The 60948-nt window shown below is 37.5% G+C and overlaps 2 long non-coding RNA genes across 3 annotated transcripts; one reads left to right on the top strand and one right to left on the bottom strand.

The window, feature by feature from the left end:
- Positions 1-15696: 15696 nt before the first annotated feature.
- On the bottom strand, positions 15697-21473 carry LOC126827592 (uncharacterized). 2 transcript variants are annotated; one of them, XR_008788683.1, is made up of 4 exons: positions 21460-21473; positions 21115-21236; positions 20177-20260; positions 15697-15993 (listed from the first exon to the last, which is right to left on the bottom strand). It is a non-coding gene; the product is annotated as an uncharacterized LOC126827592 (long non-coding RNA). The 2 variants fall into 2 exon arrangements; XR_007682740.2 differs by lacking the exon at positions 21460-21473 and having other exon boundaries at positions 21115-21245.
- A 5542-nt stretch (positions 21474-27015) lies between these two features.
- On the top strand, positions 27016-29613 carry LOC126827612 (uncharacterized). Its single transcript, XR_007682780.2, has 3 exons — positions 27016-27291; positions 28854-29036; positions 29479-29613. It is a non-coding gene; the product is annotated as an uncharacterized LOC126827612 (long non-coding RNA).
- The last annotated feature ends 31335 nt before the right edge of the window (positions 29614-60948 follow it).

Here is a 60948-nt window from a genome sequence, read left to right as displayed (position 1 = left end):
ATACTTTGCATGATTGTTCACCACCACCAGAAGGTGTGTCTCGAACAAGGGTGGAATCTCTAGATTGACTGAAGGTCAAGGTCAGAATCTTAGTTATCTCAGAAGATTCTTGGAGTGGGTATATATCGTCGCTACTGTTTTGATTCAAATGTGGCGCAGGATGAATTGTCTGGTAACTAACAACGCCTAATCGTTAAGAATTCGAAATAGGAATAAGCCGTAGCGCCACTGTCACTGTAATATATTGTACACTGCATGGTATTTGCCCGCCTTCATTATCAAATCCCATCGCATTTCATTTCTAGCTTCATATAGTTTCTTGAGACTATTACAGAGAGTTCCAAAGGTCTGTGATTTCTCCTTTAAGCCGTAACGCATACCTTCATACTTTTCAGATTTGAGTATCATAATCATTAATTGAACACGATTTGTTTACCTTCAAAGGAGCGAAACCCCTAATTCAATATTATCCACCATATTGTTTCTTGAGACTATTACAGGGAGTTCCAAAGGTCTATGATTTCTCCTTTAAGCCGTCACGCACACCTTGATACTTTTCAGATTTGAGTATCATAATCATTAATTGAACACGATTTGTTTACCTTCAAAGGAGCGAAACCCCTAATTCAATATTATCCATCATATTGTTTCTTGAGACTATTACAGGGAGTTCCAAAGGTCTGTGATTTCTCCTTTAACCCCCGTGGGTGTACGTTGTGAGAATCACATAGCCGGTATGTTATTACTCTAGTTTTTACGTACAGATATATTTAAATTAAAATGCAGCGGTTAGGTTTTTATTTGCATTCATATTTGACATCTGAAAAACAACTAAATTATTATTCAAAAATATTTTAGTGACATATGGAAAAGATTTAATAATTCTCACCAAATTGCTACTTTGTGTACTATGTGACAAAGAGGTTAAATAGCAATTCACGCTTGATACAAAAACCATTGAATATTTGGAATTCAACATTTAATTGTTGGTATTTGTAACCTGCAGATGCTAAAAAAAGAGAATACTCTGGCATACGCAATATGGTATCAGGCAGCAAACACATTAGCAAGATTTCTATACTCTGAGTTAAAATTTAGGGGTCCGGTTGGCAGACAGACCCCTTGTTCCCTTCAAGCGTTGGGCCTGATTTGCATGTAACATAACTCTGCATGTGGGAAGCAGATGGATACCGATCCCTTTGCTACGTGTAAACATGTATAGGAGATAAGGTCACTAAATGTCAGAAAGTTGTATCCAGAAGTTATTACAAAACACTATAAAACATGTGCATGGGGTGCACGGAGACCCCACGTGCACCGACAAGGGTTAAGCCGTCATGCACACCTTCTTACTTTTTTAGATTTGTGTATCATAATCATTAGTTGAACACGACTTGTTTACCTTCAAAGGAGCGAAACCTCTAACTCAATATTATCCATAATATTCGAAATTAAAAACACGAATTAGAAGACAATTTACAGGTGTATTGCGTTATTTGGTGAAGCATATTTCGGATTGCGTTAAGCCAGGCTGACACTTGCACGACTTTTGGCCACGATTTTGTCGTGGCAAGTCGTGCCATTTTGGGGCACGAATTGGGAGGTCCCCCGCACTGTTGACGACTAGTTCACGCATAGTTCACGACGAGTTCACGAATGCGTGCCCATCAGTGTCCACATGACACGAACTGGCACGACGAGTTCACGCATAGTTTGCGCATTGTTTACGCACTTCCCGCATTGGCACGACGAATTTGCGCAATTCGGACGATTTAGATCTCTATGGACATATTGTAGATATGTCATATTAATTAACTTAGTTTATATAGTGGATTGGAATCGAATGGCTAATATCCTCTGCCTTTATGTAGTACTGGTTATCATATTAGACCGCTGTCAATTTACTTGCTTTGTGTACATCCATGGAGGAATTGACCCTATTTTCACCAGAAGTATATACTGTCATTCAGTTCTTCGTACTTGAATTACATACATATTTAGTACATGTAGATACAACCTATATTCTCCGCTTCCATTTACCTCTATGTTAGACGACGAAGACGTGGACGTGGGTGTTTCAAGCGTTCCCATTGGAAATCCCATGCTGTGATTAGATAATCTAATCACGTGATACGTATGAAAACGTACATAGGCAACCACGTTCGTCGTTTCTGCGCTCTACGCCCAGGCTCGAATCCACGTTTACAGCCTAAAGACATTTCTGAAGCAGAGACCCTCCTTTGATCGCTTAGAGGCTCACAGACAAGCCAAGAAACAAAGAGGAAGGCCAGTATACCATATTTCCCAAGGGAAAGGAGAGCACTATAAATCTACACACCAAACATAGTCTCATCCTGAAATAAAGGAAGGCATTAATATACAAATTTTGCATAAATAAATAGTATCATTAAATAATTCAACATGAGGATTAGTCAATACAATAACATGAAAGGCACTGTTATATGACATCCTTGAAGAGGATGAAAACATTTCTGTTGTATGTGTCTGTGGGGGATCACGTGACTAAGTAGGTAACACGCTGGCTCGCTAACCTGGAGGTCGGGTGTTCGATCCCTGCATTGGCCGAGAAAGTTCATCCAGATTGTTCGACGTGGTTCCCCCTTGTCAGTGATGCAGGACGGAGGGCAGCTGTCTAGTCTTTCGGATGAGACGAAAAACCGAGGTCCCGTGTTTACATTGGAATGCACGTAAAAGATCCAATGGCAGTTGGAATTCGATATAAGAGTAGGCGATAGTGCCGCTGCCTGGGCAAAATTTCCCTCATAGCACACTGTATGGCGTATGCCCGTCTTCATTAGCCCAGCATAGGAGCAGAACAGTAGGACGTTAAACCCCATTTCATTTCATTTCTGTTGTATGTGGCAGGGGATGGTTACCATAGAGAAGTGGCTTATTCTAAAGTCGTCATGGCAAATTTTGCGATTCTATGAATGTTCACACATGATAAAACTGCAGCAGAATGGTCAGGCGAACTACATGTATTGCGATATTTGACCCAACTTCCAAATTATGTTATCGTTCTTGGTGATGCCGCTTACAGTAACCTCCACCCATCTGCAATAAGTTTCGGTCACCCAGAACCTCCTTATTGTCTTCAACCTACGGAGGGTCTCGGACCGATGTCAATATTTAACGAAAAGTTCCGTTACCCATGCGTAACCAGGAGTTTGTTTTTTATGTGGTTGATTATCCAGTATCTTTGGTCAGTCTTTGGCAATAAATTCCAGAATTCTTGCATTAATATAAACGATTTAAAATTAATTTCAAAAAACATATATATGGTCCACGAAGAAATAAATTTAACAATAAAACAATTAAGAGTGTCGGATATTAAACTGGCATTCTTAAATTAATTTCATGGGCGTCGACTTCTTCCTTAGACTTTGTTTATGATAATGTAAAAGACCGAATAATCTAGCCAATGACCTATTATTCTCAACTGTTGAGAACGTATCGAAACTAATATTTGTAGAATTAGAGACTAATTCCATACATCATTGCTTTCATAAATTTATTCACGTTTATACAAAACTAATGATGCATCCATCCACCTTCACTGTCATATCTTCTATGTAGGCTAATAATCCAAGCATAGCCCATCTCACTGTGCGCATCAATTAAAACAGCTGTTATGCTAGTTATTGGTTCCCACTGTCACGATTCGCGCCACGATTGAAATCGTTGTTTTATTCGTGGAGTAATCGTGGTGATCCTATCATGTCTCATCATATTTTGTTGTCAATAGTGGTGATCGTAGAAACGTTTTGGATGGTTCACAAATTTTCTACGATCAACACGATTAATTGTCAATCGTGAACATCGCTTCAGATCGTATTGGGTCGTAATAAAGCGCGACAGATCGCAACTAATTATGCTTTTAATTAATGGTGACCGGGATTACGATATGTCACGATCTGGCAAGCCCTTCACATGCGATCAGATACGTTCCGGTAGGATTGTCCCTTTGATTGCATGAACGGAATCCCCGATTTGGGACGACCTTGCACGTTCCGATACCATCATCAAAAACCGACGCGCGAATACGACTGGCCACGATGTCTTTCACGATCGGGACAGGAATATAGTATATACAGCCCGACTGATAACAGACATCATTATTTCCTGATCTTCCTGAACACACAACCATTGATGATGGCAGGAGTTGATGATGATGACAACGTGACATTTGAAGTATAGCTGTATGCTTCCATTATTGCCGCAGACGACGAGCAGCAGCCACACCAACAGCAACCCCAAAGGGTCAGAAGAGCTGCAGTAAGGCAGTTTTGGGTGCGACCATAGTTCACAGAGGAGAGGAGACAAGACAAGAGTTTGGCCAGTTTTTCAGCCTCCTAGACAGCCGATTAAGATCGCAGGATTCAGTAGTATTCCAAAACTACAGAAGGTAAACACCACAGCTCTTCGAACTGGGTGGCTCCAGCAATTGAACTTACCTGTTTCAAGTAACCCCTGTGGATTGAAACTGGCAGTGACACTGAGGCACCTTGCCACTGGAGACAACTATTGGTCCCTTGCGTATACCCCAGTGTTCATATTGGCAGTCTGTGAAGCCCAGAAATAGAGCGAACCCAGCTTATCAATACGAGGACTTGGGAGTCTTCAAACATAAACTTTGATTTTAATATTATTTGTGAAAAGCTTCTATAGAGATGAACTGTGTGCGATATGACGTGTAGAACGAGACGTTCGTAGCGGCGAACAAGTCCCATTTAACTCCAAGCAATATTCAAGATACAGAACGGACTTGTAACGGTCACATGGATAGCCTGGTGACTATACATTAATTTTAAGGCCCGGTCCCAGTGGCCGATGGACACAAACGTATGCAAAAAGGACACAGCGAACGAGCAAACTTTCGCGGATGGCTCTATCCGCTTTCATCCGCTCCAGAAATGGACAAAATTGACGAAAATTTGCGAAAACAGAACGGAAAAGAACGAACGTGGGAAGTATATAGCGGGGATGTTAAATGGATGTTCATCGGAAGCCTAGCGAATGAAAGTGGATGACAGCTCCGAAGGGGTTAGGCAAACTCCAGACATCCTTCAATATACCAGATACATCCCAGATACAAACGCTTTGTCCGTTTTGAAAACTTCATATACGAGATGTATACGCTTACATCCTTTCTATTTTCGAACTACTTACGATGTATAGACGTTCAATGTACCTTATCTTTCCTCCCTCTTTCCGTTTTCAGCTGGAGCGGAGGTGAGTTGCGAGGATGCAGAGAGGATACAGTGGACGTTTAACGGATGATAACGGACATGGAACGTTTGGTGCTCGTATATGTCGCGCATTTACATCGTACACGGCAGAAAGTTCATCCGTTATAAAAGTTTTGTGCAGCTCAAAACTGTTTGCGCGGATGAAATCAAAGTGAACGTATGCTCGATGGATAGAGCGTATCAAACAGGTATGCAATGAGTACACAGCGGATGCATGGCGTTTTCAAACGGAGGGCACGTTTCTTTCCCCGTTTTACATCCTCTTTTCATCCGTAAGTGCAGTGGGACCGGGCCTTTACATGTTTTAATACCGGTATTACATAAATAGAAACTGATAATTCTACTTTTATTTTATACTTTTAATACCAGTATTACGTAAATCGAAACAGACAATTCTACTTTTATGTTATACTTTTACTACCAGTATTACGTAAATAGAAACATAAATTCATTTTATAGTTTTACCACCAGTATAAGTAATCAGAGGCAAATACTACGACTTTTATTTATAGTTCTGCAACCTGTATTATGTAGATATAGAAAATTAGTTCGACTGTCATTTTATAATTATAATTATACCTGTCGCTTCAGTAAATAACCTGTCACTCTCAATTAACAAACTCCAAGACTAATCACATCACACATATCCATACATGTAGGTACACACACACGTGATTAGGTCTTTGACGTATTTACATGTACCGCGTGCGAAGGACAGATAACGCCACCTGGAATTCCCTTCTCACATATCCGGACTATATTTACGCTACAAATTATATTTATATATGAAATATTTTTCCGACCTGATTTTTTCAAATTGTCTTATAAATTATTCATAGCCTTTATTTATGGAAAATTGTTTAAAACTTTTTAAATGATTAAAAACACCAAGCAACGAGCCGTGTGCATTTCCATTCCAACCACTACTATATTTACTGTGGTGTCGTTACGGTAGAATTATTTCAGGTGACTTGGGGGTGCGCTTTAATTTATTTAGATATAATACTCCATAATGCTATAAACTAGTGTCAAGCAGATGAAAACAAGCGTAGATGGTGTGAAATTCATTGATATAAAATTGTCTACTTCCAAACTGTGTGAGTAACTGTAGCCTACGACAGAGCGAAATGTAAACAGTGTAAATGGCGGCTTTCGCGGTATTTCCGTGATTAATTCTTGCATTTAGAAACGAATAATTAAATGTACGTGACGTGGGCGTGAGTATTGTGGTCAATTTACTGAACATCAAGTAAAATTTAGTCTACAGGTAGTTTTATTTGCTACCTGTCAGAAGAAAAAATCGCCTGTCGGCGACAAGTAGACAGGCGAACATTTCGAGCCATGAAGGTTCATATTAATGACTTCTCACAAAGGAAAAAACGAGTGGAGTCACAATTGTTATCGTTCAACATAAGATTTTTGAATTGTAAACAATCTTCGTTATCATTGTTGTTATTTGGTTGGCCATTACCCCATCCCTGTGTTATTACATCTGATCCATCTATCCATGTAAACTCGCCCTCTTTAGTCAGATCATTGCCTCCAATCCAATACTCTTCAGGTACTATAAAATTACAAAATCTACGTTTTATATTATTAGTATATGTATATGTCTATTAAATAGACAGTCAGATTTGCTTTTAAGTTTTACTTTTAGTATATGTAAATAGAGACAGATAGTTATATCTTCTTTTTGAAACTGTAATATGTAAATAGGGACAGGCAATTCTACTTTCAATTTGAACTTTTAATACCAGTATTATGTAAACAGAAACATAAATTCGAATCGTAGCAAGTAGTTACCTCCACTTTAGTTGCTAAATGGACATGGTTACAGATGGAATGGACTAATATCCGACCTTTCTGAACCAACCGGGCTAATGGTTGATGTATCTAAACCCACATGCATAATTAATACATACGATTTCCCAGGGTAGGCCGATCGGATGATTATAGAATTAGAACACAGGAGGAATACTACATTCGTGATTTGTATGTAACTGGTGGCGAATGGAGTCTTAGATACAATTGGAGGGTCTAGAGCACAAGTGATCTAACTACCAACCAGCCAGGCTAATAAAGACGGAATAAAAACATAAAATTTTATACAGATCGTTGCCAACATCTTAAGTGCCTCCAGTTAAAAATAAATACACAAACTTTTATACAGATCGTTACCAAAAAAAGTAATATATAAACATTCCCTTACATGGTATAAAAGTCTTCAATGGCTCCAGTTTTATATAGAAGACACTCGTTCTCATCACAAGTAACTGTCCATCATCTTGTTCACAAGTTGTCTTGGCGTCTATCCATTTCTTTAGCGTGTCATATTCCTTTATACACAATACTCCACCAAATATGGCCTTATACCCATCTAGATTACAATTATCTGTAAACATAATATGATACAATACCCATCTAGCTTACAAATATCTGTAAACAATATGCGACAATACCCATCTAGATTACAATTATCTGTAAACAGGATCTGCAATATACCCATCTAGCTTACAAATATCTGTACAGAATAATGTTATATACCCATCTTGCTTACAAATATCTGTAAACATAAAATGGTCATATACCTGTCCACATTACAATCATCTGTAAACGTAATATAGTACAATACCCATCTAGATTACAATTATCTGTAAACAGAATATAGTACAATACCCACATAGTCTACAATGAAATGGTAACATACCATCTAGATAACAATTATCTGTAAACATAACCTAATATACTCATCTGTGATTATGGGCTTTTACAAAGAAGCTTTAGGAGTATTACTAATCTGCGACAACTAATCACCCCCTCAAGTAGATAAGCATGACCAAATGTGACATTTAGGTGGTATTTGCCGGGACGCGTTCTTGCTGGTATCCGAATGGGTACTCGCTGTGCACTATCACATACTGGGGTTGTTTATAATGTATGCTTAGGCGCCTCACTCGGGTGTAAAACGAAATGAAATGAAATGAAATGGATTTGACGTCCTGTTCTTGCTGCAAAACTTGCTAGAACAGGATTACAATGCCTGCCAGATAGCAAATGTCTATACATAGGATATGGCAGCTTGTCCCTAAATAATGGTTGCTTTAATGCTTTCTTTGACAATTCAGCTTCTGGCTTTGTTATTGTGCCCGAAACCTGTCCTTTTTGCTTTCATGCTTTTTTTGTGTCGGTAATCTTATAAGACTGACGATTTTAATTGATCTATCTGAAATTTTCCATTCGTCTGTGTTATTTATCTTGTGCTTTACATTGATTTTTATACGCCAACATTTTCAAAATTGACATGTATTGATTGGACCGTTAGATCATGGATTATGACACCTGATTGTACGAAAAATAAGGTTTTTAGCTTGCGGACAGTCTAGAGGTCACAATGTTTTTCCGATCTTCATGTAGTGCAGACTATCAAAAGTATAAAAAGCAAAACGAAACATAGATCTGTATTTTAATCAGATTGGTTGGAATATAAACCTATATTTTGATTTTCATCAAAATCGGATAAATAATGTGACCTCTCTAGCGTTCACAACCATGGTATTACATACTTTTACACTATTCACGTTCAAGCAGCGGCCATTTTGTCGGGCAGTTTCGGTCCGAATTTTACAAACTTAACCACCATCAGGGTGTAACGATGAAATATCAAAAGATTTTTAATATCGGATAAAAAATGTGACCTTGATTATACATACTTTAACACTATTTTGTCCGGCAGTTTCGGTCCGATTTTCACGAAATTCGAACTTAACTTTCATTATGGTGTCACGGTGATGATTTCGAAAGTTTTCGTTAAATCGGATAAATATTGTGACCTCTAGAGGTTAGTCGGTGCGCGTTCTATCATAAAATCTGTCATTGAGTCAATTGGCGTGGTTTCGATTCTCCGGCTGTACGTGACAAAGAGTAGGATCGTTTGTCCAACCGCGTGGGTTTTCTCCGGGTAATCCGGTTTCCTCCCACTGCTAAAGACCCCTACGCGCAAGCTAATTATTGTAATAAAATTGAATAATGTTAGTCCTGAAATGACCTGGTTTGTGTCTAGTGGACGTTAAAACCCCTCTCGCTCTCTGTTATATTATAGGCTGTAATATCAATGGAAAGTTAGGAATAACTGTTTCTCAGACTTTAGTTCATACATCCTCCTTAATTCATGCTGCCATTGACTGCGTTACCATCGTTAATGTGGTATTCGCAGCGACATCAACTAGAATGCAAAATTTCTATTTAATGTAAGTTCTTACCTTTGAGATCATCGTGGACGTACATATATGTAACATTTACTGAACTATTACCAGGCGAGGCTGCGTTTACGATATAACAGGATCTGTTGTACCAGTAGAAATATGAACAACCTTGAGTAGATAAACACAATCGTGCGCACGTAATACAAGCAGTATGCTTTATTTCAAGTGAATACGACATGGACACAGGATTCTCTAAAATATATTTCCTGTAGAAATCCTGTTTACACGCGATGGTAAGAAATAAACCAAAACTTATACCAAGCGTATATTGTAACGACTTCATAATTAAAACATTATCCAATATGGCTTAGTTGCAAAGTAAGTACCTGTGAATATTTAGCATGTACTATTACATCCTAATATTATTGTCGTTACAGGAGAATCATTGATGTTTCCGAGAGCCGCATAAAAATTATATTATTGAACTTTATTGGTTTAAAGTTTTTATTTAATCAATTCGTCTAGTTTTAATTTTTTATTTCGTCGAGCAGCTTCTGCTGTTCACGTTCACTTATTATGAATAATATGTATCATATTTTTAAATAAATAAAATTATGTATACCATTATTATACATTTATGCATTTTCTATACACCGACATTTCCATATGGACGTATTTTGTCGTCACCCTTGTCCGTCTGTCTTTTCACATTAATATTTGTGAACACTCTACAACTTAAACGTCATGGGTCATGGCCTCTGTATGAAACTCACGTTTTTAGCTTTTGAACCATCTAGTGTGAAAGCATGTAATATGGGACAATGGGTTCCAACGGGCTAATTGTTTTTGTTACCGGTACAGATAACTAATTTTTGATACAGCATTCATCAGATATCGACCTAGAAATACACAGTTTCAATACCAAACCTACCTTATCGAAAAGTGAAATTATGCCTATTGTTCTGACAGCACTCAGGATGACATATAGGGCCAAATTGTGTGGATGGACCACCTTATGGGGACCAATTATTATTTTACACAAATATTAAAGAGCTTTCACTTTATTTAATAAGAGAATTAAAAATATATATAATTTTGGCATAGTTGAAGTAAGATCAGAATTAGTGCTGGCACGATATATGGTTGAATCGATGTATCGCAAGACACTGAATCCATGTATCGCGATTCTTTATTTTAATATTTTTTGTCGATTCAGTAACTCCCCTACAATCCTGGGCAACAATTACGGGTCTTAGCCCTGTTTACATCTCATGACCTTGACGGCATTAATATTTAGATCTGACCATGTATCCTGTTGTTTTCTTGGTAAATATGGACCTGGTTGTCTCGATGGATGGTGTGCCTTTTGAAGCTGCTGAAAAACTTTACTTCAAAACCATTTTCGTTATCATCATTCTTACCAATATAATGAGTGTTGTTTTCTATCTCGTAGCGTAATCCCCAGCTTCATGACTTTTTATTTTTACTCTACCAGTTTCATCACTTTTATATTTTCTAGCATTCTTAATATATCTTATCAGCGTTGTTCTACTGATCCTTCAATCTTTGGCAGTAGCATTCTGGCACTGGTTGAGATTCATTAACCTCAAGGCTTCCATTGATGGTTTTTGGTTGAACGACTCAACAATAGTACATATATGTATTAGTCAAACTATCTTGATTACTATACATGCATGTGCTATGTGAAATATTAAATATCAATACATAACTGATGTTTGTGACCTCGAGGGGGCGAATAAGATGCATGGGTCTCGAAAGGGGGCGAAGGAGTGAAAGGTGAAAAAAAACCAGGTTGGGAAACACTGCTCTAGTTTATGTATCATTTTCATGATAATGAGATGAGGATTTAAGGGCCATGCCTATGGGATCCGTCCTGTTTGTGGTCATTATGTATTTAGCTTTACATAATGATGTTCAATAGAATTAAATTTTCCAGTAACGTCGGTCCTATATGCTCCTACCAGAAATGGGGATCCTCAATTTTGGCACATGTCGGACCGTTACTTTTCGGTTATGACCCTTGATTGTACGGAAAATCGCGTTTTATAAAAAAAAGTTTAAATACTTCACTGTTACACAATAATTACCGTAGAGTTTGAATTTTATAAAAATCCAACCGAAACTGCACAATACAATGGCTGTTCCCTGTACGCAAATAGTGTAAAAAAACATGTAATCCCAAAGTTGTGGACCTTCTAAAAGGTCACAATTTTTATCCGATTTTGATGAACCTTAAAACCTGTTATATCACAAAGATCATGTTCTCTACCGATATTGGCGAATATCGGACCCCAACTTCCTGGATTATATATTATTGTACGAATAATTACGTTTTTAGCTTGTGGACCTTCTGCGGGTCCTAATACTTATTTGATTAAAAAAATAATAAAACGTTTACATATATTACCGTTATCCCATAATACCGGTTGAGTTCGAATTTCACAGTTATCACTGTTACACCATAATTAAAGTTGAGTTCCACTTTCATTAGATTCGGAACGAAACTGTCTGACAAAGTGGACACTCCCCTTTACGTAAATAGTAAAATAAGCATATAATACCCTTTTCATCATCATTGATGTAATGAAACTATACTGTGAGATTCACCCGGCTCATCCACTTAGTCTTCTTGTTCATAAGACTCAACTAATCAAGTTGCTTAGCTATGCTTAACTTTAGAGGAAAATGCTAATCCCCTGACTCCGGCAAAGACATTCACCCAGTAAACACTAACACCAAGTTTGAACATCCTGACTGAGTGTGAAGGCGAATTATTGTCTGGACCCATTCGATTTGAAGTCTCTTATTGGCTTATAAAGCAGAACAAGCTCATCATTGAACTCAGTGAAGGTATTGGTGCACGATTGACCACTGTCACTTTCGTCCCATCCCAACGAATATACGTTGCCCTTTGACATACCCTGACAAGGGTTATCCCGATGAACCGTCTCAGCCAACACCACGATCGAACACTGGGACACCTGGTTAGCAATCCAAGGTCTTACTCACTGAGCCACCATGGCTCCAAGTCCCAGAGAGAGATAACCAATGGACATATCCAATGAATATGCATATTCAACAATTAGTATGATTAAAAGCTGATTTATGACGTCAAATGCTTTATTAAAAATAAATATAAGCCCTTTTTAAATCGTGTTTATCAAAAACAAAACAAAAAACAAACAAAAACATTTAAGTTTTTATTAAATCGAAGGAAAATCTATAAATGAAAAATAATGTTACATTTTATTACCGGAAATTGTATTTGTCTTGTATAAATCAATAGTCTTATTCATTTAGGGTATCGAATGAGAATTCAATGAAAACAAGAAGTATTGATTTTGAAGATGTTTATGCGGATCTCGAAAACAATAATGATTCTCTCATAACCGTAATAGAGAGAGAAAAAAAAATGGAGTTTAACGTCCACTCGACACTAACTAGGCCATTTCGGAACTAACACGTACCATTGCCTGCCAAATATTAACAAGTACTTACTTAGCAACTAAGCCATATTGGATAACGTTTTAATTATGAAGTATAATTTTGGTTTATTTTTTACCATCAATTTTTTTTTACAGGCGATACAATTGACAGAATTCAGTGACTGTTTCATAATCTCTTGTACGACCTGCGTACTATGGTAGTCCGGTCGCCAAACCCAAAATTTGGAGTGAACCTGGAAATTTTGTACGAATTTTTTTTTTATAATTGATTTTAGTAATATGTCCTCTTTCAGAATTTGCCAATTGAACCTGGGTCACCCTTGAGCTTTTGAGAAATTCCATATGGCGTCCACAATGGCCTCCATTGCAAATAAACCCCTATAACTCACAAAGTTTTAGTTAAGGATGATTATTTTGGTGCCTAAAAATATGTTTTTGGGGTCTAGAAATATTCTGAAAACATTCATTATATTGCGAAGTGATTAAATGATAGTAAAATCCCAAATGTTGGCCAATATGGCCCCTTAACTCTTCAGCGAGGGTTGGGGGGGGGGGGCGATTATTTCACCGAACCAAAGTATATTTAGAGACAAACTTTATATTTCAGGACATATGAGCATATGACTGATACGATGATACCACATACATGCCTATCATGGGCTCCATGGCCGGATGGACCGCCCCTGAAAAGAGAGCACAGACGTTTTTTTTAACATTTTCGAAAATAACAAAATCGAATTCTACCAGCACCCCCCCCCCCCCCAAAAAAAAAAACCCCCAACAAAACAAACAAACTAGGTAATATGCAGTTGAATCCTTTAATCGTAATTCCTGCTGCAACCTGCCGCAGCACAAGCACAAAACACTGTACAATCTAAGCCACCCCAAGTGCACACGTACTATATATGAGGATTAACGTCATGTTGATCTGCGCCGACCGGACGCTCTACAGTGGCTATGAGGGACATTTTGTCCGGCCAGCGTCGCTAAAGTATTCTCCCTTGTCCCTTGCCCAGGCCTTCGGTCCTGTACCACTTACAAGGAAGGAACTACGCCGGAAAATCCGGATAATAGGTTGCAAGGCAACAAAACATAAACCCACAGCAGTTATGTCGCCCGGCAGATCAACACGGGTTGTCGCATATCTATTGTGAGTAATGGAAGCTTTTACAAGACACAAGACATTATCAAAAACAATTAAATTTTGTTGGTTTCTAGTTCTTCAAGATGCTAACATTTATTATACAAAACATGTACCGGTAACAGCGATAAATGTGTATTTTAATTTCAAATCCACAAGCTTTTTAAAAGTGATCAAGGGTAATAACTAATTCTAGACTTCTTCATTTCATGAATATAAACACAGTGTGTAGAAAACCCCAAGCGATTGCCATGCAAAAGACGGACGGAGAACAGTGAAAATCGAATTTGAAAAAAAAAGTTAAAAACTAATACGAGATTCAAGATTAACCATTATAATTTAATCTGGCATACACATACTGACATACCCCAGTCTTAAAAATAATGTTCTTATTGGTCAAGGCTGTTGCATAGTTTTAAGGAACTAGCCAAAATTGGGGACAATGACCAATGGTCAAAATGTACATTGCTTAATATTTTGTTTATAAGAGCATAATTTTTCCGGTCTACTGTCCACGATGGTGCATTCTCGATGTTCAGGTATCATGAAGTACCAGATTGGGTCATTCTCGGTGTTCAGGTACCTTGAAGTACCAGATTGAGGCATTCTCGGTGTTCAGGTATCTTGATTGTTAGCAATTCAATAATGTTAAAGTGTATCTCTCAAACAGGTATATCCCTGTAGTATGTAATTTATTCAGTGTGCTCCATAGTAAAAATACCTTTTATGATTGTTTTTCTGAGAATAAATTGCTACAAATTTATAGATATTCAATTTTAAAAATAATATTGGCTGCCTTCACAAATCTCCTTGTTACCTTCCCTAGACCTCCTTGTTGCCCCCCCCCCCCACACACACACCAACCAACAGACAACGACGCGCTGCCCTTCATTACCTTCCCTGAACCTCCGTGTTGATTCCCGATACACACTGCCCTTCGTTACCTCCCCTGATCCTCCGTATTGTCCTCTGGCACATACACTGCGCTTCGTTGCCACACCTGATCACCCCCCCCCCCCCCAAAAATAGACTGCCATTTTCGTTACCTCCCCTGATTATCCGTTAAAGACCATTGTTACCACCCCTCTGGTATCTCAAGTCTATAAACGAAATGCAATGAAATGGGGTTTAACGTCCTATTTTTCTGCTTCTATACTGTGCCAATGAAGACGTGTATACACCATACAGTGTGCTATGAGTGAGATTTTGCCCGGGCAGCGGCACTATGGCCTACTTTTATATCGAATTCCAACTCCCAAGGGATCTTTTACGTGCACGCCAATGTTCCGTCCCATCCGAACAACTATACAGCTGTCTTTATCAGGCCCTTGTGTCCCATCCGAACAACTAGACAGCTGTCCTTGTCAGGCCCCCGTCCTGCACCACTGACAAGCGGAAACCACCACCGAAAATCACGATGAACTTTCTCGGCCAATGCAGAGATCGAACAAGCGACCTCCAGGCCAGCGAGCCAACGCCTTACCCACTTAGCCACCATGGCCCCCTAAGTTTATAAACTCTTCCTACTGACATATATTGTCGGATTCGATGGATGTGTATGGATTATTCACCCTTCCACCTCATTTGCAGTTTGAATTAAAAAGGAAAATAAGATATGACTTTCAACTTTTTTATCTATTTTCAAAACAATAAGCCAAGGGTATATTTTGGTAAAATGGAAGATTGACATTAAATCAAAATGAGATAATCAAATGAAATTGGGTTACAAGAAAATAGATTGTTGAAGAGTGAGATTTAAACATTACAAAAGCAGGTCTTCAAACCGACGTTGATGATGAGACCTTTCTCTTGGCAGTTGGCACAGCAGAGTTTCACGCCGTTCGCAATTGAAACATAGTCTGAGTTGCAGCCTTTACACTGACTTCTCTTCCAACAGTCTCCAGTCCAATCCCCTACAAAATACAATTAGAAGCGTTAAACATCAACTTCTTAAAATACAATTTTTCTATCTAAATACACACACACACCAAAACACACACACACAAAGGAGCATTAGGTAAGATTAGATAAAGAGCTGACAGTTCGCGCTATAATAATTTCAAAATAGATACTGAAATGAGAATATGCTTAACATTTCAGAGAAATTGCTTCACTCTGATCCTAGATATTGGCGATTCAATTTTAGACTAGCCTCGATCGTCATTACTACCGTTGTTACGATAATAAACAAAGTCTTGATTATCCACTTGAACAGCCATTTCATCGACAACAAAATTTATTCAAATCCACTAAATATCGCAGGCCAACGATGGCTTCAAGAGTTGATTATGGTTTTGATAAGTTAATGAATGTCTAATAAATAATTTAGATAACATTTAGAGCCTAAAGAAAGACATGCGGTTGGATGGCCGAATGGTTAGCACATGGGTGCTGTATCATAAGGTTTGTCATTGAGTCAACTGGCGTCGTTTCGATTCCCCGGTTGTACGTGACAAGGAGTAGGGTCGCCTCAAGAACTGTTCACGAGTGTTCAGCGTTAATGAGCTTTTAATCCCTCTTAATAAATTTTTTTAACCAACTAATTAATGCCATTTTGAACACAGTTCATGCCGGCGTTATGCCTTCAAACATGAATTCAATTCACTATATTAATATAAATAGATGGTCGATCTGTGTCGAAATTATATTTATTTTAAAATGGCAAACGTTCAGGTTAATATTCGCTTTATCTCCAATAATCGAGGTGGCCGAAATTTAATACACAATGGTTAAACGTACCGAATAAAGTCAAGCAGACCAAATGCCGTCCATTGGAAATGTTCAACAAAAACATGTCCAGCTACTGTAAACACCAAGAATGATGTTCTTACCACTGTTGGATCCGAACACAATCATCAACCAGATAATGTAAAGATTAAAGTTGATACGTTTTTGTCATCCATGATGGATTTGGTTAAAAAAGATATGGACTATAGTTTATAACACCATTGTTCTAGGATTAACTCTGGATTAGCGGCAAAATTTGACATCAAAGCCTGCCGGCAAAGTGGGAACACCCCCCAATAGGCAGATTTAGCTCTGGCATAATGCATGTTTAATACATTCATTCAGCATTATAAGAAATAATACACAAACGATTGGCTAATTATGCGTGTTACTATGGTGTATCTTTTCTTCGTAGCCAAATATAAATATATATATATCTAGATTTTTCAGTGTGTTGCTATTTGTTGAGTTAAGAAGAAGCGACAATTTATATAATGATGATTTGTTTTTGTAGTGTTTTTGTATATACTTATCTCGATATTTCTTATAGACCGGGCACACTAGAATTATGGAGCTTATCCTGTCCCACAAAGTAAAAAATCTTAAAGGTTCCATCAGTGTTTATAACATTTTGCGATTGACACACCGTTCTAAATCCATTACTAAATAAAGGACATTTTATATAACTTGTCCAAGGGTTGTAGCAGTTACCGTTCCCAATTACTCAAAACACTATTATTACTTTTAATTATGTTTAACCAGTACTTAATTATTGACATATTATTCTTCTCTATAGTAAGAGGATATCCACGAAGATCAAAGGCCACCAACACGCTGCTTGTTGACGTTCTTACATCCAGCAAAATGATATTCCCAGACTTCTGGCGCATAATTTAGAACTGGGGCGACGTATGTGTCAACTAATGCTAAACTGGTTTGTGCATTAAAATGGTTGTCCTTGATTGTGCATTAAACTAAAGCAGGTTTTCTGTCCCACTGGGCTATAGTTTTTTTTATTGTAACCGACTGCAAGCAATGCTGCCCATCACAATATGCGACCTATTGTGAACTATAAACACGGTTGCGATAATTATGACTAAAACGTGTATAACTTCAGTTCTTACAGTGATTTGTGTCGAATTACCTCGCCCCGGAACTTACTTATCAGTGTTTTCATCAAATTTCACCAAATCATCTATCGAAACGTGTTTTAAAATCTCAACCGGCCTGGACCGGCTTACCAAAACTTTGTGCCCCTAAAACTAAATTAAGATTATTTGAACAGCTATACTTCCAGTAGAACTTAAGTCTAGTTCACACCAACGGCGAATGTCGCGCTTTAAATCGGCGAGCAAAGCGCAACCATTTTTGTTTATTTTTCCAAAAATATCACGATCTCCTAAGTAATGTTATGCTCTGATAAGCTCTGATACGAATTGGTTACGCTTTGGGGGACGAATTATTTCTCGATTTGATCAGGCCTTGTTACGCTTTAAATCACGTTTTGATAAGCTTTATTACGCTTTGATGCGATTATGACGCTTTAAATCACGCTCGGATACGATTATCAAGCTCTGTTGTGCATTGTTAAGCTATGTTACACATTGGAAAATTTCAAGATCACCGATTTCATGCCGCTTTTGATCCAGAGCAGATCCACAAAATCATTGCATCTTTGACTCCACAACACGATGGCAGAACTACAAGATCCAGAAGTTCCAGATGTGCCAGAGCATTATCTATCTGAAGAAGACATGATGTTTGTCTCCCTACTGTATAAATACATCCTAGCCCTTGAGGCGGAGGAAGAACAGCAAAGACAAGGGGAGGTTGACCTATCAGCAATTGGTGCCTTTGATGAAAAACATTTAGCCATCAAACACAGGCAGTCTCTACCACAACTACAAGGGGTTCTTCTCCATACCAATGCTGGCCTTGGTAGATGCGCAGTACAAGTTCATCTGGATTGAGCTGCGAGGTAAAGGACACATGTCTGACTCCCAGATATTCAGACTCTGAGCTCTTTGAATGCCTAGCAGGCAGATGGGTCCATAGGACTGTCCCCATCATGCCCTCTCCCTGGGGAAACTAAGCCAGATATTCCATACTTCACCCTGGTACTCAAGTCGCAGCGCTGGAGACAGAGCTTGGGTATCGTAGGAGAGTGTGAGAGAGCGTCAGGAAGCTTGTCAAGCGTAACAAAGCCTAGCAAAGCCTAGCAAAGCGTTTCAATCCTTGATCAAAGCGTGTCAATCCTTGATCAAAGCGTCTCAATTCGTGGGAAATCGTAACAAAGCGTGTCAGATATTCATGCCAGATCGTAGCAAATCTTGAGACATCTTAATAAAGCGTGTCAAGTTGTGACAGACCGTGAAGACTGGGGTCCCCGTTTTGAACAAAGCTCTATTAAGCTTTCCTACGCTTTGAGTGAAGCTTTGCTGAACTTTGTTACGCTTTGTTAAGCTTTAATACGCTCTCGGCGCTTTAATCAATTCGTGACAAAGCGACCAAAATTTTGAAACAGTCTTAAAATTTGTTGGCGCTCTTGCCAATTTGTCCCGCTTTGCCCAAAGCTTCCCAACGATCTATTACGACCCTGACGCTTTAGTCGAGTTTTGTTACGCTTTGGTGCCGCTTTGCACGCCGCTTTAAAGCGCCATCAAAGCGCCGTTGGTGTGAACCTAACTTAACGACCAGTGAAATCTTGTCCAAACGTCGAGTGTATATAATATAGTGATTGTTATCCATAGAACTGTGTTGTGTTATATTATGTTCAATCGCTTAATGCCATTCAAAGATTAAAAATATTCATCGTTTAAATGTAAACTGTCTTTGTCTTTTATTTGAAACATGTACACGGAGCGTCAACTTTCTTTTGCCCAGTAATTTATTAAATGAGGTAATTTAGTCGAGCTTTGGTGCCGCTTTGCACGCCGCTTTAAAGCGCCATCAAAGCGCCGTTGGTGTGAACCTAGCTTTAACAACATTGTAGAATAACCTGCCATCAGATGTTAAAGATACACCTCCCTTATTGAAGAGTTTATTAAAACCACCTGTTTAAAGAATATTATAACATTCTGTTATAGCACATAAACTACAATGTAATATCATTAGACTGTTTGTAGAGCTATGAGCATATACTTAGTGTATGGAGTTTAGCGCGTAAAAAAGTGTACTATTATTATTTTGATTATAAACCAGAAACCGACCATGGCGTCATCTTGTAATTGTGACGTCATATAAAAATCTGGAAATCGAAGCGCAATTGTCTAATAAACAGGCATCTCAAGTTTCATGTAGATCGTACTCGAATTGACGCAGAAGAACAAGAGGATTAAAAAATGTATGGAATCAGTTTCAAGTACTTACTTGCCATGCCATGAGTTACATCCACCACTAAACATAGAGTAACCAATACAACACACATCAAGCTAACAGAATTCATCTTGTATACTATAACATACATATACAAACAAATTTAAATCTATAAACAGCAAATAAAACGCAGAGGGGTTTCCTAAATTTTTCATTTTAATATCTTATGTTTTGTTGAAGACTGAACAGTTATATTTTAGCGCTATATGAACCCCATCAAACTGTAATTTTGAAAGTTGAATCACAAATAGAAATTATTATCAGTCCAAAAATGGTCCAATTAAGTATTTACAAATAGATATGGGCACTTCATCGACCTATTAGAGAGTTTAACGTCCACTCGACACAAATTAGGTCATGTCGGGACCAACATATGATTCAATTTTATTTCAATAATTATCTTGCGCGTAGGGGTCTTTAGCAGTGGGAGGAAACCGGAAGAACCGGAGAAAACCCACTAGGTTGGACAAGGCGACCCTATTCCTTGTCACGAACAACCAGAGAATCGAAACCACGCCAGTTGACTCACTGACAGACAGGCCTTATGATACAGCGCGAACGTGCTAACCATTCGGCCATTCCGCCCCCCCCCCCAAAAAAAAAAAAAAAATCAATAAGGTCTGCAGAAGACATTATAAGCTGTTATATAAAAATAAATATCGTAACCAAGAGATATATATTTCGTCAGGTATTTAAAAATAAAGATTTTACTATAATGAAGGAAAAAATCACACAGTAAATTAAAGTCTTTTTTATATTTTTGGAGTAACACGCGCCAACAATTCGAGATGTTATTATTAAAATAAATTATTTGAACTTTATTTGGAATAATTGTTAGAAAATAAAACAATGCTACACGTATTTGCAAACCCAGCAATTGGTCGAATTTCCATAAAGCGAACTGTAAAATAAATGGAATAAAAACCACTTACTGAAGTTAATGGAATCTGTAATAGTTTCTCGGTTTGTGGATTATATCACAGCTCGCGCTATACACGCGCTTATATACCCAACTAAACATCCTGTTTACTATGCAATACTTGACTAATCTTCTCTGAAAAAAAAAATGATCGATTCAAAAATGAATTGCGAAATTTGCCTTATTTGTTGCGCAGGTAAAGGCCAGTCCATTCCAGTCTAATACAGTCAGTTTAGCTCATTTTAGGGGGAGCTTTATTGCTTGGAATTGTAAACTGTCTAATTGAGGAAGAGCTGTTTTATTTGCACTAATTATGTGATTGGTTAATTATGCCCGGATGAATCACAGATATGTCTACCTCACGCCCTGTTATTCCCAAAAAATGAATAAAAAATATTTACGTGTGAGCGAGGCCCGTAGTTAGATCAATATGGTTGAGTAATAAGGCCAAAAAAGAATACCTTAAACTTTTTTTTCTCATTTTCTAGGCCCTATAACTCGATCTTGACGTGACTTGAAATTGCAGCATTATTTTCAAGAACCTTACTCAATAATTAAGCAAGACCCACGAAAAATAATAAATAAATAAAATAAAAAGATATTCCGACCACCCGTCCCTATTTTTTGTGACCAAGTAAACACCGTTATTTATTTTCGTGGCCTAAGAGTGTTGCAATCTAAACAGGTGTCTTTCAATGTTCTGGCTTGATGTTGCAATCTATTGTGAATGTTTAATTTATGTGTTATTCATTCATTTGAAATACAAACTAACGGATGTGCATTAAAATATGTCGGGCAGGACGGACAATAGATTTCTAGCTATTTTGGGGATACACATCACCTTATGCTAATCAGATTCGTGTTGAAATGAGGACAGATCATAACCATACATAAACAAAATGGAAGCCACCACACATACGTAAGATATGCCCTTATCTTCAATCAACACATTGAGAAAGAAAAAAAAAACAAAGCAAAAACAAAAAAAAAACTTTTTAATGTCTCGTTGCATCATTTTACCGCAATAGGACTCCCTGGCAAAATACAATGTTGATTTTCAAATTTCATTGATCTATGCTGCTGGCTAAATAATAAGCCGGCAGTCACGGAGGCTAAGTGGGTAAGACGTCGGATTTTCCGACGTAGTTTCCCCTTGTCAGTGGTGCAGGACAGAGGGCCTGACAAGGACAGCGGTCTAGTCGTTCGGATGGTACGAAAAACTGAGGTCCCGTGTATGCATTGGCATGCACGTAAAAGAGATCCCTTGGCAGTTGGAATTCGTTATATGAGTAGGCCGCAGTGTCTCTGCCCGGGCTAAATTGCCCACATAGCACACGGTATGGCATATGACCGTTTTCATTAGCCCAGTCGGAGCAGAATACTAGGACGTTAAACCCCATTTCATTTCATTTAATAAGCCCGCCGCAATTTTGTTGTGGGCCAAAAGAATTGAATCATAGGTCTATTTTAAAGTAGCTAAGTCTCTAACTCAATATCATCCAAAATCTTCGACACTGAAAACACGAATTATTTGTCAATTTAAATCAACATTGGTGTTGTGACCTTACGGGGAAAAAATGGGCTTCTGATATCCAATAATTAAGACAAAATAAACATTTTACCATTGGTACACGAATCGTGTACCATGGTGCATTTCAGCGCCATTTTTAACAAGGGACTCGTAGAAAGAGGCTAGATAAATATTCCACAAGTCATGTCAATCGGTGAAGTCATATTCTTATCTGGAGAGCATGCGCAATAAATACTATCGGTATAGAGTGGAATAACAAGACGCCAGAGATTGCCATTTGATTGAGACTTCTGGCGTATTTCGCCGAACATAACTGATTAGAAATTGCAATAAAAACAGAAACGATTGAATGTAAATCAGTTTATATACATTCACATTACATTATTATATGCGTTGCGACCCATTTGTGTCAATTTCTAGATCCAAAATATTAGCGATTTAGCTCCTTTAAAGTTGATTGAATTCAACCTGGGAGGTTATCTAGCGTTAGTATATTCGTTTCTAAATTAAACATACATTATGCAAGAGCTAAATCTGCAATTTGCAGGTCTTTCTTTAGATCTGAAATGTTATCTAAATTATTAATTAGTCATTAATTAACTTATCCAGACCATAATCAACACTCGATGGCATCGCTAGTCTGCGATATTTACTAGATTAGAACCCAGTCTGCTGTTTCTGATTAAATCAAAAAAAGATAATCGAGATTATGTTTTTTATCGTACCGACTTTAGTAATGATGATCGAGGCTAGGCCCAAACTTCAATCGCTAAATACTCGGTTCAGAGTGGATCAATTTTACTGAAATGTTCAGGAAATTTCCTTTACATTATCTAGTTTTTAATAATTTATTATAGTGAGAAGTACCAACTCTTTATCTAATCTCCCATAATGTATCTTTAATATATAGATTTCTTAATTAAATGTTAAATAATCAACCTCGGTACTTATTAGCGCGAAGTTTATGCCGTGAACAATTTGATATATTTTAGCGAAAAATTTAAATACGCCGGAAATTATTGAAGGCTGCTGTTTGAATTTTGGTATGTGCAGTGCACATGGCTCTTAACGCACAATGTTCACGTGATATCATATCCTTAAATGGGAAAACCAACGACTTTCAACAAGGTTTCCATAACTCTTAAATATATATTTATACATAATCCCCTCTGTAAAACAAGCAAAAATATTTTTTGTAAGCAAGAAATTAATTTTTTTTATTAAAACCGGAAGTGACGTAGTTGGTGCAACATGCTCAATGGTCTCTTTAGTAAGGATACAGGTTTGGTATAAGTTTACTGCTGTATTTTGTTCACGCCTCGTCCTTTGGCCAAAAATTTGATCAAATGGGCTGTTTATTAGGATATTATAAACAGCCCATTATGTTTTTTTTAACGTTTAGTACACAAAGCCGTTGCGTAATATCACTTATACTGAACACATAGCTAATTGTTTACATCACGTTGATTCGACTGGATATTTTATACTCTTTTGCTGTAGTCATAGACTGTTTGTGTTTTAGTCATGTATTGTATCCTAAACAGTTGGATTTAGAAATAAGAGTAGAGCTAGTGTTCAGGCAACAATTCCCATGGTCGCACATTGTATGACGTATGCCCACCTTCATTAGGAAATTAGAACGTTAAACCCCATTTCATTTCTGACGACGGCTCTGGTACTCTGACCCTCTCTAAGTAACAAAATGAAGCAATGCCGGAGTTGGGGGTGGGGTGAATTAATGTCAACAAAATACTAATAAAATGTATTAAACAACACTGAGCGCCCCGAAATACCTATATAGTTGTCTCGCCAGAAAACAGTTTTATTCAAGTTAACATATTGTTCATTTCATAATATGATTATTATTGATTTTATTGATATTATGAGGGGCGCCCCTTCGTCTGACTGTGTATTAACAAAATAACCGACAGTGAATATAAATGATATAACACTCATGTTGTAAGATAGTATTCATCATAAACACAAATATAAATTTCTTTCTTCTGTTATAATACAAGTTTATTTCCAAAAAAATTCAATGTGAATTATCAACTCTGGCTGTATTAAAGATACATTATGGATCCACAAGCTAAAAACGCAATTTTTCGTACTATCAGAGGCTATAATCCTGGAAGTTTTGGTCAGATATGCGCTAATATCGAAAGGAACAGAGACCTTGTGGGCATAACCTTATATTTCGAGTTTCATCAATATCGGATAACAATTATGATATGTAAACTGACGTCTAGTTACAGGAATTAACTGTGTTCTGTGTGCTAGTTGTAAAACTATAAAATGAAAGTAGAATTGTCTGTTTCTATTTACGGATTGATTTTATGTCGCATCAAACAAACAGCAGGCTAAATCCGTATATCACGATTTATTTTAAGGCGACCAAATGCCGGCGGTTCCCTGCCGCGGATTTATTAACGTTCAAACTTCGTTGATGAAAACGACCTGTTCTGAGGTACTTTCAACGATTTTTTGTTCATACCAAAAACTAATACTACATTGAAAGAATTATATTATATTATAGAATTCTAAAACGGTGGATGTAAAGTAGATCTGAGGTGCTTTCAACGATTTTTTGTTCATACCAAAAACTAATACTACATTGAAAGAATTATATTATATAATAGAATTCTAAAACGATGTATGTAAAGTAGATTTTTTTTTTGTTAATAGTAGGATAATATATAATTTAAGATAGATTGTATTTGGATTGAAAATAGTATCCTATTCATCCTACCCTACTCCTTTGCAGTTGCGTCCCTTTATCTCAGCATACCAAGAATATTCGCCAAAATCTATTATATAAACTGATTTACATTCAATTGTTTCTGTTTTGACTCTCATTTCAAATCAGTTTGTCCAGCGAAATACGGCATGAGTCTCAACCGAATATCAATTTCTAGCGTCTGGTTATTCAAGTCTATTGCGCATGCTCTCCAGATAACATATAGCGTCACCGTTTGACAGGAGTTGTGGAATATGCCTAGCCTCGTTCTTTCTGGTCACTTGTTACAAATGACGCTGAAACGCACTGTAAAAGGTTTATTTTGTCTTAAATATTGAATATCAGAAGCCTACCTTTTCCCGGTAAGATCACAACATCAGAGTTGATTTGAATTGACAAATAATTCGTGTTTTCATTGTGTAAGACGTTGGATGATATTGAGTTAGAGACTTAGCTACTTTAAAATTCAAGAAGAGCGGCCTTCTTAAAGTAACTGGTCGGACATGGACGAATTTTGAACACTATACCTTATCTATAAAAATGAAACGGGGTTACAGCCTATTCTTATTTCGACTTCATCTGTGAAGGGTTCGTTTAATTGCTCAACCTTTCCTTTCCCCGAACGACTCGACGCGTACTTTGTCAGGCCTTTGACCCCTAATAAGGGGAAACGACGCCGGCGTCTATAGAAAGTGTTAAGTGTTCACTGGAACCATTATTGACTACTGTGTACACCATACTATTTTGGAGTCGGTCTACAAGCCACAGTAAATTGGCATGTGCGTCATCAAAGTGCTGTAAATGTAATTACTTGTACTTTACTTGCTACTGATCTTAAAGCACATTTTGATCTGTTTGTTTCAAAGATTTCAGAACAAAAAGTTAGTTATTCATAGTATTAACCTAATAATTATCAAAACAAATATCGGCCCCTTAAAGCGGCTAATGGAACATACTACAAATGCAAACAGATTAGTGGTCTTATTAAAATAACACTTTTCATGGATTCTAGCCCGTTACAAAATGGACATTTATTATTTTTTTCCATTTTCACATGATAGTGTTGTTTGCTAGTGCTCTTTTTGATTTTAGTTAATGTCATTGCCACACGCGAAGTAATGATTTGGAAGACACGGCATATAATTATATCGGTACTTATTTAACTGAAATTTATATATTCGATTAACACTGAAACATTTAGAAGCCAGGTATACTGAAAGCGGTAGAAGTCCCATTTTTCTAGTATATGTGAGCAAATTGGAAGCGCTCAATTAGAATGTGGCTGGTAACTAAAAGTTCTGGAGAATTGATTAAGTGCCTTTCTCCTACGGTTGATACCAGTGGGGTTTTATCACGACATGTCTGCCCACGGTCTCCTAACTTGAATTCCCTTTGTCAGTGGTACGGGAAGGACGGCTTGGCAAAGAACAGTATTTAGTCGTTCAGACGGGACGAAAAGACGAGGACCTGTGTATACCTGTGCACGTAAAAAACCTTGACAGTTGGAATTTAAAATCAGAGTAGGCCGTAAACGGTGCAGGATTTACCTATATTTTTGGCAGGCTTCCGCCTATGACCCCAAAAAGTTCGGTTAATTACTAGAATTTTTTTTATATTTATTTCAGAAGTTTTAAATATGAAGTCGTTACAATATATCATTGGCATAATATATGGTTTATTTCTCACCATTACATGTAAACAGGATTTCTACAGCAGATATAATTTACAGAATCCGGTGACTATCTTTTACTCTCATGAAATAAAGGATCTACCGCGTGCTACGTGTGCACTATTGTGTTCATCTACTGAAGGTTGTTCATGGTTCTACTGGTACAACAGATCCTGTCATGTACTCAACGGAGCCTCGCCTGGTAACAGTTCAGTAAATATTGGATTTATTTACGTTGACGATGCACTTGGGGGTAAGAACTTATGTTAATTTGAGAGCCGAGGTGGCACAGTTAGTAAAAATCACAGCTGGTTCGCTAACCAGTGCGTCTCGGGTACGCTTCCGGCGTGGTTCGAGAAAGTTCCTCGGGAATTTCCAGTGTGGTGTCCCCATGTCAGTGGTGCGATACGGAGCCTAGGCACGAACAGTGTCTAATCGTTTGGCTGGGACGAAAACCATGTCCCGTGTACACATTGGCGTGCACGTAAAATAACCCTTGACATTTGGAGTTCGATAAAAGACCATTGCGCCGCTGTCCAGGCAATACATTCCCATAGCACGCTGTAAGGCATATGCCCAGTTGGTGCAGAAAAAAACGTAAAACCGCAGTTCATTTCATAAAATGAACAGTTCATTTCATAACATGAACATTTTGCGATCATACACAGATCTGGGATGTGCGCCAATAATCGGGGATGCTGATGCAATAAGGTGGACAAGTGTCGTTGTTTTTAAATAAGATTATTTGGGTTTTTTTTCAAATAAATCCATTTTTAGCAGATTTTCTTAACAACCTGTTCATTTTATCATATGTATCACTAAATGTCCATTTTATAACGGGCTAGAATCCATGAAACGTGTTATTTTAATAAGACCACTAATCTGTTTGCATTTGGGATACAAACGCAATATGCGCCATCAGCCCCAGGGTATTGTACACGGTTTATTTGATTGATTTTATCGGTTTTTATTTGCTTATCGTGATATTTAACGTACTTTCAAGATGATGAATTGATAACGCACAATTCAAACCGATGGGTGAAAACATAAACCCAATTGTCCAGATGAAAACTAAAAGAAACCCTTTTACTACTTGTAACGGTGACAGATGGACAAGGCTATTCCTGGAAAGCGCTTACCAACCGTATTTTAAATATTTGTATGTAATGTGACTTTTATTTATTTAATTTTTTAAAAAATCTATAACAGTATAACTGCAATAATTATTTGGTTGGAGCTGACGTGCCATAAGACTCCATTTCATCCGGTGATGGCTATCGTAGAGTGTACACAACATTGGGGTTGGGGACAGAATGGTTAGCACATGCGCGCTGTAGCCTAAGAAGGTCTGTCATTGGTAAGGTTTTCGTCGTTTACTCGCGTCACTCGAGTCGATTCCATTGCCGAGCCCGGGTGAAACATCCCGAACGGTCCGAGTAGTCACATGACATCAAAACAGTTACGACGTCAGTATGTGATCGAGAGAGAGGCTTTTTTGCGTATAGGACGACATTGTGTCACGTGACAAACCCTTTTACTCTCCGCTCAACGGGGAGTAAACGGGTTAGTCACGTGATGCGACTCGAGTCAGTCATGTGACCAACTCGATTCAAAACGCGTACGGTCTGGTGTCGACTCGAGTGACCAACGAAAACCTTAGCATTGAGTCAACTGGCGTAGTTTCGATTCTCGTTTAGACCTTGGATCAGATTTAACTATTTAAACATATAAATCTGATCCAAGGTCTAAACGAGTTTGATGATATATGTTTATGCCGTTTTATAAATGGATCTGTACTCACAATTATGTTTACAGATAATTGTCATCTAGCTGGGTATTTGCCCATATTAGGGGGGTTATTATGTGTAAAGGTATACAACACACCAAAGAATTGGATAGACGCCAAGGCAACTTGTGAACAAGATGGTGGACAGTTACTTGTGATGAGAACGAGTGTCTTCCATTTTAAACTGAATGCACTGAAGATGTTACCTTCAAGTAAGATAATAATTTTTTGTTGCTATATAAATATTCTTTGGCTTTATCACTTTTGTGTTATTCTTTAGAAATGTTATATCCGTCTTCCAGCACGTGTGTTATTTACCAAATCCCATTTTTCTTATCACTCAACGTGACATAAACTCGGCATGATGGCTGTTGGATGTAAAGCGTCACCACACTCCAACAGATCTCCTAGCATTTCTATTAATTAACTCAGTACGGTTGTCAGTTCATTTGTATTACATCGCCCATCCTGGCCCACAGTACGTTCCACAACATCCAACCATAATATTTTAGTATTGAAATTTGTAGTATATTGCTCGGATTCATCGCCCATCCTGGCCCACAGTACGTTCCACAACATCCAACCATAATATTTTAGTATTGAAATTTGTCGTATATTGCTCGGATTCATCTGTTGAATGTTTATATTTCTTAGTCTCTACAACCGTGCAATATTGGATTGGAGGCAATGACATGGATGAAGAATCCAAATTTATGTGGATAGATGGGTCGCAAGTTATAACCGAGGGATGGCGACAAGGGAGCCCGAATGACTACGGCGGTTATGAAGATTGTTTACTACTTCAATACTGGCAATTAGATGATTACACCTGTTCTGAGGACCGTAAATTCCTATGCGAAAAGTCACTGATATAAGTCTTTAGTAACAATTATCTGCTAAGTCAAAATATAGACTGAAAGTATGAGAATAGCTTGCAAGTTACATGTATTGGGAGTAACAAAATATAACATTATAGTTGATTTATCTGTTTCTATACTACGAGCAATAAATTATAAAATGAAAGTTAAATATACATTATGCAAGAGCTAAATCTGTAAATTGCACGTCTTTAGTTTAATTTCAAATGTTATATAATTATTGATTAGACATTTATTCACATGACAAGCCCATAATCAACTTGCTAGACCATCGGATGGTCTTGATTTTTAAACGCCCACATTTTCATGTGGACGTACTTTATGTGCTGCCGAATTTAATGTAAGTGCTATATAATGGTTAATGATCTATTATTAACTTGTTAAAAATGATTTCTATCAAAAAGTAAATATATTAAAAGCTTTTAAAATTTCTTTTCATTTTACATCACTACTGTCACCGCAGTTATTTAACGCATTGCGAGGAATGTGTTGTTTGTTTTCTGTGTTGTATTTTTAATTACTTGTTGTTTTTTTTTATCAGCGTAGATTTATTAAAAGGCGAAATGAAATGAAATGGGGGTTTAACGTCCTACTGTTCTGTTCCGAACTGGGCTAATGAAGACGAGCATACGTCATACAGTGAACTATAAAGGAAATTATGCCCGGGCAGAGAGGTACTATGGCCTACTATATCGAATTTCAAAAGCCAAGGGATCTTTTACGTCCACGCCAATGTATAGAACGGGACACGGTTTTCCGCACCATCCCATTCGAACGACGAGGCAGCTGTCCTTGTCATGCCCCCCGTTTAGCATCACTGACAAGGGGAAACCAAGCCCGAAAATCTGGATGAACTTTCATGGCCAATGCAGGGATCGAACACCCGACCGGTATGCTAGCTAGCCAGCGTCTTACCCTCTTAGCCACCGTTAGCACCCACGTCTCAATAGTGCCATTATGTTTATTATTTACAGTTTTCCTGTCAAAATTAAATATCCAGATAAATTTACTCTGTGGTATTTTACTACTTCTAGCCTAGGATAGTAAGAGAACGGCTGAACTAAAGAGTTTCTTCCATCCTTAAAATCTGACTTTGCCGCCAATGACGTATGTCACTATTGGCCGCATTTTACAGTTTATTTCTGTAGGCCATCCGTCCTGTACCCCTGGCAATGGCAAACCACGCCGGAAAATCCCTAGGAACTTTCTCGGCCAACACCGGGAAAGAACCCAAGACCTCCTGGTTAGCGAGTCAGTGCCATACTCGCTGAGCCACCGCGGCTTCTTGAGTCTTAGATCTACACATTTTCAAAGTGTTCAACAGCCCCCGGGGATTTGCTCTTAGGTCAGTGTCTATACATTAAATACAATAGTATCCAAAAATAAATGGATTTATAGGCCCAAATAGTGTAGAACAAAATACATGTATTTATAGGCCTGAATCATTACATCAGCATTCGAAAGAAAAGAACGGACAAAGTTAAAAGTTGTGGTTAAATTGCAACAGGTATTATTTTAAGGAATTGGATGAATGAAGAAACATAAATACAAACCAGAGATCAACGAAGACTTTAAAGCAAAATATGTCTGAATCAAACAAGAGGTGACCAATATTATTTTCTTACAAACAAAAAGAAACACAGATAAGCGAATATTTAATGAATTGAGTGAATAGAAGACATGTCTTTTAATTGCATTTAAAATAGACGCCTTCTCGTATCATCAGCACATAGCATTTATTCGTTGCGTTGTGAATTTTCCGGTAGTTCTAAGTTTTACAGCAGAAAAAAAAATATACGCGGAAATAAAGGAATTCCGATCAACATGTCGCATTATCCCTATTTTTAGCCGTTTGCCGTTTTGGGAGAATCACAGACACCGCTGGTACACGTATAACAAGCCAACAGTGAGGCTGATGTCCCCGCCGAAATCCTAAAATAAATAGATGACACATATTAAGTAATCGCACATTTATTTTTTTTCAAAACTATCAAGCAATCAAACTATACACTAAGTTTCATCACTCTCTATCAGATAGAATCAAGATTATCTTGTCCCAAAGCATTGACCAATGAAATTGATTAGCTCTGCTTAGCTTCAGCTCGAAATGTTAATCATTGAACTCAATCAAGACATTCACCTAATGAACATCTGCATCAAGTCTAAACATTCTACCTCAATTAAAAGCAGAGTGGTTACGTTCCAAAGTATTGACTAATCAATTTGCTTATCGCTCATTAGCCTAAGCAGAAAATTCTCACCATCAAAATTAGTCAAGGTAATGATATAATGAATATATTCTGAGTTCCATCACTCTCACTTAATTAGAACTAAAGATTTCGTGTCCAATTTAGCTCAATGAGAGGGAGAGTTATTGTGTTCAAAGGTCTCGACCAATCAAATTGATTATCGCTCTGCTTACCCTCAGCAGAAAATATTCATAATCGAACTTAAAGGTATTGATGTAATAAAGCTCACTCAATTAGACCTAAAGTTATTGTGTCTTATGTATATCTACCAATCAAATTGCTCATCTCTGCTTACCCTAAGCCCAAAATTCTCATCTTCGAACTCCATCAAGGCATTGATAAGACCAGGAGCCCAGGGGCCCAACCTATCTGAAAAGTGTACCAATTTTTTCCTATATGTTATCAATGTATGTATATCTGGTATCATCAGAATGTAAGTCTGCCAGGTTTCCGGTGGTGGGTGTGGTATTCCACGCCCAAAATGCCATGCCCCCCAACTAGGCTAGATTATCTCAAAAGTGTACCACATGAAAATCGTACAGCAGTGTACCATACATCTTCAGGTGTTACAAAAACACTCTAACAGACATTTCTAGTGGTTGGTTACCCCTGACAGAGCTATGTAATTGTCAGACATTTGTAGTGGTAGAGTATCCCTGACAAGAGTTATCTAATTTCCAGTCCACAGCTAGGCTAGATTAGCTGAAATCTGTACCACCTAAAACAGCTTTGGAGTTGTTCAGTACCACCACAGGATTCATGAATGACCACTGCCAGACAGTTTGTGCGGTGGGTTACCCCTAATAGACACGCCCAAAATGCCACGCCCCCAACTAGGCTAGATTAACGGGCACTGTTCCCGTGTTCTAAAAAATTAAATTTTTAGCCAGGATGCGTAGAATACTAATACCTAGCACGTTTGAAAGGAAGCGAGTGTAAACCCTCAACATCTGCAACTGATAGTCTTACAAGTGATCAAGATTCAAGCTGTTTAGAGATAACTGGTGTTGTGCAGGGCCCTGTTTCTCGAAATCTTAACTAAAGATAAAATCCAATTTTAGTAGATACTTCAATTTTGATTGGCTGAGCACTAAAATCAACCTAATATTATCCAATCAATTTACTAAAATTTGGATTTTATCTTAGTTAAAATTTCGTGAAACAGGACCCTGGAATGAAATCAGTTAACATATTAACGTATAAATGAGATTAATGCGTTAATAAAAATGAATTAACCACAAAAACATGTTGTAGTTCTTAAAACGTTCAAGATTCCGGACATTAACATTTAGTATTGCATTTCAGTTTTACTAATCTAAGAGTTAATACAAGTTTCTGTTCAGCTGATATAGACTCTTTCTCTCTCCAATTGACATATATGTGGCCGCATCAATTCTTTCAATTCACGCAAACTTATAGGACATGTGTAAATAAATACAAAAAACACCTCTTCATCAGGATTGTTGATTAAGTTTTTGAAGGTTGTAAAGAACTCAACAAGAGCTGGTCGCACCCACATTCGTCCTCTTTCGTTTCCTCTACGCCTCCGCAAGTAGAAACCAAACCTAGTTTCCTTTTCTTCTGAATCCATTCTGTCCGAATATGAATGAGGGGAACAATAATAACTGACCAGGCCAGTATACCTACGTAAAGAGTATATGCTTGTAAACCGCCGAATATTGTATACACCTATGTAATAGCAGCCTTATAGCCCAAAGAGTCGGCTAGTCATCTAAATCTTACATATTGCATCTTTGTAATATATACAAAGATCTATTATAAATATAAATTCGAATGGAATAGAATATTTTAAACGATTTTAAACATAAATTGGAAAGAAATAGAATATTTTAAACATAAATTGGAAAGAAATAAAAAAAATAACAGACCTACATTCCTACTATAAACATAAAAGTCAATAAAAGCTATCGTATTAGATGAAATCGAAACCGCACAGAAAATTCAGTGTTGTGTTTAGTTATTATTCTGAAGTCTTGTGCGCGCGTTTTGTCAATATTTAAAGGTGACAATACGCTGCTGCAAATTCTGAAAATGATCAACCGGGCCTCAGAATGTCTTCACAGGTCAATAAATGAAATATAATGCCTTCGATTCTACAGACTAGTACAAGGGATACAAACGCAATATGCGCCATCAGCCCCAGGGTATTGTACACAGTTTATTTGATTGATTTTATCGGTTTTTATTTGCTTAGCGTGATATTTAACGTACTTTCAAGATGATGAATTGATAACGCACAATTCAAAATGGGGATTTGTGAAAACAAACCCGATTGTCCAGATGAAAAAAAACCCCTTTTACTACTTGTAACGGTGACAGAGGCTATTCCTGGAAAGCACTTACCAACCGTATTTTAAATATTTGTATGTAATGTAACTTTTATTTATTTAATTCTTTTAAAAAATTCTATAACAGTATAACTGCGATAATTATTTGGTTGGAGCTGACGTGCCATAAGACTCCATTTCATTCGGTGATGGCTATGTCGAGTGTACACTACATTGCAACATTGGGGTTTGGGGTGGATGGCAGAATGGTTAACACATGCGCGCTGTAGCCTTAGAAGGTCTGTCATTGAGTCAACTGGCGTAGTTTCGATTCTCCGTTTGTGGTTGTATGTGACAAGGAGTAGGGTTACCTGTCCAGCCTCGTGGGTTTTCTTCGTGTCCTCCGGTTTCCTGCCACTGCTAAAGACCCCTACGCGCAAGTGAATTATTGAAATAAAATTGAATCACATATTAGTCCCGAAATGACCTTTTTTGTGTCGAATGGACGTTTAACTTCTCTCTCTCTCTACCTTGTTAGATGTGTATCATTAAGGAAATTGATTCCACTGTCATTGTATATCATTGTATTATTGTAAACCCATTCCGGTTACTCGAGTATATTTTTTATTTATTTTTATAACATCCATAATAACGCAATAATCATAAGTTGTCAATCGGATCATTAAAACCGGAACCAACTACAAAATAGATAACACCGTTGTATTATTTCTAAAAAATTGTCAATAATTATTAATTATGCATTTCAGCATGATACATTGCACCAAAAACAGGAGTCAAGGCACAGTTAAATTCCTTGTAAAAGAAAACTGTCTGTCGTTATGGTGCCTCGTCATATATATCTCCTAATATTTCGACAATCATACTATAATAGTTATATATATAAATGAAATGAAATGGGTTTAACGTCCTACTGTTCTGCTCCTAACCTGGGCTAATGAAGACGGGCATACAGTGTGCTATGAGGGAAATTTTGCCCGGGCAGCGGCACTATCGCCTACTCTTATATCGAATTCCAACTGCCAAGGGATCTTTTACGTGCATTCCAATGTATACACGGGACCTCGGTTTTTCGTCTCATCCGAAGGACTAGACAGCTGTCCTTGTCAGGCCCTCCTTCCTGCATTACTGACAAGGGGAAACCACGCCGGAAAATCTGGATGAACTTTCTCGGCCAATGCAGGGATCGGAACCCGACCTCCAGGCTAGCGAGCCAGCGTCTTACCCACTTAGCCACGTGATCCCCGTTATATATATAACATAGTCTCTCACATGTATAGTCACTAAACGAACGGTCGTGTTGTATTTAAAGGAGCTAAATCGGTAATATTTTGGAGCTAGAAATTGACACAAATGGGTCGCAACACATATAATAATATAATAGGAATTGATATAAACTGTTTTACATTCACTCGTTTCTATTTTACTGTGAATTGTCATCAGTTATGTTTGGCGATATACGCCAGAAATCTCAACCGAAAGTCAGTTTCTAGCGTCTGGTTATTCCAGTCAACATCGATAGTATTTATTGTGCATGCTCTACAAATAAGAATATGGCATTACCGTTCGTTTGATATGACAATGTGGAATATATGTCTAGCCTCATTCTTTGAGCACCTTGTTACACATGACGCTGAAACGCATTATGGTACACGATTCGTGTACCAGTGGTAAAATGTTTATTTTGTCTGAAATATTGGATATCAGAAGCCCATATTTTCAAGGTAAGATTACCACACCAATGCTGATTTAAATTGCAAAAAAAATCGTGTTTTCAATGTCGAAGATTTTGGATGATATTGGGTTACGGACTTAGCTACTTTAACAGGGTATAACCATTTGAACACCAATAAAAAAAATAGACTGAAAATGTAAACAACGAACGGCCATTACATTCGGGCATTTTTCAGTGCAAAAAAAGGTTATGTGCCTTGGTTTTAAATTAGTCCCTATTAATTTACCGACTGTTCTCCGACTTATTTTTAGGCCGGGATAATCATGACTATTTTCTACGAAAGATACCAGATCAATAAATCCAATTTACATGTAGTAACTCATTCGTTATGCTCGATTCCGGCTGTCGTGCGATGTGTTACAATAGGAATGTCCCTATCGAGTCCACGATCTGGTATGTGCAGAAACGTTCGGATACGTTTCGATACGAACAACACGATTCCTACGACTGTTAACATAAGACCTGATTAGATCACCACGGTTAAAACCACGACTTCAAGCGTATCGTGATAGTGGGAACCTAGCATTAGGCAACTCAGCAATTGTTTTGAAACCCTGTGAATGCAAAAGGACAATAATACTAGTATTCTATTCTTGCCTAACGGAGGAGCTTCTGAGATATTAATTTTACTAAACCAAAAGATGCCACTCCTTACATTATAGTTCATAATAAAGCAAATTAAAAAACAAAACGAACGTAATTTTCTAAAGGTGCTTTAACAACGAAACAGCTAAATATTATTGTTATTTAGAATCGTTAACGATAGATTTTTTACGGCTTTAAATAATTGATAGATGTGTCGAACATTTCACGTGCGATGGTTATTTATAACCTCATTGACTATACTGCTGATTATTCTCGTGCTTCGTGTCTAGCCAGAAATCAGCTCTGGACTCGTCACAGAAGCGTGCACATTCGTTGTGGTGAGTTCAACTTTTAAAATAGAGCAAATTTTGGCTGTGTGGGGCATCCTACTATCGTGAAGTTTTTTGAAAATTGTTAAATGGAAGCGTTTGCTTGCCTATAATAAACCAATCAACAAAGCGGCGTAATACCGACAAAGAAGGATAATATCTTCCTCCGGATAAACAATTTGTGAAATAATATAAATTTTCAATTAGATATTTAGATTGATTGGGTCACCCTTGCAATATTTTGTGCACTGTTGACCAGCATTCCGGTTATATCAATGCCACACGCGAAATAATCATTATGTTATTTTAGAGGTTAAATTTAGGACGTGTCTATGAGTGAGGTTATAGCAGTACATTTCTACCAGATGTGTTATATTAGGACGTGTCTACCATGGAGGTTATATTAGGTCGTGTCTATGACGGAGGTTATAGTAGTACATGTCTACCAGATGTGTTATATTAGGACGTATCCACCACGGAGGTTATATTAGGACGTGTCTATGAGTGAGTTTATAGTATTACATATCTACCAGATGCCTACTATTAGGACGCATCTATGACAGAGGTGTCTATGGCGAAGTGATATCGCCGACAAGAGACAACGGGATGCAACATCTAACCTTGAATTTGCAATGGACATGTTTTGAGAATATAATTAGCTCTGTGCCTATTATTATAGCGGATGGTTTTCTTCATGGACAGCACTTACTTTGTGTTTTTCAATGGGCCTGCTATATTGTTGGGGATCACAATGGCTAAGTGGGTAAAAAAATGACTCGCTAGCCTGGAGGACGGGTGTTCGATCTCTGCATTGGCCGAGAAAGTTCATCCAGATTTTCCGGCGTGATTCTCCCTTTTCAGTGATACAGAACGGAGAGCCTGACAAAGACAGCCGTCTTGTCGTTCGGATGGGACAAAAAACCGAGGTCCCGTGTATACATTGGCAGTTGGAAGTCGATATAAGAGTCGGCCATAGTGCCGCTGTCCGGGCAAAATTTCCCTCATAGCCCACTGTATGGCGTATGCCCGTCTTCATTTGCCCAGTTCGGAGCAGAACAGTAGGATGTTAAACCCCATTTCATTTCATTTTTATTATATGTTTATCGTAATTATTTACGTAACGTTTTGTTGACGCATGGTAGTTCGGTTAATTGCAAGCATTTTCTTTCATTTCAGAAGTTTTGAAAATGTGATCGGTAGGGGTTAAGTTAATTACTAGTATATGTTTTTATTTCAGAAGTTTTAAATATGGAGTCGTTACGATATATTCTTGGTATACTTTTTGGGTTATTTGTTACCATTGCCTGTAAACAGGATTTCTACAGCAGATACAATTTGCAGAATTCGGCGACTACGTTTTATTCTCATGAAATAAACGACATACCTCTTGTTACCTGTGCACTATTGTGTTTATCTACTGAAGGTTGTACCTATTTCTACTGGCAAAACAGATCCTGTTATATACTAAACACAGCCTCGCGTGGTAACGGTTCGGTAAATGTTAAATATATCTACGTTCACGATGATCTCAAAGGTAAGAACTGCCATTATATGGTCATTTTGCATAGTATTTTATTTAATATTTAAATACATGTACAGATCTACCATATGCCACGAATAAATTAACTCGTGGTTTTTCCACGTGTTCCCCGGTGCAATCATCTCGGGAATGTAAGATCAAACTATTACCGCTGCCTTTCACTACGTCGATTGTTTGCTCAACCGGAGCTGTATGGAAAATTGTTAATCATTTTTTAAAGGACACAAACTTTTATTATAAATTCCAATTGTATATAATATATCCCGTGTTTTTGTTTGTTTTTAACGATATATATGCATATGGAACTTGTATTTGTTTTTATTTGTCTTTAATTAAGATTATCTGTGATACTTGTTTTTATTTATGTATATAAATATATTTATGTGATATTGGTTTAGTTTGTCTCGAAAAAAAACACCATGTGTTTGGCACCATATAGTCCAGTTGGAGCTGACGTGCCATAAAACTCGATTTCATTCATTCACAAGCGAATTATTGAAATAAAATGGAAACAAGTTAGTCGGTCTCAATTAATCAGCTTTTGAACCAGGAACTGGTGACTCCAAACACTTGGTAATCGTCACCTTGTTCTTGGGAGGACACTTCGAAAATGGCCTTATGTTCGGACAATCCGAATACGATCACCATGACAGTTTGGATGCGTGTTCTGTGGAGAACAGAGAATCGATTGACTGGCTGCCAATTTACATGACGTCATTGACGGTTCCGGCTTGACCATACCACATATAAAGATATCAGATGCAGTAGGTTACGTATTATTCCTTAAATAAGGTTACATCACTTAATTTATCAGAATCGATGCACATATTTCACGAAAGGTGATGAACGAAGAGAAGCCCAACCTACTTCCGAGGAACCCGAATGAGTCAACGAAACCACTAGTGAAGCAAAAAACCATTAACTTTATACCCCCACCCATATAAAGCAAAATGAAAAAAAAAACCATAACACCCCCCCCCCAAAAAAAAAGATGGTTACAGATAATTGTAATGTAGATGGGTATTGTATCATATTATGTTTTCAGAAAATTGTAATCTAGATGGGTATTGTATCATATTCTGTTTACAGATAATTGTAATCTAGATGGGTATTGTATCATATGTTTTCAGAAAATTGTAATCTAGATGGGTATTGTATCATATTCTGTTTACAGATAATTGTAATCTAGATGGGTATTGATTCATATTCTGTTTACAGATACTTGTAATCTAGATGGGTATTGTATCATATTATGTTTACAAATAATGGTAATCTAGGTGGGTATTGTATCATATTATTATGTTTCAGATAATTGTAATCTGGATGGGTATATTCCCATGTTAGGAGGAGTATTGTGTGCAAAGATATATAACACACCAAATAATTGGACAGACGCCAAGGCAACTTGTGAGCAAGATGGCGGACAGTTACTTGTAATGAGAACGAGTGTCTTCTATATTAAACTTGAGGCGCTGAAGATGTTACCTTCCTCAAGTAAGATAATGATTTCTTGTTGCTACATAAATATTCGTTGGCTTTATCACTCGTGTTTTATTCTTTAGAAAGTCGACGACTGGGTTTTCTAAGGTGCTGGTTCACTAATAAAATATGGAGATAGAAAATGGGATTTAACTCCCACTCGACATAAACTAGGTCATTATGGTACTAACATATGGTTCACTGTTATTTCAATGATTCGCTTCGCCGGATGCATTAAACAACGGCAGGAGAAAAGGCGACGTAATTTCAAGTACCGCAATGATGAATGCTACAACGATAACTTCTCCGTCGCAGAACTTCGGGATTCGCTTAAGCGAGCTCGCGATACTGCAACTGATCCAGATGAAATACACTACCAGATTTTTAAACATTTACCTTTACCAACACTCTTAATTTTGTTGGATCTTTTAACCGTATTTGGTTTGATGGGAATTTCCCTCCTTCGTGGCATGACACCGCCCACAATAATTTCCACCCCTAAACCGGGTAAAGATCCTACAAATACTACTAGGTATCGTTCGATCTCTTTAAATAGCTGTATTTGCAAAACCATGGAGAGATTGATCAATCAAAGCTTGTTTCGTACGTCGAGTCCAAAAAACTTATACCAGACCTTCAATGTGGATTTAGGTCCCAAAGGAGCACTCTTGATCATCTCTTTCGAATTGAAACGTTCGTCAGGGGCGCTCTCATCTAGAAACAACAGTGGTTGCCATTTTCTTCGGTCTGGAGAAAGCGTATGATACCACATGGAAATATGGGATAATATCCCACACTATTTTCTATTAAGTTTAATACAATACCGGCGTGCCTTAAAAACGTAGGGTCGAAGGCTCTCTTTATGTTGATTATTTTCATATTTGTTAAGAATCGACAAGTATGCAGGCAATCGAACGCCAGTTGCAGCTTTGCTTGAATTGTATTCAGCGATGGCCAACTGACAATGGATTTCGATTTTCGAAATCCAAGACTGTCTGTATGCATTTTTTTCAAAGAAGAGATTTACATCCTGATCCGAAGCCTACACTAGATGGCAATCCCATTCCATTCGTAGACGAAACGAAATTCTTGGGTTTGGTATTTGATAAGAAATTATCAGATAAGAAATACCCCATATAAAAAGCCTCAAGAATAAATGTCTGAAAACCCTTAACATATTGAGAATCTTGTCAAACATTTGACTGCGGTGCAGACCGTAAGGTCTTGCTCGGAATATATCGAACTCGATTATGGGTGTATTGTGTATGGATCAGACCGCGAGTCCTATCTCAAAGAGCTGGACACCATACACAACCAGGGACTTCAAATCAGTTTAGGAGCATCCCGTACATCTCCAGTGCACAGGACATATTTATTTTTAATAATATTGTCTGTGATACTTGCTTTTATTTATGTATATAAATGTATTTATGTGATATTGATTTAATTTGTTTCGTCAAAAATCACCATATAGTCCGGCTCGAGATGACGTGCCATTTCAATGACTCGCTTGCGCGTAGGGGTCTTTAGCAGTTGAAGCACACCAGAGGATCCAGGGAAAATCCACGGGGTTGGACAGGCGACCCTACACCGGAAAGACGGCCACGTAAAAACATTCTGATCGTTCTGATCGGACGGAATCTGAATGAACCCTTGACATTATTTTTTGAAGGGAGGGGGGTGATATAGCCCTAGCCTGTTCCCCTATCCTATTCTTATTGAATAAAATATAGTTTAAAAACAAAATCTCTGTCCTGTGCGATATTGTGGTGAATCGGACTGTAGCTTCCTGGATTTTGACCCCGGATTGAACGAAAACTCGCTTTTTATATTGTGGATCGTCTCTACAGGTCAAAATCATATATTTCATATATATCAGTTCGAATTTCGTGAAAATAAGACCGACACTTCCTGTCAAAATGTCCGCTTCCCTTTACGCAAATAATGTAATATGTATGAAGCTTGTAGACCCTCTAGAGGCTACAGTATTTGTCTTGATTCAGATAAAGCTTAAAGCACGGGGTATATCGACTGGAAGTAACGCAACGCAACTGACCGGTTGCAGGTGATCCCTTGGTCGCACAAACTGGATACTAGGATCAGTTGCTATTTTTTTGACCAGGAACTGGTCGATAACCGCTACTCATCTTGTTCTTCTTTCGGTGAAGCTCTTCGAAAAAAATCCGATCGACATGGATATTGACATGCTTCCTCTTTGAAATATTCATGTTCCCGAATACTATATATTTTTGAATTTCATCCTCAGAACAAAGTTATGACGTCATAACTGTGTCAGCCTTCGTCAAAGAAAACTGTTCGAATTCTGTCTTTACAGAGTGATAGGTGTTAAAACTATATGTACCAGAATGAGGGGGAACTGTATGTACCATATTCTCAAATATCATGGTCAGTTCCCGGTCCATAGTACGCTCCTACTTGTTTATGGCTGTGCAGTTTGTACCTTTGGAGTAAATAACAAGTCCGTGCACCGAAATCTATCATTCTAAAGTATACTATAAAGGTTATTGGAAAGACAATTTCAGACAGAAATAGTAGAAAAGTAATATTGCAAATACCTTACTTTATTTCATAAAGTTTGGGGTAATAATCGTCAAAATATGGTGGTTACAGGATGCAGTAAAGAAAATTTGAAATGACAACAACCCAAAGTATTTTTGTTTTTCTTGCGTTCTTGAGCATGACATCCGCTTGTTAAATTTAATTATTAAATGGCGATCGCGTTTTGATTTTAGGCTTGGCATGTGAATAAATGTTCAATTAATAATTTATATAACATTTAAGGCCAAAGGAAAGATATCAATAGGCTAATTTAGCTGTTAGTGGATAAATGTTCAATTAATAATTTATATAACATTTAAGGCCAAAAGAAAGATATGCGATAGGCAAATTTAGCTGTTAGCCAATCCATCTTTAAACTAAATGTTTTTTAAAAGCCCTTTCGAAATACAATATCGAAAAAATGGAATTTCTAATAGTAAAATCAGTCCAAAAATGGACCAATTTCGTTCAGTATTTATAATAATATGATATAGCGAATTCCATCCATCCATCCATGTAAATATACTCCCCTTGCTCTTTAACGGTTTTATAGCTCGTCCACCGCCGTCTTAACGTGTTTCTGGATCTAATTGATGGGCCAAGATTTAATCCGACTGAATTTAAGACGGCATATTGTCTAGCGTTGATATTTTGATTAATTGTTTTATGGAAGATATAGAAAAAGATCTGGTCGTTCTTGCTATAATAGTTCAAACATAGATACCGGAATATGAATACCAAATTACTTTATTTTGAGCAAAGTTATGAATATTTAAAGTTTTGACTTATTCTCGACTGTCAGTCTTTTAATCGACGTCATGCATTGCCGGGAAACTTAGCAGATGGGCATATAATAAAGTTGATAGAAAGGCTTGGCATGTGACAAACGAATACAATAACAATTTATATATCATTTTAAGCCAGAAAAACGCCAACCAATAGGCAAACTTATCTCTCGCATACTTACTCTGTAAACGAATACAAATCTAAGTGGTGGGCGTGGAACATTAGATTGGTGTGTTTACTAATCTTGTACCACCGAGGGTGCTATTCATGCAGTATCTTATATGTATGTCTTATTTTGTATTTAGTATTCCTTATGAATGATGAATATGTGATTGGAGGAAACGACCTGGCTACAGAAGGCGAGTTTACGTGGCTGGATGGATCACAAGATATAACAGAGGGATGGGGAAATAGCCAACCAAATGACTACGGTGGTAATGAGGACTGTTTGCAATTTAAAAATTTGGAATTAAATGATTACAACTGTGCTTTAGAGCGTAATTTCCTTTGTGAGAAGCCATTGATATAGGTTTTCAGTAATAATTCTATACCACGTCAACGGCAATTTAATCGGTTACAAACATATACACCAATAGGAAGATTATGAAATGGACTTATCAAGACGCTCATTAGGGGCAGACCGCTAGAGTATGAATTGATGTATTTTAGAATGAAGAAGTAAAAGTGATTGATTTTCTTAACTGGGAGTATCTTTTATTTATTTATACATCTATCAATTTACATCTACTCAGAGTAATTTTGATATAAGTCTTCGGTGAGAATTCTTGACTAAGTCAATGGACATAGACAAACCTTTAGGAACAAAGTCAGCCACTTTGATATGCACCCAATAAGATAAATGAAATTTAATGGGATTTAATGTCCTACTTTTCTGCACCAATTAGGCTAAATGACGACGGGCCAATAGGAGAAGAATATGGAATTAAATGGGGGTATGAGCATACATCTTCAAATGAAATACTGACCCCTAAAACATTAGTTCAGATACCAAACTTCTGTATTATGGCGTATCAGTGCAGCGTTATGCCTATTCATAAATTTGGGGTTATGGGTAGGGGTACACCTGCTAATGATGTAAGTAACCAGTTAACATCTTTGGGTATATCTACAAATGGACGAATCCCTTGTGCCATTTTCGAGGGTACCCCTACCCTATGGCCGAGAACCAACATATGAATGTAGATAATTGTTTCGTCATAAATTAGCAAATTTTGTGTTTCCATCAATGGCCATATCTGCATCTCCCTCGAAAAACAGCGTGCACATGTATTTTAGATATAAAATCTGGTGGTTGGCAAGCCTTCAGTTTAATTTTCGAATGACTGTTTTTTATGCAGTTCGGGTAACTTTGGACGTCTCTTTACGCACACGCGTTAATTTTTAATAATCACGTGAAATCCTGTCTTTAATCAAGGAATATACTAAAACAGAACGAAACGCACCATCTATTTGGAGGCCGTAACAGCTTTACAGCGAGTAAGGGTGTGGTTTCCCCCTTGTCAGTGGTGCAGGACGGAGGTCCTGTGTACACATTGGCTTGTACGTACAAGATCACTTGGCAGTTGGAATCGATATAAGGGTAGGCCGTAGCGCCGCTTTCCGGGTAACAATTTCCCTCATAGCACACAGTGGGAAGTTATTCACCATTTCATTTCAACTTTACGGTGAATCGTTGATACAAGGGATGGCAAATCAAAGGTCAGTAACGTAAGTGTCTACCTCTGAATGGCTGCATGTGAGACCGATTGAGAGGAAGAGAGATCCTACACTATTCCAGTTATGAGGCTGCTCCTAATCCTTTACGACTACCGGATTTGTTTTAAACACATTTGAGCAAACCCGAGGCTTCTGCCTGGTTTTTGAAAGTACAGTGTGTGTAAGAAAGGTCTATGACAGTGCGAACTCAGACTTCCTAGATTTTGAGGTCATGGGTCTCAGCCTGTCAAACCTATAGCTAAATCCTGCACTGGCTCTGCCACTCGGCCTGTAATGACTGAAGTTGTTCCTTCAAAGTCTCCGGCAGCGGCGCATTTCTCCTACGGACATGTCGATACACAAGCTCAAGTAGAGAATAAATCTGCTATAATTACAGGCCAAGTCAGCGGGGGTACATGGTTGTATTGCAGTCGATATTGGCTTGGCGTTACGTTGTTGCAAACTTCCGTCGTTAACATTCATTATGGACACTACAAGTGTGTCAGTATTAAAAAATCGCCATATAGTATGCAAAAAAACATCACATTTCAAATATGACAGTGTTGCGCTGGCTCGCTAACAAGGAGGTTCCGAATTTCTAAGCCACTCAGGTATATCGAAAGACATTGACATGTTGCTAGCTTGTTATGGATGCTACCCTGGCTTCTCCGATCAATTTGCACAGTAATGTATGTTCCGTTTCAAGCCTCAATACCACTCTTGTTGTAACTGAATATATCCCAATCTTTAATCTGGTCAACAAATTGTACTATTTTACAATATTCCAATTAATTGATGATACAAATTTCAGCTTAACACACCTCATTTAAAAAATTGGAAAAATTCAACTAAATGATTTGAAATGCCTGACGTAAAGCTTTTCAAATGTGACTTGGATTTAAAAATATTTTTGAACCCTCTGGACAAGTAAAATAGGATTTAATGGATAATTTACACAACAGGTAGGACACTAACACATCTAGTACTTAGAATAAGGCTATTTTTTTTATTTTCTGGAGCTGTCAAGCCAGCAAGAGTGTTATTTTCCCTTTAAAAGAGTCAATACATTATTAACTTGTTTAATCATAAATAACTCAGTATATTTCATTTAAAAAATTACAGCTTTGATATTGACACTTCATTACATGGTTAATGACTTTAAAGATACTTTTCCACGAAAGTATTTATCGCGTAGTCATTTCTAATAAAAGTATGGCAATTTTGGTTTATATGGAAATTAGAGACATCCAATTTTACTAGAAAAATGCTGGATTCTTTGAGAAACACTCATGGAATGCACACAGGACAAAAATGAGAGGGTGTCACTAATTAGCAGCCTGACGATTAAGGGCCGTCTGTGAAAAAAGTGAAAGACTGAATCGTATAACAGTTTCTGCGATAATCAACACAGAAAAGTACGTGGGCAGAGGATAATCCGATAATTCATCGATATTGATGATAAATGAAGAACGATTAAAGACAACATCGTCTTTTATACGCAATGAATTCTCCGGCTTCGCATCCGTGGCCAGGTAGAGCGACAGCCAAGTCACGTGAAAAAAGTGAAAGACTGAATCGTATAACAGTTTCTGCGATAATCAACACAGAAAAGTACGTGGGCAGAGGATAATCCGATAATTCATCGATATTGATGATAAATGAAGAACGATTAAAGACAACATCGTCTTTTATACGCAATGAATTCTCCGGCTTCGCATCCGTGGCCAGGTAGAGCGACAGCCAAGTCACGTGACACAACCATGGTTTCTTTAAATAGATATTTCCTCGCGAATATGTTTTGAGAGGGATTTGAAGCAATTGTTTTTTAGTTGCTTTATATTATTGCAGACATATAACAAATATGAGCGTACTATATAAACCACTAATCGACCAAAGCATCATTGCAGCCATCGTGGAATTGTGAATTATTGATATCCAGAAACCGAACATGCTACGTTTTATGTCGATCGTACTCGAATTGACCGTAACGAGCTTTAAGATTGTTTTGAAGAAAAACACGAATAAAGTTACCAAGTGATTTTATTGTTCTTAATAGCCTTGAAATTGTTGGAAATATCACATTACGCACGCCATGGCGATGTACAATTTCATGAATTTTATTTCTTGCTGCGGTAATGCAAAATAAACAGATATAGCTGAATGCAACATCAGATATTTTAGAAATTAACGAAGGAATTAGCAATCCACCAAAACCACACCAAGAAAAATGCTGTAATTGAGGTATGTGGAATATAAATGCATTTTACTTTGTGTGTAAAGAATAATAATGATTTACACATCTTACATTAACCACATCTCCAGACAAACCAATGTTATTTAAATACACATACCACAATTTGATCAATGAAGACTTGACCAAAAATATCCTCTAACTTAGCAACGTCTAGAGCAAAATACCAGTTTGAGATTTAGAAGATAATTCTTATTTATCTGACACATTCAAAATCCTAAGTTTAGATTGTTACACCTGTAACACGGGAAGTTGGATTGGTTAGGAAAAGTATCCAAGAAGATGATGAGATGATAGTCACTGATGTTTTTACAAAGACGTGTCCAGAAGCTGAACATTCAGTGGCTATGAAAATAAGGGTACAGTGATCAGATGAAATTGAAAGTTTGTTATTATTTTATTAAGCTGTTGTCAGTGTAGTGCAGATACAAACTAAACCTATTATATAATTAAAACGAATAAAACCAAAATACCAAACAACACTAAAACTCCATGTTCAAAACTAAAACCCACACATTGCCACACACAATTCTCCTTCGTTCGGTTAGTAATTCAACAAAATCATCTGAAGTCAGGTACAACAACAAGTTTTGTGGACACATAACCACGGAAGGCATATGCACTTCATCGGATTACGCGACATGTCCCAAATACTTCACCTTAGTCTGAAAGAATTTTCATTTCTTGGCTGCAAGCTTTTATCCACATTCTTCAAACCGTTGAAAAACTAATTCTAACCTTCATACATGCTGTTCATATGATTCTGAAAAAATGGTGACACCGTCCAAGTAAATCATTCAAATCTTTAGGTTAAGATGACCAAGACACTCTTCCATAAGTCTCTGGTATGTTGGTGGTGCGTTTGACAATCCTATTGAATTGGTAAAAGTTGTCTTGCATTTATCAGTTGACTTTAACGTGACTTGATAGTAACTACTTTTCGTGTCCAAAATTTCATCAATGCAACCAATACCTTTAAATTTGTATCACCATCGTTGTTTATTTTCTGTTGCTGTCATCTTCAAAGAAGCAGTTTTATGATGTACAGGATCAGGTCATGTTCGATCTGCCGTACCACTACAAGACGTTGGTCGTAATCTTGCAAAGAGTCTAATTTATGAGCAGTGCGCAACTTTTCAGATCAGCTCTCAAAAAACGTCCTTAATATGGTGTTACTGCCTTTTGTAGCCAAACTTCTAAATGGCATCCCCATTCAGCAACAGCCTCTTTTCCTCCTAAGATCTCCAGTAACTTCGGAATAGCTACACCATGACCTAATCGCCACCATAGCTGCTGGACCCTTTAATGATCTGCACCATAATTCAAAAGTCCACAGGTCAAACGTCACTTGGTACAGGTGGTTTCTCTCGAAAAGAACGACAACTTGGGTAGATACTTGACCTTACTCTTCCTTATTAACAAGTGTTTGTTGTTGTGGTTGATCTGATTGCTGTGGTCCACGAAATTCCCACCAAACGCATAAGGCCTTCTTTACTCTAGCTTTGGGTTTAACTCCCATCTCCTGAAATGCTTTAAGTCAACACAAAGTTCCGCACACAAAAGAAAAATAAAAAAAACCCGCAGGAGTTTCAATAACAAGCACACTTGAAGTTGAAATCGTAATTCAAAACGTTTCACAGAATGCCGAATAAATTAACTCTTCAGCACACAATTCAATTCCAAAATCACTAAGTTCCAAGACTATAAAGTTGAAATCGTAATTCAAAACGTTTCACAGAATGCCGTATAAATTAACTCTTCAGCACACAATTCAATTCCAAAATCACTAAAGTTCCAAGACTATAACAACACTGAAGATCCAGTAACCCAAAATTCAAAATAACCTACCACAAATCACAGAATGCATCTACCTCCCACAACACCAACGTAGCTCAAAATAACATGAAGTATAACACCAATATTCGAAATACCCACAATATTTCAAACTAAACGTAAAATCTCAAACAAAATCCGAAATATGACACAATGTCAATCCACGATACAATCAAATTTCACCAATCAAATCAATATAAAACACAGAAATACTAATCCCAAAATGGACGATCAAATTACAATATAGAACACCAAAATGCACTAGTTGCAAAATACAAAATAAAAACAAAATTCACTGTACAAACTCAAGTCTCGACCAAGGAATATCACAACACCAAACACACTAAACTACCAAAGATATCTGCGTTCAACGCGTATCTTAATCTGAAATTGGAAATGGAAGATAGCTGAAATACGGAAAGTAGTATGCATTTAACCTATGTAATACTAAACAAATCCCAAACCTGAAACACAACTACTCACACAAGTATACAAAAAGCAATAATTTGTGCGGCATGTAACATGTTTAGGGTATGTGTGGATGTAACTAACTATACTAAATAATTCTAAGGGTAACGCTTAATTAATATTGAGTGTAATGCATATATAAGCTTCGAAATAAAGTTAGAATGAAAAATAAATTTCCATAATATGAAATTCCCTTAGTTCTAGACACTTGATTTTATCTGAATGTTTGCGTGTTTCTAATAATTTCATCACGGTTTCTCTCTCGACTATTCTCAACTAGAGGCAAATCGGCAGTCTGCTTCGTTAAAGACTATGGGAGACCGGGGTTAGTTGGCACCTTTTTACGGAAATCGGAATACTTCAAAAACGGTTCTACACAACTCATTGCTTGTAGGCCGAGATGGCAGTAGGATTAATTGTTTATCATTGACAACATCACTGATCTCCTCCTAGAACCATTTCAATCAGTAATACAATGTAAAACAATTGGGTCGATACGTGTCAACTTACCCCGGATCCACGAGGAAGTTGGTCCACGGAAAAACTTTACATTGGACACCTATTTCTAATCGGAAATGAAAGTGAATAATGGCACCATTTTTTGTTGGAGACGCAAAACAGGAATAGCGTTTTAGAGTATAATATCAATGAAGTATTTTACGGGTCTGTAGGTCATATTTTCGTAAAATGAAGGACTCTTCTAAATCATAGAAGCGATGAAATTATTATAAGATGATACATGATCAAACGTATTAATACCAACAGAAGCTATGAGTTGGCAAAACGAATGATACGAAAAAAGCAAGGAATGTGATCAGATGAAGAATAGAAAATCGAACATTTGATGAAACTGATTTCTGGCAGTTATGTTTAATTTAAAGGAAAATGTAACTAATAAGTCTTGAGAAGCTTTCCAGGACGATTTTTACAAGTGAAAACAATTCTGTAATACTCAAAGCACAATTGAAAGAGTACATATAGTTCTGATTTTTCCTTGTCCGACTCCTAATTATGACAAATAAATGTACACAATTCGTGAGTCCACAATTTGCATTCCGACCTTCTCTGGATCAGGTGTTAGAGTAAGGTTCTAAATTGTCTATCGTCAATCCAAACGGTTTACCACACAATAATGCGCTAATATCTTGACAAAAACAAGCGATGTTTGCCCGAGCTACATGAAGTAACGTGGACGTTTCAGACAAATCACGTGACCTCGTTTTATACAGTACAACTTCCACGAAAAAGTTAGTGCCTATAATTGACTAAGTTCCCTGCCATCATTAACATATAAAATGTGGGACATTAAGCGTAAACACCAGACAGCAATTAGACACTAAAGTTGACGGAAAAAATGTATTCGCAGCGTCAAAAAGGGTCCTTTCAGTCACGTTAATTTCATAGTGTCAAGAACGTTATCGCTAATACCAAGTAGCTGTCGACGTTGTAGGCACATTCACTAACATTCCTCGTGTTTTAAAGGATCAAAGCAAATATTGTACACTCTACCCAAATAATTCGATAGCAACTTTACCAACGCATCAAAGCCAACCCAATTCCTCTGGAATTTTTAAGGGCCAAATTTCGTTTGTATATATCCGAGTCCATTATCTTCTTGTGATATCCAAGTCAATATTATATATACATTTCCCGTCTTAACCCAAGGTCAAGGGTTAAATCTATTTGTCAAGGTCGCTGAGATGTAAATAAGTGTAGCCGTGGCCGACAACTCAGTCAGCGTGGTTAGCAACCGTTCGTTGAAGATTCATAGGGCAATTGACTCATTCAGGTGGTCACGTGATTTCAGCCAGCAATCACGTGACATTCACCACCCTCCTCCAGATCCAAAAGACTTTGAAGTCAGCTTAAGGAAAAATACTAGATGGTGACTACATTGAAAAAGACATTTCGCGCGGAATTTCACCCTCCCGCTAGAAGTCAACAGCGCCGGCGAGAAGACGTGCTAAAACAACCGGAGAAAATGACAGAATATTTACAGTTATTTACACAGTCTGGCCAAGAAGCTACAAATAATTGTGTGAACCCTAGAACACCCGTTATTGTATTTGGTAGTTTTTATATGATTGCCAACTGACATTTCCATGATCCGGTGAGCGGGCACATTTCTGAAAATAGCGAAGGACTATTTAATAAGGCTGGATATCTTAATTGGTGATTGTGCGATAAAAGGCAAATCGGATTCAAATAGAATCCTTTCCAGATCAATGGTTTTCAGCTCTATAATAGTAGTTTGATCCTGAGGAGACTTCTTGGTTATTCCAAAGGAAACATTGGGTAAGGTTGCCTGATTTCCTCTGTTCATCACGATAATGCAGGACAAGTGTTTTCCCAGAAATCCCAGCGATACCAAAGTAGGTTTTAGAGCTTTAGTTTCATGTGTACCAATATCACCCCCCCCCCCTCAAGTAAAGTCTAATCAAATTTCACCCACAGCGACACACCTTGGTAAAAGTAAACACGATCTAATGCATTCTAGGTCAAAATAAATTTTAGAGCACTTCACAAAGTGTGGATGCAGGCAAATCCTGAACTACAGATGGATGGCCCTCAGTTGTCTTGGGAATTGGTGAAGTCGCTTCCAACTAATTAGATGGACGTAGTTAGCTACCACAGAATGGATACAGTGATGTAGATTTGGTATTAGAAGATGCCTAAAGAGGGTTGATCAAGGTGGCAATGGGGATCTGCAGATATATCAGGCTCAGTCGCTGCGGGGGTACTATCGCCATTGGTATTTCATTAAATTCAGCTAATACATCACATGTTTTCATTTATTTTATGATATCTCTTGATCAATTCCTGCCCAGGGGCAAACTGGAGATCGCCCGCCAATGACAAAACACAAAGACATCTAATGAGGCGTTTTCAACAGGTAGGTTAAGTAGTGCTTGTGTATATTTCAGGGGCAGATTTTCAACGGATAAAAGCGGCGCTGATATCATATTTCTCTTGGTTACGGATTCCTGCAGGTATCCCAGCAACTTGTGGAAACTTGAGAGTTTCCTTCAGCAGGTGAAAGAATCCCAGCATGTGATCAATCCATCTTATCGGGTTTTGCTGATTAAATCCGACCCCATGTTGTAGGTGAGAATGGCTTCCTGGCGTCTACATGTCCAACAGGCGGTAAACGGAGCAAAGTACCAAGGTAAGTTAGCCAAAAGCATATGTCGCTTCAGGTGGCCAAACTTTCTGAGGCAAATTGAGGCTCTTGTTGTTTTTCATTTTAAGGATTCGTGGAAGGGCATGTGAACATAGGCTCTTCTTGTTTTTCTTTTTTTAAGGATTCGTGGAAGAGCATGTGACATAATTGGAATTATCTGTGCCATATGAGCCAACTTCTTCAACAGTTAAATATTAAGAGCTGCTCCCCTCCCCCCGATAGGAAGAATCGTTCAGCGCAGCTATGTTCTCACTATCATAAGTATAATCTGGTATAAAATCTCCAAAGCCATCTAAAAAGAATAAAATAATGGTTAAGTATAGTAAAGACTAGAAAATGCCGTCATCAGTTATTTAGTAGTTGGATTTGTTGGAGCAATAAATTCAGTGCGGTTTGCCAGCTTCAATTTCATCAATTACTGGAACAAATCCATTAGCATCATCCCGGTCAACCAGCAGCAGTGGGACCTCCTCTCTGGTGTAGGAGACCTTGCAACAGCATCGCCCTCTCTGTGACCAAGGACTCTGATTGTACGTATTTTTATGACTTCTTTCGTTAATCCTCGGATGTTCTTTGGAGTATTTATGACCCTCAGCAAGTGCCGAAGCTAAATCCTTTACCCAGACACCAGTATATAGATAGTAGATGAATTAGCTGGAATGGAGTACCCCAACTATAGTAGATGAATTAGTTTATCCTGACAGATATCCTACAGACTTTACTAGGGTTTCCAGGTGAGTGTTTTAGTGTGTGAGTGGCAGATACTATGACACATGGACACTGTACAATTGCGCAAATAAACAACACACCCATATTGCTGTAAGAAATCCAGTGCTACAGGCAGATATATAAAAAAGGTTATCACCAATATCAGAAACCAATCTACCATTTATCATATCTGAATTTATACTTTTTATGTCTTTTCCGGGTCGTGAAGGTGTATACTGGTCGAAACAATGGGAATTACTTGCTCTGTATTCTTTTCTTTCCAAACACATTGAATGGAATAAGCAAAGATATTCCTTGAGCTTCACGAAGGATCAATCAGATCATGCTGTGAGGACACTGCATGAATTGCTGTGGTATCCACTACTTCCTCTGTATTCTTTCCTTTCCAAACACATTGAATGGAATAGGCAAAGATATTCCTTGAGCTTCACGAAGGGCCAGTAAGATCATGCAGCGAGGAAGCTGCATGAATTGTAAAATCTAAATCATAGAAAGCTACTTGACGGTGTGCATACGAGACAGTTATCTGTCCAAAATAGGCTCAATGTTGGCCAGAGAAACCTTCCTAGACTTTATGGCCTTGGGCAAGTCCTTTGGGGACTTTTCCATGGTGGTTTTAGCAGCTTCTTTCTCCTTACAGCCACGACGAAATGCTTTAACAGCTATCTGGTAAGTGGTCTGACTGTTGGTCATGGTATAGCCATCCAAGATAAGAAACCCCACTTGTTGGATCTTGATTCAGTTTTAAGGTAGAACTATCCTCAAACAGGCTCTTTTTTCAACACTGAATGATCTCTAAGCTTACCTATGGAGTTTTTAATGGGCGGACATCTGTACCCTTACTAGAATCATATCTATAATCTGGCGGCATTGTATTCAAGATATTTTCTATTGTATGCTATTAAGGGAGTGGATGAAGACGGCATAAGAAGCTACAGGAGCTTGAACCCTCACGCCGCCAACAGCTTCCGCATCCTGCAAGGAAGAAAGCGGTGGTGGGAGACGATAGGCCCGAAATTCATTACGCAGATCAGTGGCCATCGTCTTACTACGTCCTGTAATTTAATCAAACTATTTTCAATTATCCTGTCTTTTAGGTTTTCAATTCTTCTCCCCTCCCTCTCATCAAGATGATAGATTAAAGTCCTGTCATCTGGTGATCGAGGGTTCAAAGGTTATGATACCAGCATCCAACAATTCCTGCCGCTGAGTTGCAGGAAGACCAGTAACCTCTACGAGATTTCAACTGTTTTAAATAAAGTTGAAACAAACTATTGCAAATGTATTTATTACTATATCGACAACTGTATATAGGGAAATACTAAACTTGGGCAGCGAACCAACAAGGATGTTAGCTATCACCCAAATAATGGCGTCTCTTTAAATAGTGTACACCCGGGAAATGGAACCAACATAAAGTTAGCTTTTCCGTGGCGTGCAGGTGGATGTGAAAAGTGCTGTAACTATCTTTGACAACAATCAAACATAAATCAACTTTTAAAAAATTTCAAACACCGCCGATTGAGTCAAAGTGAACAATCAATGATTAAATCACAATGGGGTGACGATCGCTATTATGACTCGTATTATCACACTATGTTAGATATTATAATGCAATCGCACATACAATGATTGTAAATCAAAACACTCACGATACAGTATACATGCAGTATCGACTTTTACGAACTCGTGATTCGGCGTACACCAAGTGTAGTCGTGGTCGAACACTCAGCGTGAAGATTCGTAGTAAAGAGGACTCGTTCAGGTGACCACGTGATATTGTGATCCAGCCGGGGCAATCAACTAGACTGTTTGTTATCGATAATAAGAGAATGTTATCGATAATAAGAGAACTTCTTACCGTGTTGAAATCTATAGACATACTGTCGTGTAGTCGTAAAAAGTTCCGGTAGGTTAATCTGGACTAAAGATGCGTGGTGATTTGTAACAAGTAGCATCGGACGATGGATAATAGTGAAGAAGAGGTGCATGCTGTAATTTAAGTGGACTTGTTGGCAACTTACAATGTTAGGTTGTTAGACTTCAAAGTGTAGAATAGAGACATGCGAAAATGACAAGGTACGTATCTACACAGCACCGAGTCAAACTTATCTACAAATAATATATTACATTAGTACATTCAAATATTTACAATCCATTAACATATTTGTTTTTTTTCCGTAGGTAGAAGCCGGGAGAGAGCATGGAACCCTCAACCCGACACATAAAACATCGGACATTATCAAGAGCAGAACCCTCGTTGCTGACAACTCTAATCCAATGAGGGGCTACTATTACCTGTGCATAAAACTTTTTATGATATATATAAACCCTTGTGTATAAAAACAGATATACATATAAATTTATACATTAGTCCCTGGACGTTTTACTTAGCTTCCAGATCTAGAGCCAGAACAAACATTGCCAGCGGCAGGATAACCCGAAACCTCATCAGTACCAATTCCACAGGTAAAACCATCCCCACAGACTTGATCTGGATAATCCGGTTCCTCCGGGGGATTGTTCCCAATGCATGGCATTGTCTTCAATGCTGTGACATCATCGTTTGAGTCAAAATGGAAGATCCCGGTCAGCACATAACTTCAGTCGATCATGGTGTAGCGTAGAAAAGTAAAGTGGGTGTGCTACCTTAACTACTAAGAAGAATTTGCTACCCTGCAAAGTTTCCGGACAATCTTCAATGACTGGTAGCGGAAAATTGTTCTTAACAGTTCTATGTTGAGTGCTCGATAATCCACACAATATCGACAAGAACCGTCATTTTGCGCACGAACACGGATGGGGAACTCCAATCTGAAGTAGTAGTACTATCACTCTAGCAGCTAATAATATCGTAAGATGTTCCTCCTCTACCCCCTGAAAACCTAAAGGTGTTCTCCTAATTCTTTGCTTGATGGGTTCATTTGAGACAGTGTCAATCTTATGTTGAAAAGCTGTAAGACATCCTAGATGCAGATCGTGCTTAGCAAAGACATCCTCATACTGGACAAGCAAATTGGCTAAAAGAGAACTATCATTACATGATATCTCGTCACACGATATCTTAAACAAGTCCCGTAAATGAGCAGGAACCCTCCTACAGTCCTCATTTAAAGTAGATGAATTGATATTAAGAGGAATTGATATTAAGAGGAACATCCTGATGGTTATCCAAAATTTCCTCTACCTCCTCTGCATTGACAACATGGTCTATAAATTTGATTTTCACAAAGGAATTGGAGTCATTCAGAATGTTAACGTAGCCAGTTGCATTTTTACCAACTCGATAACATATGCTCCTCCAAATGGCTCTTCAATATGGACTTTTACTACTGATATGCTATTTTGGGGAAGGGAATAGTTTTTGCAAACAAAAACTTTACGAATATCTGAAATTCCATTTGATTTTTTTATACGCCCACATTTTCATGTGGACGTATATTGTCGTCGCCCCTGTCCATCCGCCCGTCCACAATTGTTTGTGAACAGTCTACAGGTCACAATGTTTATCCGATTTTAATGAAACTTGATTTATCACCCTAAGATCTCGGTATCGGACTGTAACTTCATTGAATATGGCCCCTGATTGTACGAAAAATCACGTTTTTAGCTTGTGAACACTGTAGAGGTCACAATTTTTATCCGATTTGGTTTAAACTTGAAATGTATGCTTATAACCCGAGGATCTCGGTTCCCTACGATATTCGCACATATCGGAACGTAACTTCCTGAATTATGACCCCTGATTGAACGAAAAATCGCGTTTTTAGCTTGTGGACCCTATAGAGGTCATAAGTTTTATCCAATTTTGTTGAAACTTGAAATGTAAGTTTATAACCCACAAATCTTGGTTCCTGTCGATATTCGCGCATATCAGAACGTAACTTCCTGAATTATGGCCCCTGATTGTACGAAAAATCGCGTTTTTAGCTTGTGGACCCTATAGGTCATAATTTTTATCCGATTTAAAAAAACGTATTATTATATCACCGATACAACCTAAGGCCGACTGAGTTCGAATTTCGTGAAAACCGGCGTAAAACTGACAGACAAAATGGCCGCCCTTCGTTCTCAAATAGAGTAAAAGTATGGTATATCAAGGTTGTGGACCCTATAGAGGTCATAATTTTTATCCGATTTTGTTGAAACTTGAAATGTTAGTTTATAACCCAAAGATCTCGGTTCCTTTCGATATTTGCGTATATCGAATTGTAATTTTCTGAATTATGGCAATTGATTGTAGGAAAAATCACTTTCTTTTTAGCTTGTTCTCTATCCATCTCTCGAAAATGTGGGAGTATTGTAAAAGTGGGTTCTTTGGATGTTGTTATTATCTGAATATAAGGATCCAATATTGAAGTTTCTAAGTAATTTATTAAGTGAAGATCATTGATTATCAAAAATAACAATATAACATAAATACAATGTATAGGGTGGTGTAGCTTATAATAATATATATGCATAGGGTGGTGTAGCTTATAATAATATATATATATATATACAATTTCATAATACTGTAAAATATGTAATATAACTTAATAGAGCTAACTCGCTTGTGAAGAGGTACAACTTACTGATGTCGAATTAATTAAATATAAGATCTTTATCAAATATGACTATTAGATCTTTATTCATTAGTTAGCAACAAGCATTAATCGATAATAAAATATATCGTACTTTTTAGTCACTAATAGCTTAAATAATCTAAATTACAAATTTCTTTAATAAACAAGTAATCTATCGAATATATAGTATTTTTCGGTTTATTAAAAATATATATTGTAAAATATTCGCTGGTAAATTAAACAAGTAATGAATCATATAAATTCTTACTTTTCCGTTTATTTTAGCGCGAACCATTTTTAATTATTTTTTGACACTAATTATCTTTTACGGAAACATATTTAAATAAACAAGTATTTCGCCGTCAAACGTACTTTTCCATTTTATTAAATATATATATATATATTGTAAAATATTCTCAAGTAATTAAACAAGTAATAAATTATATAAATTCTTACTTTTCCGTTTATTAATTAATATTTTTAGAAATATCCATTTAAGTAATACTCGATTCTAATCATCGTACTTATCTAATATATTAGGATCTAATTCTAAATCTTAAGTTAAGATAAATATATATATACCTATAAAGTTTAACATTCAAATTATACATAGAGTTACCTGAATATAAGGATCCAATATTGAAGTTTTTAAGTAATTTATTAAGTGAAGATAAATGGTAACTTTGAGCTAGCTTATTTATATCTTCCAAAATTCCCGGCAACTATTGACGTGCTACGTGTACGATTAAACTCATTTTTTTGATTGGTGGAAATTCATTAACGAAAGACGCCCATTACTCGATACGAAGTCTGATTGGCCAGATCGAGACTCGCTTGGTTAAATATGCCAGGTAACGACATTGAGTAATAGCGTTAGTTTAATCCTAGCGTATTGTTTTAAAAGTTTAAGCTGTCACCATTAATCTTCTTTAATTACGTCTAGATAAACAAACAATAAAGGACCCTCTATTAAAGCTCTTTGATTCGTGTATACAATTATGTAATATTGTTTAAAATCTTTTTACACCCATCAGCGTCAAAGTAGATTTATGCTTTTTACTGCATTTCAATTCAACGTCTTTAATAAAATATATATATTTAAAATAAACTATATAATCTATAGAATATACATTCTTTAAAATACATTAAAATAAAATATCTAAAATAAAATGTTTGTGCATATTTCTTCAATATGCACTGTTACAGTATCCTGCCTGGCAGGCGCTGGTTTAATTTGGCAGACACCACATCGTCTCCCACTATAACAGTGGAATTTCTGAGATTGACAATGCAACCCATGGGTCCGCAGAAAATCTATTCCAAACAGCAAAACACCATCAATGGTAGGGTGACCTGTGCACTCTACAGAAAGTTGGTCTCGACACGGCTAAATGTGCCCGCTTCAGTTGCGTGTCTCGAACTGATTTCTGACTACCCCGCACTCTCTTGGAGTCGATAAATAGCCATGGCACGTGGAATTCTCTACAAATATATCAACTATTACAGCCGTAAAAAATCTATTGTTGACGATTTTGGATAGCAGTAAAATTTAGCTTCTTGGTTATTACAGCAGCTTTAGAAATTACGTTTGTTTTATTTTTTAAATTGCTTTATCATTAACTGTACCGTTAAGAGCGGCATCTTTTGGTTTAGTACAAATAATATCTCTGAATCACTTTCGTTAGCAGGAACATGATACTAGCAGTAGTTTCATTTTACTTTTAAAAGTTTCTTAAAACAATTGTTGAGTTGGCCAAAGTGCTTATTTCTAAATTCAATTTCTTGTTCTAGCTTTCTGTTATGTTTCGTAAAAAAAGTAGTTTTGATTATCCCGACTTGTCAATCAGACGTAGAATGGTCGATAGACTGGTTAAGCGAGACTAATTTCAAAACAAGGGCACGTAATCTATCTTTTACTCAAAAGTGTCTGGATGTTATGGACGACACTTGGAACCAGTTTTCAGTCTATTATTTATAGACGATTAATGGTCATAGCTTCCCTCACGCAAATGAAGTGGTGACGCCACCTATATGAAGTATGGATGACACTTAACCGACACGTGCTCGAAGTGAAAAATTTGATATCTGAAGTGTTCATTTCTACCACACTTCCATAACAACACTTCAAATTTTCAATGAAATAAAGAAGGCAGAAATGTTATTGAAGTGAGGAAGAAGCCATGCCAAATATGCAAATTAGGCTTCCATGAAGTGTACACTTCAAGCCAGTGTTCATCAGGTGTTTTTCTCACTTCCAAGTCATTGTATATCGAGTGTTTTTCTCACTTCAAGCCAGTGTTTTTCCCACTTCAAGTCGGTGTTTATCGAGTGTTTTTTCCCACTTCAAATCGGTGTTTATCGCGTGTTTTTCTCACTTCATGTCGGTGCTTATGGCGTGGTTTTCTCACTTCAAGCCAGTGCTTATCGCGTGTTTTGCTCACTTCAAGCCAGTGCTTATCGGGTGTTTTTCTCACTTCATGTCGGTGCTTATCGGGTGTTTTTCTCACTTTTCAAGCCAGTGCTTATGGCGTGGTTTTCTCACTTCAAGCCAGTGCTTATGGCGTGTTTTGCTCACTTCAACCCAGTGACTATCGAGTGTTTTGCTCACTTCAACCCAGTGGCTATCGAGTGTTTTGCTCACTTCAACCCAGTTCTCATCGCATGTTTTGCTCACTTCAACCCAGTGCTCATCGCGTGTTTTGCTCACTTCAACCCAGTGCTAATCGTGTGTTTTGCTCATTTCAACCCAGTTCTCATCGTGTGTTTTGCACACTTCAATCCAGTGCTTATGGGGTGTTTACACTACTAGTACACATCATATATAGTGTCTTGCACACATCTACCTACATGGGACATCAAACCTAATTTCATTTCTGCTCTGTACATGAGCATCCAATCTGCAAATTTCTGCTTTAAATGAAACAAAATACGCCAA

The sequence above is a fragment of the Patella vulgata genome, chromosome 7 (assembly GCF_932274485.2).
Source record: "Patella vulgata chromosome 7, xgPatVulg1.2, whole genome shotgun sequence".
Classification (NCBI taxonomy): Eukaryota; Metazoa; Mollusca; class Gastropoda; family Patellidae; genus Patella; species Patella vulgata.
The sequence above is the reverse complement of the archived record's forward strand: the minus strand, read 5'-3'. Positions and strand labels throughout refer to the sequence as shown.